A 70,349-nucleotide genomic window follows, 5' to 3' on the forward strand; every position below is an offset into this window, starting at 1 on the left:
ATTAATTACATAAACCCTATGCTTACTAATTTACAGGAGAAAAACGAGTATCCATGATACTTACCTCAATAAGAGAGATTTTGTATTGACGAAATAAGCAAGACAATGGAAGAAGGAAGGGAAGTTTCCATGCTTTTTTGTTGCTGTCATTGGAGAAGAAGAGAATGGGCTGAGGTTTCTTTCCCATCTTCAAAATACCAACAAATGGGCTTTGAGCACATATTTTTACATGTTTTAAGTCCATTTTATGTCAATTTGAAGCTCATTTCCGTTAATGCGAGATTCAAACAATCCAAAATAAATTTTAGATACCAAATATCATATTTAAATATTATTTCCATCATTAAAGTCTCAAGAATTGACCAAATTATCCTTTTTAGAAAAATTATCATTTTACTCCTTTTAGTGATATCTTCTCAAAATTCAATACTTAAATCAATCTAAGTTCATGATTTATTGTAAATCTTTATTATAGCTCCATAAGTAATAAAAATCAAACTTTGGCTCTTTTTCCAATAAAATGTAAAAATTACAATTTAGTCCATGCACTATTCAATTTTCCCAATATAGTTCCAAAAGTGATTTTCATCACACCAAATCACATTGCAATTCATTTCATGTCAAACAATACATAATAATTAATATTTTTCATATTCAGATAATTTTACACATTAGTCCTTATGCTTTTCAAATTTTAGAATTTAGTCCATTTTGACATATTCTCACTTTTATAACTCTTTTCACACATTTCCATTTCGAATATCAAATTCCTCTTATAAAAATTTCTTAACCGAATCGCTCATTGAATTTTTCTCATAATTCCTTAATATTTGAGCCTAAAATTATTAACGTGTCATATTGAAAATTTTGGAGCATTACATGTAATTTTCCTATTAACTTAAGGGTACCAGACTCTTTTGGTAAATAGTGTGATACCAAGCAGGTAGTAAGCATGTTGGCACAAGGGTACCGAACCCCTTCTACTTTTGCACCACACCCAAGCCTCATTTTTGGTGGATCTCAAAACCCAGGTACCAAACCCTTACTCAAGAGGTACCAAACCCTTGACGATGAGGTACAAAACCCTTCCTAATTGTGGTACGATACTTGTGGCTCAATAGTCAAATTTTAAAGAAAAAAACTAGACCCCAAAGGCTAAGGTATCGCTACCTCTAGCTCTGCAAGTGCATTTAATGCCCATATTAATGACTCCAATAGCTCAATTCATTCTCTGTCAACACCAAATGGCTATAAAACCATAAGAGAGTATAAATAGAGCCTAAGAACACTCAGAAACTAGACAAGAAACAAACTTACAAAGATCAAGAGCAAAAATCTAATCATTTCTCTTTGTTATTCTTATTTTCACTTGTACACATTTGTGGGTTCATATGTGATTCATTCATCCAAGTGTTGTCTTGTATTGTGACTTGTGAGAGAGCTTAATTGTTGTATATCTATCTTCTTGAGGTGATTATTCATTCTCAACCTTATTTCTCATTTTTGTGAGGGTTTACATAAGGTTTTGGGTAAAAAAAACCTTAAGGGGAAGTGGTTCTATCTTGCATTCTTAAAAGAAAGTGATTAAAGGTTAAACCTTATCCTTGAAAGGTTCAAATTAGTGAATTTGAGAAATCTTTAGTTATGATAAGCTAAGGTAGTGAACGTAGACAATTGAGGCTGACTCACTCTGAATTTTCGTGTCTTTTTTGAATATGTTATATTGAATCCCAACTAATTTGTCCACTTCATGCATACCATTTACATAATAATTGAAATCCCAATCCAAAATTTCAAATTCAAGTTCCCGAATAGAGGGATTAATGTTATAAAATTGTATTTTCTTTAAATATGTTTTGAAAATGACAAGCATACGTAGTCGTAACATAATTTATCTATATCAGTTATTGGATAGGGTAACGCATATCATATCAGGAGACATACTGTTTTATAGGCTTAAGAAACCTTTAGCCGAAAATGAATCTTGTTAAAATTAAAAAAATTTACTAATAATGTATAAAACTAATTATAAATTTATAAGATTTTTCAAAAGAGTTGTCAAACAATATTTTCTATAAATGATTAAGGACAAGTTTAAAAACCAAAATGAAGAAAAGGAAAGAAACAATTTGGAACAAACTGAAACTCTCAAAACAAAATCAAAATAAATAGAAAAGCAGAAATCATCTCTCCCATTGTCTTTTCCCTTTCATTATCAGTTTACGCTTTTACAACTTCAAGGCCTGAGAAGAAACACTCTCTTTCAATCCTCCACCTCATATCTGCCGCCGTCCATTCCGTTGACTTTTTTCTAACGCCAAAATAGTCAAACATCTTAAACCACCTCAAATCAAAAGTTATAAAAGAAGGAAAAAAAAAAAGTAGTTTACAAAAGATCATTGAAACTGAAAATTTCCTGATCCCACAGCCATTGAAGAACAAAAAAGGAAATAAAGAAAGTTGGGCTTTTTTTTGTGTGTCTTAGGAAATAAGAAATTTTCAATATTGAGAAGATAAAGAAGAAGAAGAAGAAAAAGGTACCCTGGACTGTCATGATCAGGTGTTATCGGGTGTATTATAAGAGGCAAGATGATCAACAAAGCCAACGGTATGATTTCTATACCGTCTTCATCGGCGAACGCTCAATCGCCGGGTTTGAAGACTTATTTAAAAACTCCAGAAGGTCGATATAAGCTTCACTATGAAAAGACTTACCCTTCTGGCCTTCTTCACTATTCTCATGGCAAAACTGTTACTCAGGTAAAAAGACTATTTTCGGATTTTAATCAGGACCCATTTTTTATATCACTTCAAATTGGTCTACTTTTTTCAGTATGGGATTTATTTTTGGTGTTTTTTCTGACTTAAATTTCATAATAAGTGAGCATTTCCAATTTATTAGTAAAAAAAGGGTTTTCAAGAAATACCCATATGTTGGAAGCACTGAATGAACATATTTTATTTAGTTATTTTATATATTGATCATTGTGGTCGAAATATTGAATTTTAAGGACTTTAAGTCAAGACTCATATTTCTAGAGTTAATTTTCAGTTTCAGTATTGGTTTTCTTGGATTGTATTTGATTAAGTTTGATTGGCAGGTTACCTTAGCGCATCTGAAAGAGAAGCCAGCTCCATCAACTCCAACAGCTTCATCGTCTAGTTTCACTGCCAGCAGTGGGGTAAAATCAGCAGCAGCGAGGTGGCTAGGTGCGGGGAATGGGAGCCGTGCACTCAGCTTTGTTGGAGGGAATGGTAGTAGTAAAAGTGCTAGCAGTGCTGGCAGGATTGGATCATTGGGTTCTTCGAGTCCGAGTAATTCAATGACTAATACAAATTTTGATGGGAAAGGAACTTATTTAATCTTCAATGTCAGTGATTCTATTTTTATTAGTGATTTGAATTCGCAGGATAAGGTAATTTAGCATATCTCTGTTAAGGTTTTTGATGAATGGGAAGGATTGGCTATGGTGATATCTTAAGAATCATGGTGTTTAATGTAGGATCCAATAAAATCTATCCATTTCAGTAATTCAAACCCTGTATGCCATGCCTTTGATCAGGATGCCAAGAATGGGCATGATTTGCTTATTGGGTTGAATTCCGGTGATGGTAATGCTCTTTAGCTTGTTATAATTTGCAATTTTACTTTCAATGTTTAAATGCCCAAATTTATGGGTTCTATATTCATTATTGTAGTTTATTCAGTGTCATTGAGACAGCAGTTGCAAGATGTTGGAAAGAAGCTTGTTGGGGCACAGCACTACAATAAAGATGGTTCTGTAAATAACAGGCAAGATTTAGATTACTACATCCTTTCTGCATGTTCTTATTTTCTAGAAGTATGACTTTCTGAACCTTTATTCATCATTGGAGTTTTCTTTCTAAATTTACGTGCAAGCTGTTTTGTTTTAGGTTGTTACATGGGTGACTCTTTTAGATTTATACGTTCTAGTTCTTGGATGCTGTAAAGATAGATTGTAAACCCATTTGCTTGGAGCAGGATAATTTTCTATGACATCTTATGAATATGTAGCTTAATTTTCTTCCAAATAGTGCATGTTCAGCTCAGTCCTTTTAATCATTATGAAAATGTCTTTTTTCTGGATTTTATTTTGTTGTCTTACAGGGCTGTTGCCACATTGAGACCTTGTTGTAGAGTGCTTCTTTTGTTTTCTCTGACCTTTTAATATTTCAACTGTAATTTTAGGCTATCAATACTAGAAATATGCTATCGGCAACTGACTTGGTCTTTCACTAAGTTGATTGTTAACCCTGTTACCAATATTGGACTTGTAATTGGCCTTTCTAGAATTTGCTTCCCTCTTGGGCTTCCCCTGAAGATAATTAAAGGACCAATGACTTTTGTGACTAATAGTGGTTTATTTTGAATCGATATTTTTAACTGTGTCGACTCATGAAAAAATAAATTTTATGTTGGCTCCATCTCCTATCTGATTAAAATTTGTTGTCTTCGGCAGTCACTGTACCAGTATTGCATGGATCCCCGGAGGTGATGGTGCTTTTGTGGTTGCCCATGCTGATGGAAATATGTACATATATGAAAAGGCAAGTTTCTAATAATTAAAGAAGGCTTTTTCTGCTTCAGGGAGTTCAACTTACAAAATTTCATGATGTTCTATGCAGTAAGTTATTTAAGTTATTATTATTTCTTTTCTTTTCTTTTCTTTTCTTTTCATTTCATTTTTTTTCCCTCTAGAACAAGGATTGTGCTGGAGATTCTTCATTCCCTGTTATCAAAGACCAAACTCAATTTTCTGTTGCGCATGCACGACACAGTAAGGTACTGGGCAATGTTTTTTTTTGCATGCCTCCTGAAAATTTGTAGTCTTTACCTTAAAACTATCATCTAAAGCTAGAGGCCATTAATGATCCTATCATTTGTATATTTATAGTAGGTGCTGCATAGCTGATATCTTACTTTTCATATTATGTATTTCTAGGTCTTAGCCAGATAACGTTCTCTTTAAATTATGATGCATTTGTTCCTTCTGGATTATACCTGTCTTTTTATTACATTACAGTAAATGCCATGATAGTCTTGATATCGGGCATGATAGGATCTGCCTTGGCACCATAATTGGTATCAGTCTGACTGTTGTTTAACATCATTGAAGAAGCTGTATAAGTTTTCTTCATATCTTTCCATTTATCGTTTTTGTTTGTTGACTTGCCATTATTTACTTGCAGAGTAACCCAATTGCGAGATGGCATGTATGTCAAGGTTCAATTAATAGCATTGCTTTCTCCTCTGATGGGGCCTGCTTAGCAACCGTTGGAAGAGATGGTATCAAGTCAATTTGACACCATTTGGATTTTATGGCTGTTTCATTTTCTAGGTTGTTTGAACTTCAGTTTTTTTCTCTTTTCACATACTGAGTGCAGGTTATCTGCGAGTTTTTGACTATTCAAAAGAACAGCTAGTTTGTGGTGGCAAAAGCTATTATGGTGCTCTACTATGTTGTGCTTGGAGGTGCTCTATTTTTTCTCTCTTTTTTTTTTTTTTTTCCCAAAGAGAACTCTTTAAACTTGTCCATACTTCATTTTCAAGCTGTCACTTTGTATTCTTTTTTGTATAATATCTAAGCTATCACCTTTGGAGAAAGTAGAATTTGTTATTAACCACATACATTGAACAGTATGGATGGGAAATATATTCTGACTGGAGGTGAAGATGACTTGGTTCAAGTTTGGAGTATGGAAGATCGAAAGGTTGTGGCATGGGGTGAGGGGCACAACTCATGGGTAAGATTCTTATTTTGTAGCAAAGGCTTGTTTATTTGTTGCAGATGACAAATGGCTCTATATTCATTTCTTCTAAAATGGTGCCGGCAGGTTAGTGGAGTGGCATTCGATTCTTATTGGTCATCGCCTAATTCAGATGGCACAGGGGAGACTGTCATGTACCGTTTTGGTTCTGTTGGTCAGGTATGTAAATGTTGTGTGTCTGGTAAAAATAATGGCTGTCCTGAATTCTTGACGCCACGTTTTTCCATGGTTATTTCCTGTCGTGTATTTCTGTGGGTTTGTGGAATCAACTTTAGTTCCAGAAATGTCTAGCTTTAACAAGTTATTAATGCCTGATACTATCTTAATGTGGTTGAAGCAACATTTCTAGAGCTAGCTGTTGCCTCTTTCTCTACTTATGATCTCGATGTCTGTTTTTAGGACGGAATAGTGGTGATCTATAGCACATGGAATGACTATTTAGATTGTAAGAAATGTTTGGAGGATTTTAAACATATGAAACTTAGGTCTGCTTCGGTTACTATACATTGTAATTAGGTTCTTGTTTAAACAGCTCTTGAACTGTTAATCTAATGAACATCATTTCTAGGTTAGGATACAAATGTGAAAAAACAGCCAAGACATATTTCAAAGAATAAGGGAATACATCACTTGTACTCTCTGATGACTGTATTTATTTCATTTTTATCGAAATCCGTATATTCATAGAAAAAAATTGGGGTCAAAATGTGCTGTCAGTCCATGTACTTTCACAAAATTAGAGAATTAGCCCCTATACTTTAAAATTAAAAATAATATCCTTACTGTTTTTATTTAAAAATCTTAATCCAATCCAACTGTTAACACCGTTAGCATTGTACATCAAATTTTGTCTAACTTGGCATGTTTATTTTCTATCAATCATATGCCGCTTCATAAGAGAGCAGCTTAATCAGCATGCCAAATTGACAAATTTTTGTAAAAAATACTGACGATATTAATGATGGTCATTGGATTAGGATTTTTAGAACGATAAAGTAAGAGACTTTTAATTTTTTAAGTATAGGGATTAAATCTCAAAATTTACCCAAGTACAAGAACTGTGTCCACATTTTAACCAACATTTTGTAGTCAAAGAGCACGGCTGGGGAAAGGCAGAAAAAGGAGAAAAGCAAACACACACACCCCACACACAAGTAGGTCTTTCTTTTCCGTTGAGGGGGAAATACTAGATCTATCAATTTCGACCCTAACCCACAAACCAGATATGATTAGCCCAAATCCAAACCTGAGCCAAGTGCCAACCCAGTTTGACCCTAAAAAGTCAACAACTCGAACCCAAATGACATGATCGAGACTATCTGACCCAAAAAGCCTGACCGGCAAACCCGAATGTCTTGAACCCAAAACAACCTAAACTTGAAACTGACCCAAACCTGAAAATTTTAAAACTTGAATTAAGCTGATTCAGATTGACCTGAACCAAAACCAATCCATCCTGCCCAATTGATAGGTCTAGGGAATACTAAGTGCAGGTTTTAAGCATTAATACGTTAGAATTTGGAAATTAGGAGGCTTCTTAATAAACTTGATGAACCTTTTGTATTTTCCTTCCTTAAAATATAAAAAAGGTGTCGTTCATCTGCAGTGTGTGCCCATCACATCTCATTACTGCCTCCATTGTAGGATACACAATTGTTATTGTGGGACCTGGAAATGGATGAAATTGTTGTGCCATTGCGTCGATGCCCTCCTGGTGGATCTCCCACTTACAGCTCTGGATACCCTCCTGGTGGATCTCCCACTTTCAGCACTGGGAGCCAGTCTTCCCACTGGGACAATGTATGCCCTCTGGGTACCCTGCAACCTGCCCCAAGCATTCGAGATGTTCCGAAAATTTCACCACTTGTTGCTCATCGTGTTCATACCGAACCTCTCTCAGGCTTGATTTTTACCCCGGAATCTGTACTTACTGTTTGTCGACAGGGGCACATAAAAGTCTGGATGAGACCCAGTGGTGCAGAAAGCCAATCAAGCAACAGTGAAACTGTATCCAGTTCCAAGGATAAACCTTTAGTTTCCAACACACTTGGCAGTACTAGCCATAAACAATGACCAGCCATCAATAAATGGATGGCAAAGAATAAAGTTCCGCCTTTGTAATGGAATTGCAATGAGGTTAACCAACTGAATTCATCGTATATTGAAGGACAAAAAAGCCATTGACAGAGCCAAAGAGGTATGGAGGAAGGAAGAACTTCCATTGTAAGTAGAAACGGCTACTTCTAGAAACATATTTAGGATACGATAGGAATCACATGAAGTTTGCTCCTTTAAGATTTGTAATATATCTTAGAGGTGCATTTGAGTGATTATTTATGATCGGCGATTCATCATCACCACTACAGTATGATTTTTGTTGGATCATAAGGCCCTCCAGAAATAATAATAATAATACTGATGTTGAACATGCAGATAGCTTCATGAAAATGAAGTGGGTCAAATTTGTCCTGAAATCTTGGCAGATGATTTGGTTGAAACATAAGATTTTACTGTTATCATGAGCTTCAAACGAGTAAAAATCTCTTACCTAAAGCTATATATTTTGTTTCTCCTGATATAACTACAAAATCCAATAGTTTCTTTTATTTGCATGTTTTTGTATTGTCCAAAATAAACAGTGAACTGCTACATAGGCTTCAACAGCAACACAGGACGCTATTTACAGTCTCGGTTTATAAAAATTCCAACATCTATAGTATCATCTCTATTTATATTCTTTCCTATGTCTCTTCTGGACAATCTCTTTAATACTATTTACGATAGAATCTTCACTGGTTTCTTTTATTTGCTTACAACTTCTTTGCTTCTTCACATGAAAACATGGGTCTTATAAATTGGATAATCATTTTGTAATTGATACACTAAATTGGATAAGTCTAGAAGCATGTACTCTGTTTCAACTTTTTTATTCTTTAGACCTTGTTTATATTCTTACATGGCCAAGCTCAGCCGAATGTAGAAGTGTTTATGGGCTAAGTTTGAATTAGGTTTAAGTATAATATTAATATATTTTATATTTGTTTAAGTCTAATTTAACCTGAAATATGAGTTTATATTTGTAAATAGTTAATCGAACTTATTTTAAGCTCACTCATATTATTTTGCAAAAAAATTTAAAATATATATTTATATTATTTTTAATTTAATATTTTTATTTATTAAAATTTTATATAGTGATTTCAACTTTTTTAATGTTTAAATTATAGTATTATAGGTTTAATTTTTATGGTTTATAAATTACATAATATATAAAAATAATATACTATAAAACATTACATCTTATAAAAAAGTTGGATTGGGCTTGATTTGAATGTTTAAGCCCAAGTTTGATTTATATTGTCTAATTTTCTTGTTTGAACCTTTTTTGGGTCTAATATTTTTATTCAAATATTTTAAATTTCAAGCAAACTTTTAGTCTTAGACAAGTAACTTGATTCATGATAGTTTAAAAGTGGGCTTGAATAACCAATCGACCTCTGACTTCGATGATGAATGGAATGGACCTTCGTGGCTTTTGCTTAAGAAAAAATAATCTCACTTACTTCAACAATAAAAACAATTAAAAATGATCATAAAAATAAATGATTCAACCTAAAATGATCTGAAATGAAAATTTCAAAATACTTTAAAACTCGAATTAGTTTGATGAAGGGCTGTCTTGGGACAATAAGACTGAAGGAGGGGGGAAGGAGTTTGTTAGTTTGAAATGCAGTGGTGGGCAGCTACAACAAGAAAGATCAAAGCTTGTTGCTGGGCCAAGCATATAGGAAGATGAAACAGTTTAAGGTAGTCTGAAAATTAGGTTCAATGGACCGACAAAGGTGGATCCTAAATCGTACCATGTCAGTCTCTCACTGCAATAAACAATAGAAAGTGCCGAAAAACATGTGGGCAGGGGTCCCATAGCCCACGCTCTTAGTCAGAAAAAAAAATACAAATCAGTTGTGAATTGTGATACACCTTCATAATTGATTAGTGTGCCCCCTTCCACACAGATTAGAAACTTCCTATACCTGCCACGTAATCCCAACAACACGTCACCGGAGCATCTTCCTCTTGGTCGGTCCCACTCATTATCTTGCTGAGCTGCTAATGGTGAGAGATCCCAGATCTATCACGTTTTTCATTGCTTCAGCTATTAAAGTCTGACCTCTTTGACACTTCACTTCATGAAGTACAAGCTCCTTTCTTTGGAAAAGAAATCCCCACTCAAAGTTTTCTTTCTTTTTTCCTTTGTTTCAAATTTTCAATCAAAGGTTGACAACCCAGATTGAGATTGAAGCTAATTCATCAAAGGATGTAATGTAGCGTAGTTAAAGATTGAGTATTGGAGATGTTTCCAGGGGGGGAATGAGGAAATATTGTTAGAAATGAAGTCAAGAAAAAGGGTTCCAATGAAGGTATGGTTAAGTGCTCAAAGATCAACAGGTCTCCTCGTGGGTGGAAATCACACATCCTCCAGGTTTTGCACTCGCTAAATTTGGTTTCTTGGTATGTGTTGGCTTCAAATTTCTCTTGGTTTCTCATATTTTGATATTGGATCTTCCTTGCTACTACTTGAGTTTCAAAGTGTCAAAAAAAGACAATGGATATTAAGACCTTTAAGTTGATGATATTTCATGGGTCTTTAGGGATGCGTGTGCTTTTACGCGCTTTCATGGTTGCTGCTGCTTTGTCGGTTGTTCCTTTGCTGCAAATCATCTCTGGTGCCGGTCCAGATATATTGTATACCCTTTCTGCTTCGGCAAGCTGTGCCATTGGAACCGGTTCTCCAACCTCAACTATGTTCCCTGGCAAATTTTTGTTCTTCAAAGTTTGGGGTTCATTTGGACCGGTTCAATGCGAGGAAAACAAGAACTTGACAACCAGCGTGGTTAAAGAGCTAATGGAAAAGCAAATTTTGAGTTACAATGCAAAAGCTCTTTGTGTGGGTAAAGGCTCAATGTCAGCTGTTATGGCATTGAAAGACTTGGGATTCAGTGATGTTACTGGGGTTTATAGGCACCCTTGTTTCTCTCTCAAGCATAAGAAATTTGTTTATGAGCTTGATTATGAGGACAATTCTTATGATTTTGTGATATCTAGGGACTTAGATAAGGCTTCAGCCCCTGCTATGCTGGTGCTTGAGGTTGAACGTGTTCTTACTCCTGGTGGGATAGGGTCCATGCTTGTTGGTCGTAGTGGTAGCTTGATCAGGTCTGTAACTCCAATTTCTTCCTTATTGAAAGCTTCCAGTGTTGTTCATGTTGATTACGTGAATGGCTTTGCATTGATTGTATTCAAGAAGAAACTCAAAAACGGCACTTACTTCGAGCAGTATCGGCTACCAGCCGATTGTCGGTCTATGGCAAACACCAAACCTATATTGGATAACATTGAGCCTCTTTTGGAGAAGAGGCCAGTTGGATTTGAGAAAACTATTGCTTATTTGCCTGAATTTGTTAACATTTCTCATAAGCAACGTATGGTGTATATTGATGTTGGGGCAAGTGAGCATTTGAATTCTAACGTTACAGATTGGTTCTTGCCATCTTATCCCGTGGATCGAAAAGCATTCCATGTTTATTTCATCGATCACAATACTTCAGTGATGCTATCTTATGTCAACAAGCCTGGTATCAACTTTGTTTATTATCCTAGCCTTGCTGGAAATAGAGCTACATCCAATTCTGAGGCTTCCATTGATTCTGATGATTCCGATCCGTATGTTGAAGACGAAGGATTCGACTTCCTTCTTTGGATTAAAGAAACAGTGCAAAATGCAGACTTTGTGGTTCTGAAGATGAATGCAGGGGAAGTGGAGTTGAAAATTCTCTCAGATTTGTTTGAAAGTGGAACCATATGCTCCATTGATGAGCTATTCCTGCACTGTTCCAACCAAGCGGTGAACAGAGATTGGATGGATCTCTTCAAGTCCCTTAGAGGAACTGGTGTTTATGTCCATCAATGGTGGGGAGATCAGTGACCACCATTGACATGGTGGGACTCTGTTTCAGATTAACTATCTTGTTTGAGTCATGAGTCAGTCTATGTATCCTTATGGTGGTTGAGCATTATAGCTATAAAATAAGCAGCCACTAGGGTCTCTACTTTCCTTAATAAAAAGTTCGCAAATTATTTGTGTGCTTATTGCTTAATTACCCTCTTCTGTTTTCTTCATGGTAGTTCCTTTCTTTTTTCTTTTTTGTGTTGCATGTGGACTTTTTGCAGTAAAGTGCTAACATAATTGCAGTAAAAAGCCAAAGTGAACAATGATTTAAGAGAGGAGGATGACCTTAGGCAACATTACTAATATCCCATTTACACTTTGAACATAAAAGTTACAAAGCTTTTAAATATATATTTGATTTCCTTCTTTTATGGAAAGAGAATATATATATACAAAATTACCAGAAAAATATTATATACAAAATTTACAATTTACATTGCTGATTCAAGGAATTTTTTTTTTTCTCAACCTCTCATGGATGAAGCAGTTCAATTGAACCACCATAGTTCTAACAAAAGTCAATGAAAGCATTCCTTAGATAGCTATGAAATCTAAAAAGAATTCAAATGGTATATTATGCAAGGTCATCATATTCCTCTGCAACATCTTCAAAAGTGGTTTCCAAACCTGGAGAAGATGAAGACTTTTCTGGGTAAATGATGGGAGCTGGTGCTACTTCCATGCAGGAACTCCTTTGCTTGCTTTCCTTAGCCATTGAAAGTCTTTAATGAAGAAGGATCAATTGATTAAAAGAAGGGTTAAGACAATGAAATACCTCTCTTCCTCCTAATCCAAAGAAGAAGAGAGATGTTAAAAAAATCTGGGGAAGACCTTCAAAAAACAAAAGACCCTTCTGATTTTTAAGGTTCTAAAGAGAGAAACAAGGAATCAATTGAGATTTGTGAAGAATGAAACAGCTTTAAATAGACAGCTTAAACAGAGTAGTTGAGTCATAGATCAAATATAGAAGAGTCCCCGGAAACCAAGGACATGTTGGAGAGCAATGAAATTATTTCACCAAAATTGGTATTCTACCAGATCAACAACAAACGCTGATTCCAAGGTAATTTTTAGCAGTCAAACCCCAAAAATAGAAAAAAAATTGACTTCAAGATGATCAATCTTGCTAGTTGAAATGCATGCTAGATGTCAATCTAAGCAAATACCACATTGAAACCAATGAAATAAACATCATCAATTCCCTTAGATTATCACATTCTAAAAGAATTTATAGGCATTAATATCAACAATCCATCAAAACAGAAGCAAGGTAAGTGCAGTTGAAAAATGCATTCATCAAAATTGAAATTTTCATCCAAGTATAAAGTTCCACAATAAGCAAAATTCAGAACATAAGCTCACCAGCTCGACAATTTTCTTAATCATTAAACCCCCAGGAAACTTAATCATTATCATCTTTTTAACAACTACCTAAAAAACTTATAAAACACAAACTTTTGAAAAGAAAACAATTAAGTAAAGCAAAAGAGAAAAACCCAGTTTCTTTCATTTGGTTTTACTCCAAGGGAACATCAATTTCCCCATCAGAGATCTCCTGCTGCAGATCTTTGGGATCTTTCCCATCAACCGTACACCCAACGGAAACACAAGTTCCCAAAATCTCCTTCACGGTTCCTCTCAGGTCCTTAGCCATGGATCTAGGCTTCATGACTTTCGCGATCTCGATCACATCATCAAGGCTAATATTGCCATTATGCTTAATATTCTTCGTCTTCTTACGATCCCTTTCAGGCTCTTTCAACGCCTTGATGACCAGAGCGGCGGCGGATGGGACTACAGTGACTTTAGCTTGCCGGTTCTGGACAGTAAGCTTGACGGTGACGCGTAAGCCCTTCCATTCCTTGGCGGTTTCCTTAGCGATGTCTTCACCAATTTTCTTGGGGGAGAGACCCAAAGGACCGATTTTGGGTGCGAGTGAACTGGCTGCTCCGACTTCACCGCCGGTGACTCGCACGAATACGTCGACGACTTGGGTTGGGTCGAACTTCGGCGGCATGTTTAGGGTTCGGAATTTGAGAGGAGAGAAACTGGGCTTTTTGGGCGGCGGCGAAGCGGAAATGAGAAGACTGTTGAGGGGTTTAACGGAGTAGAAAATTAGGGCTTTAGGGTGTCAAAAAATGTTAGGCCGTTGAAATATCGAAGAGTCTTTGACGTGTCTATTAGACCCAAAAACAAATAACATTGGTTTGGAGGTAATATTGACCTAATTAATTCGAGTTTTTAAGGATGATTTTGGGTTGAAAATAGAATTTGATCCAAATAGGTGAACACCCAATGTATAAAAGGTACCAAGTAATGGAACTATCAATATTATCAGAGCCTATAAGGCAATAATGCTAGGTTGAGAGAAAAGGGGGAAAACAAGTAATTTATAATTTCATGGTTGCTTTCCCTCAAAGATCCAAATATAGTACTTTAGAAATGGAGAAAAATACATTAGCTTAGGAACCCTAGCAAAACTGATCTATTTACATGCTGGTGCAATTGCCAATACAACAGATAGAAAATGGCTGCACAATGCTATAACAAAGAAGTACAATCAATGGGATGCCAATGACCAGAAATTCATTAGAAACGACGGAGACATGGCGAACCAGCTGATGAAAGCCATTGCTGTGGCGGTCTCAAATCTAGTGCAGTGGTTCAAAGCACATTTATCGAGATCGTTGCCAATCAGAACTGTGATTCCAGCTGATGCACAAGCTGCAGCGAATGTAAGGGTCGATGTGATCTGCATCAAGACATCACCGGTTTTATTCAACTAGCAAGTTAACTAAACATTCCCACCCAGAAAAACCACCAAAGCTAAACCGCTAAAGATTTTAAAATGGCAAACTAGCATGTGCATTGAGAGCCTATAGCTTTGGACATGGATACTTCATGGAAAATGAATAGTAGAGATCGGAGTAACATACGTAGCATGTGCATTGAGAACAATAAATGTGATGAACACTGTCAGATCATCAGTTCTATATAGCTATGTCGTGAATGCAGAGTAGATAATGCTTTTGCCCACAGATGGAAGTTTCATTTGCAAAATCAGAATAACTACTCCTTAGTGAAATATACAGCAACGAGGCTTAATAAATTAATAGTATAAGGCCACTTTCTTTAAAGATTAAAGTTTTTAGATCCTTGTTCTCTATTAAAAGATATCTGTATGAACAGAAAAGGTAAAATGCAGGAGCGACCTTCATGTCGAGCTTCAGTTTTAATAACTTTTACTCTAAAGAACACGAAGAGGTTTTGGGTGTATAAATTTGACCTGCATACTTGATGTAATGAAAGAAGCCCAAAGGAAACATTGGTTAATGAAACCAAATCATAGCTCCCATCAAACTGAAACTCAACTTTAGGTAACAAGTGATGGCCTTATAAATTTATGCAAAGATAAAGAGTTAAACCAGTGAAAAAATGGCAAACAAAAAAAAAAAAAGGAAATAATGTAATGATAAGTTTTGTTGCAGAACCTGTATGCTCGATTAAAAGTCTCTTACCCCATCACCAATGGTGAACAAGCGGATTGCTCTGTAGTTCCTCAGGCTCCGTTTCACCAAAAGGGCATATATATCAACAAATGCAAGAGACAAGCTCCACAAACTTTGCAAGCCAACAGCAAGAACAAGGTAGCTGATGCATTGGAATCATCAAATATTCATGTTACAAATAAGACTAAAAATCATGAAATTATCATCTCAACTAAAAGAGATCAACAGTTTCGTTGAAACTATCTCGTAATCTCAGATTGTAAACCCAAAAAACAGCATAGTTTTGTCACCAACTTAGGCATGGTACTAATCCTCGCATTTTCGCTAACCTAACATACACTTTAAACAAAGCTTAATATACACCCATGAAAGCAAGTAACTAACAGATGGAAACAAAAGTCCAGAATTTATATGGCCAAAGAGAATAAAGCTATCCGTGTTTTATAGGGAAACAAACATATAATCGTTTAACCTGCAAAAAGAAAGAATGCTAAACTATAGCATCTTTTTACTAGTATCAAGCATCAAAGTAAAATCCGAAACTTCTTAGAAGAAAGCCTGTGGAAAATACCTAAATGATATACATTCAGCTCTAAATTGCCAATTTCTACCTCATCATCTTATACAATTATGTGCTCATAACAGTTTGATTTAATCCCAAAAGTAAGGGTATTCTTGATCCACAACCACACTGATCATCAAAGTCTTAACATTAGTTCAAGTGTGTTACAAACATCAGGTCAAAATATGTCATCAGTCCCCATACTTGAATGAAGTTTGAGATTTAGTTCATGTACTTAAAAAGTTCAATGCTCTTAATATTTTTATTTGAAAATCTCAGTCCAACAGCTGACATTATTGGCACTTTTTGTCAAAATTTACCATCAAAGATACAATCATACCAACTTCAAAAGCAAATCATTATGAACTCTATAAGCATACCTTACAGTAAGCAAATTTTGAAGGGCAATACTGCTGGTGTCCACGATTGGACTAGAACTTTTAAATTGGAAAAGTAGGATTTAGTTTTTAACTTTCAATCTCAAACTTCGTCTAGGTACCGAGAACCGGTAGCATATGTTGACCCAAAAATTATTATCAACATAACAATTTTCCCATATATCAGATTGAAAGATTAGAATTTTATAGAAAAACTTAAAACAAAGGAGTTCTAGTCGATTATAAAGCTAAAACTATAATCATAATAGGTTGGTGATGATCAAAGCAAATAAATTGAATGTCACTTTCGTTAGCTCAAGTTTACACTCTATTGGTAGAAACCGGAATTTACAATGTGAAAGATCAGAACACAAAATGAAACTAAAAAAGCCTCACTAATAAATTGAATACAACATAAAATAAAAAACCAAAGAAAGGGAAAAGATCGAAAGATTAGAATCGAAAAAAAAAAGGGGTTAATTACCCAAAACTTAAGCATCAGAGTTCTATAGAAAAATTTAACTTAAAATTAGGAAGTGTTGAGTACAAAGATAAAATGATAATTATAAAACTTTGGTGGTGATCAAGGCACTTTCATTAGCTCAAGTTTTGCACTCTATTGGTAGAAACTGGAATTCACAATGAAAAAGATCAGAACATAAATCAAGCTAAAAAAAAGGCTCACAAATAAATTCCATATAACATAATAGAAAACCCAAGGAAAGAGAAAGATTGGAACATTAGAAACTAAAAGGAAATGGGGTTAATTACCTAAAAGCTGTAGCGGAGCGGAAATCACTGGTGGTGGCCATTACGGAGACGGAAATAATGGCGAAAACGAACTGAGAAAGACGAAGAAAAAGGCCACCTTTAGTCCCGGGCATGCCTTGAACGTCCTTCATCCTCACTCTAGGACCATGCACCGCAGCCTCCGTCAACGGTGGAGCCTCCACCGGGTGCACCGTCGGACGGCTGAGGCTCATTGCTTTTCCCCTTTTTTTAAATAAAGAAAATATAGGATTTTTAATGAAATGGATGGAGCAAAGCTCTAATTTGTCATTGTATCGTGAAAATGGAAGTTTTAGGGGGGGGGGGGGATGTGGGTTGAGCTCCCCGTGTCTTGAACGAACGAACGAATTGTGCTAACTAAGCTCTCACTTTAGCTGACTTTACTCATTAAAGTCAATGGGGGATAGTACGGTGTTGAATCTGAGCCGTTAGTTTGGTGAAGAGTGGGCCTAGTGTTTCGTTTACGGACCTGATCATGAAATCATTAAACCCGCATTCATTCTCTTACTTCAGGCCTGCAACTTGGAAATAGTCACCACTGGTTATCAACTCCCAACTTTACAATCAACCTCCACTGCGAAAATTGTTTTACGGGTAAAATTAAAATTTAATTTTATAATAATAAAAATATAATTTTCACCTTTTAATTTTTAAAAAATAAATTAAATTTTTATAACTTTAGATATTTTTATTATGCTAAGTAATATTATATTTTAATAATGTTATTATTAAAAAATAATATTTGATGATCGATAGTGGAATTTTTAAACTTTACAAGAGATTGATAAATGTTTTAAAGTTACTTATGAAATAAATAAAGTATATTATTAATATACTAAATACTAACTCTGATGTGATTTCCTATGAATTAATTTGAAAAATTATTTATTTTGAAAGATCATCTTGAATAGGTTTAAAGGTTGATGAAAAAAAAAAAAAGTTAATAGAAATCGTAACCCATAGCACTTGAATATTTTACGAAACCGGAAATATAATCAAACTCGACCTGCGTAAATTTGACAAATGCTAAAACCTTGGTATAATAAAGACACCACACTTCGGGGTGGTAAACAAAGTGATAAGTTAAAGGGAAAACGCCACAAGTTCAAAAAGTTTGATAAGTTTGGTGAAGTCACTTAAGAACCTTGGAGAGAAAATTCTCACAATATTGTTTTATATTCAAAAATGGTGCCACCGAAATATCTTACAAAGCTATTTATAGATTCCAAGAATGACTACTCAAATTCGGCATAATGATGTTTATATTAGCACTTAAAACGTTCACACATAAACATAAACTTGTTCACATTTGACATCAAAATGTTCACACACTAGGAATTAAATTCGCTTCATGCTTGATGTTTGGTGCATGTTTTGGCCGAATAAATGTAGTGTCTCTTCACTTGGGCATTCATGCATGCTTAGCTAGGAAGTATTCGTCCAATTCAATGTAGGTGCAGCCCTTTAATTTCCAAAAATCCCCCCTTGGCCGAATGGATTTTGCATGGCTCATGCATCACTTAAATTGAAGCTTTAACGTGCCTTGAATACATGAATGGGCAGCATAAATCTCTTAAATTCTTCCCCTATTTTGGTTAATGTAAGTGCTGGTTGAATGGCCGATTTAATGAGGCACATTTTCCTTGCTTGTTCATGAACTCTTCCTCATTAAGGAATGCAGGAAGGCATGAACTTGGCCCTCTCATACGAACACTCATGTATTTTCATAATGGCTGAATCTTGAACATTCTAGAAGCTCTCCTTGTGCATGTATTTGGAAAATGAATAGTCAATCTTGGGATACCAATCAGACACCTACAACAAATATAAATATCCATCAAACTTTGTAATTCATTCCAAAATTCGGCTAAGACAAAGAACTAAAGAATTAAACACTTGATCCTTGATTCCATACGCATGAAATTCAAGTTATCTATATATGATGGACACAAACACATGCACACAACTAAAACATATCAAATGCCACAAGCTAGACACCATGTGATAATTTACACATGCACACATGCTAAAGATAATTATAAACTTAGGAAACACAAAATCCATATAAAAACATGCATGAATACGTGGAATTAAATTAAAAATACAAGCTTATTAAAATAAATTTAGGTTTAATAGCCTTTAAAATTAGCATGATTAAATCAATTGGGCCCATAAAGAATTCATCCACAACTTGATTGATTTGAATCAGCATGGGAATTGGGCTCGACCCAACTTGCGGATGACTATTTAGACTTGATTCCAACATATTTGCATAAGCCTATCGAAACCTTCCATAAAAGTAAGTCTTTAGATCACATCAAACTCATATTTAAATTAATCTTATTTTGTAAACCAACCACCCAAAATACACAATTACATTACCCTTCACACAAAATGGGTTGAAAATTAAAAGGTTAAAGGGTATTGGAATTTTGTGTGAGAGAGATTAATTTTATTTTGAATGGTTTAATTATTGGGTTAGTATTTAGTGTATTGCTAATGTATTTTTTATTTCACAAAGTCTTAAAATTATTATATATATATTTTAAATATTTTTTATATCCTTATAGGACACTTGTAGGCCTGTTTATGGGTCGGGCCATTCTAAAAGTGAGAAGTTTTGGGTAAAAAATAAAAGCCCAAAAAATGAGTTTGGACAAAAAATAATGTCTGTTTAAAAAACGGGCTAGGTTTCGAGTAAAGCTTTTTGGCCCAAGCCCGACCCATCCCAAATATGCAAAAAAAGAAAAAAACTCCTGGTTTTCTTTACTATTTTCTTGCTGTTTTTTTACTATTTTGTTGCTATTTTCTTGTTCTTTTCTTACTATTTTACTATAATTTCACTATTGTGTTGCTAATGTTTGAATATTATATAACTCTTGTTTTATTATTAATTTTGTTACTATTTTAGAGGCATCCACTTGTTAAGTTACACTTATCTTAGTGTTATTTAAGTATATATATATTTTTAATTTGTTTGGAAAAATTTATTTTAATGTTTTTAGTATTTTTTATGTATTATTTTTTAAAAATTATATAAAAATAATAATATAAAAAATTAATACAGGCAAGTCGAGCTCGGGTTTTAGTATTTTTATCTGGATCGAGTCTGAGCAAAATTTTAGATTCATTTTATTGGGCCGATCTGAGCCTGAGCCTAGCAAATAGGCTTAAAATTTTAATTGGTCCCAACCCGATTCATAGATACTTCTAAACACTTATCAACCTTTTAACTTACCTACGATTCATAGATACTTCTAAACACTTATCAACCTTTTAACTTACCTACGAAGTCTAAATACTATAATGGTACCAAATATTATTCTTTAATCATAAACTCCATTCTTTTATTTTACAAAATACAACAATCTCTACTATTTTGGTTTTACAACAACCACTGCTACTTTAATTTCACAATTTTTTACTTTATAAAAATTAAGAATTTATTCCTATTGATAAGATTGTTAAGCATTATCATTAATTATTTATATACAAATAATTAGCAAAAATTAGTGGTTTAAATGAATTAACTTGTTGAAATATAAGAAAGTGAAAATGGATAGAAATGAATGATTTTAAATAAATGCAAAAGTGTGAGATAAAAAAGGAGATGAAAGTCAAGTGCTAACCCCTAAGGAAGCCATTTGGAACCACTTCCTTATATTTCTTCACGTCCTTGCTTTAGACTCGCCAACTTACTATTTTTCCTTTTTCCTTAATTATTTTCTTTCAAGTTGACAATGGTTCTTTATTCATTCTTGTGTCTTGTTTTTTTCTTCATGGTTTCAAGGTTGTCCATTTTAAGAAACAACAAAACATAATGGCAATTTTGAGGTTGGGTTCTAAGTCTGAAGCATTTCATCGTGAAGGTAATTCTTGGTAAGCATTTTTTTTGCTAAAAAAAAAAAGTGGGTTTTTGCTATTTTATAAGTTTCTGCATTAAACACTGTTGACTTTTGGTGTGCAATTCTTTAAGGTTGTGTACTATGCATGCATTAATCGTATTCTTGATAGCACTGTAAATTTTAACATAATTTGATAAATAATTTGAATTTGACCTAAAATCCTAGACAAATCTCGGTCTGTGTCAGACATGTTATAAGTAGAATGTCTTGTTAATGAGAGCCTTATCTTCAAACACGGTGCGTTGGATTATGAACAATCATTGAACTAAAAGGCACAATGAGACGGTAAGAACGTACGGACTTACCGCAATGTTGGGATTCATGGATCTGGATTATGGTTATTTTCTTTTCAGGATCTGTACATCTGGACTTCCTAGTGATGTTAACATTAACATTGGTGAAATGTCTTTCCAGCTCCATAAGGTGTGTTATTTCATCTATATTTTGTCTTTGAAATGGATGCTGAGTTGATTCGATCTCGACACCAATTTGCAGTTTCCATTGCTTTCGAGAAGTAGATTACTAAGGAAGCTTATTGAAGAGTGTCCTAATGGTGATGGAGCAAGTTTTAGTCTGAGGCTTGATGATTTACCTGGTGGAGCTATAGCTTTTGAGCTTATATCCAAGTTTTGCTATGATGTTAAGATAGAACTCAATGCACAAAACGTAGTTAGTGTTCGTTGTGCTGCAGAGTATCTCCATATGACCGATGAATATGGAAAAGGGAATCTCATCTCGCAAACGGAGTCTTTCCTTAACGAATTGCTCGGCAATTGGGCGGATTCAATACGAGCTCTTGAAGCATGTGAGGAAGTTATGGCACATGCTGAAGACCTTCACATTGTGTCCAGGTGCATTGATTCGTTGGCAACCAAGGCTTGTGCAGATCCATGTTTATTTGGCTGGCCTTTGGCGGGACGCAAGAGCAATCAAAGTCCTGAAACCACCAGCTTATGGAACGGAATATCGACCATGACCAAGACGAAACCTACGAGTGACAACTGGTGGTACGAAGATGTAACGTTCCTTAGTTTACCACTATATAGAAGACTTATTTTAGCCATTGAATCAAGAGGAATGAGGCCTGAGAGCATTGCTGCATCAGTGGTATACTATGCTAGGAGGTATCTGCCCTTGATGAATCGACAATCGAGTTTCGACGATGCAAACCCCGGGCCAAATATTCTGAACCCTTCAGAATCCGGTCAAAGGGCTCTCTTGGAAGAGATTGTGGGGTTAATTCCTAACAAGAAGGGAGTCACATCAACCAAGTTTCTCATTAGACTCCTTCGTACGGCTATGGTACTGCATGCAAGTCCATCGTGCCGGGAAATTTTGGAGAAGAGGGTTGGATCACAGTTGGATCATGCTTCACTTGTTGACTTGCTCATACCAAATATGGGTCATTCTGAGACCCTTTACGATATAGACTGTGTTCAGAGGATACTTGATCATTTCTTCTTAGAAGAGCAGGCTGCGGCTGTAGCAACTCCGGATAACATAGTTGAGGAGGGGCAATTAACGAATGAATCCAATTCAATGGCGCCAATGACAACGGTGGCTAGGCTGATAGACGGATTTTTAGCTGAAGTAGCACCGGATGTTAATTTCAAGCTTCCGAAGTTCGAGGCTCTTGCTTCTAGCATCCCGGATTATGCAAGACAGCTTGATGATGGCCTCTATCATGCCATTGATATGTATTTGAAGGTAGTATTATCTCCCCTGGTTTCTATATTTCAATGTTGTTAATTCTTAAAGGGGTCCAGTCCCTGATTCGTTTTACATATTTCGCATTTGCAGGCACATCCATGGATTACGGATCCCGAGAGAGAGCAACTATGTAGACTGATGAACTGTCAAAAGCTCTCATTGGAAGCGAGTACACATGCAGCCCAGAACGAGAGGCTACCGCTTCGAGTTATTGTCCAAGTACTCTTCTTCGAGCAACTACGACTTCGTAAGTCGATTTCTGGATGGTTTTTCGTCTCTGACAATCTCGAAAACTCAGCAAATCCCAGTGGAAACGTTGGACTCAAGAAAGACGGGTCTCATCATGCAACCGATGGCGAGGATGATGTGACGCATCGAGTTTCCGAGCTCGAAAAGGATTGTTCGGGTATGAAAGAGGAGCTTCGGAAGCTGGTGAAGTATAAGAGAAGTTGGAAGAATTTCACTAGAAGGTTAGGATTTAGTAAGTCACAATCTTGTTGCTCAAAAAGATCGAAGCCTTCGAATCTAAGAGCAATCCCCCCATCAACTGTAAACAGATAACAAAATTGTGAAAATATTGAGGTAGTGGCAACTGAAACTTTGTCAACTAATTGAAAAACTTTGTTTAATTTCTGGCATATAAATGCAACAATATCTTCATTGTTTTTGTAGAACAATATATAAATGCAACAAAATTTCTCTCTATTTTCTCACCATCTTTCGTATTTCAGTGTATTGTTTTCGTCCATTCAAAACGTAGAGCTAAACAGAGTCTTAAAGAAAATGACATGGATCTACACATTAAAATTTTCATTAATTTTTTAGAAGTTTATTTTATCCCACGGACCAACACTTTTTAAGAATTTTAATTAGCTTTGTGGATCACTCAATTCTTTTTTTTTTCTCCCTTCTGTAGTTACTTGATTATTGGACAACCAGAGTAATCTAATGGAGAAAATGAAAGGACTGTTATGGAGCCAGTGTATGAAAGCTTCATTGATGAAACTCGGTATCTCAGAAATGGGGAAAACAATCTCAAATAAGGCATTATGATCATGGGATATTTTGATCCCGAGAGAATAGCCTGGAACTGCACAAGGGGAGCAGTTTAGTTTAGAAGAAAAGAAGAAATAAATACATAAAATGTGTTCATCAAGAAAGAATTAATAATCGTTTTTTGCAATGTTCTAGCAAGGAGGAAGATCCATTGGTGGTGGTATAATAGACTCTTCCGGTGACTTCCCGTTCTCGACCACAAAGGCCATCTTTAGACCCCACATTGTATGCAGCTCCAAGTGACAATGCATAAACCAAACTCCTGCAAATTAGTCCAAAAAGCCTGAGTAAGTTCGATAAGCTCCAAAACTATTTATTGAAAGGGTCATATATGTGAGAAATTACCTGGATTATCAGCTCTGAATCTTATAGCTGTCCATCCTCCGGTTGGCACTCCAACTGTGTTTCTCTCCAGGGGATCGACGAGGTTGAACTTAGCAGGGTCTTTGGAGGGATTGAAGTTCCCAATACCACTTCCGACAACGAAAAAATTGAAACCGTGAAGATGGAATGGGTGTGACTCCACCGTGAGGAGGTTTGTATCCTGTAATACCAGCTCAACGGTGGAATTGAAAGCCACCTTGCTGAGCCTTGTTCCTAATGAAGTGCCAAGGTTTGCTGTAAGTGGAGCACCAGTGTAGTTAAATGGGACCGGAGGTTGGTCGGGGAAGTCAGTTTTAAATACTCCTTTGATGTTGAAATAATGAGCCTGTAGAAGACCAACCTTTGGCATCACAAAGGTAATGTTGTTCAATGAAGCTGTGAGTTGTGTACCATTTTGACAACTTGAACATGGGTTTGCACCTAAACCAATTGTGTAAAATAGATGGCGGTCGACTTTTAGTGGGACTTTTGCCGGGAATTGTGGGGTATTTAGGCTTTTAAGTCTTTTGTTATAGCTCAGGGCCACATTGGTGTTGTTTGGTGCAGGCAATTTGGGCATGGATGGAATAACCGTCTTCGGGATGTCTTTGTAATGTAGAATTGCTGTAACAGTTTTGTTATCCACGGGAACTGGTGCATCCATGAAAGGCCTGGCTGCCATGAAATATCGACTTGGAGGTTGATCTGCTTTGATTAGAACATTGGTAGTTTGACCTGGCGCGATTAGGATGACCCTGGTTGTGAAGGGCTTGGTGTAGACAGCATCAATCTCTACCACAGTCATGTTATGACCCGCGATCGTGAAAAACAGTTCATCATTGAGTGCAGCGTTGATAATCCGTAACAAGTAAGTTTTGCCTGCCTCAACCTCCATCGAGAAGGTATCTAAAATTGAAACAAGTCACATTGCATAACATTAGCATAATTCTTGAAGATGATCATTTCTTAAAAATTGTTCTTTTTGGTCTAAACCACGAAGCTAAAACTTACGTTTCAACGAACACGGAAAGAGTGACCCTGGTTTCCCATTAATCGTATGAGCATCAGACGTTGGTGGTGGCAACCCCATTTTATTGGCTCCGTTTACAAGTGTTTCAACGTCTGAATTCCACCACTCCCCTGCATATAAAAATTAGGCTGTTAGATACTCCATTTCTCTATATCAAAGAACTTTGAAATATTAGTGACTTTAACCCCATTACAAACCTAGGATTATCTCAGTTTCTCTATGAGGTTTAGGGAATGGAAACATTGTTCCTTCTTTCGGCATAATGACAATGGCACCATAGACCGTAGCTCGTAGCCACAAAATATGTGCATGCCACCATAATGTTCCTCGTTGTCCTGTGACATTAAAGTCGTAGGTGTAACTATGTCCGGTCTTGATAGGGCATTGTGTTATGTATGCAGGTCCATCAGCCCAACCATTACGAAATTGCTTTAACCCATGCCTGGATATAAACATAAACAATAAGTTGATTCAACCATTTCCATATGTTGTGCATAACGATAGGTTAGAGATGGATGTAAAAGACATACCAATGAATGGAAATGTTATATTTTGCATAGTTGGTAAGCTTGACGAGAACTCGATCGCCTTCTCGAGCATAAATGGTTGGTCCTGGAAATCTTCCATTCACTGTGACAATTGGTTTTGCATGGCAAAGCCTGCTTACATTCTTGACTCTTATCTGAACCCAGAAGTACAAACAAAGAGTTAGATAAAGCCCTTAACCCTTCTGAAAATTATAATAAAAAAAAATAGAAAACCCACATCAAATTGATACTTCCTCACTGCAGCTTCAGCTGGAAAAGTCAGAAACCAAGCAAAGCAGAAAATGCAGAGAAAAAATGACCCAAAGCAACTATCAAGCTGCATTGCCATTTTTTTGTAAATGCTTATGATTTTTTTTTTTTTGTGTCTGTGTATGTGTGTGCTGGAACTGAAAGAATCACATTGATACTTATAGTGTTAGAAACATAAGGTTGGTTAATATAAAGTGTTGGTAGTTCAGTGTTTACATATACCTTGGAAGCAACCATTTTAAGAAGTTGAGATATCCATGTATTGTTCGTTAACTATATGCATAAAAGGATAAATAATAAAAATATGGTAATCTCCAAGAAGCTAACATGATTTTAATAATCTATTATTATAAGAATTATGCTTAACAGCAAGGCCTAGCAGTCACCAAAAACTATTGCTTTGCCTTGCAATCTTGATTGCTTGGCTGCTGGTTTTGCCTACTGGAGGTTAAGGATGGTAGAGATGGATTGGTGGGTGATAGATAGCGACCAGCCGTTGTATGATGAAGTTATTATGATTTTGTAACATAGCCGTTAAGCTGGTTCCTCCTCAAGGATTAAACTGCATATTTAATATGATGCCAGGGGTTTGAATCCCAATTTTGGGTACAAAAATGTAATTTTCCTTTCAATATACTCTTAACTAGAATCTATGAAACGAGTAAGGGGAAGTTCAGTTCGATTACGCTCGTTTCTTTTGTAAAATTTTTTGAACTATTCGTGATAATTTTCTTTGGTTTGAATAATCATTGATTTTTTTTATTTATATTACATAAACTGTTCAAATACTTCAATTTGGTATAAATTAATTTTAATTTCTCGATTTTTTTTGCTAACCCTAAAAAAGAGGATTAAATTGTGAGAAGTAGATAATTACTTAAATATCTCATTTGTATTTATGTAATTGCGTTATTGCAACATTTCCTTACTTAACTAAATTGGTGTATTTTAACATTTGTTTAAAATTAATTTGTAATATTACCTTCATCAATAGTTTTATTATTTGATACATTATTAATGTTTTAGACTTTACAAGTAGAGTGAAGGATTTTAATTTAAACAAAATAAATTATAACCATTGGATTAAATTTTCCATGTTAAATCCCAACCACTGAAATTCATTGATGGATAAAGAGGAAATTGGAGTTTTTGTGTGTGTGTAGGAAACAATATGGACCATTGGATTTAAAATCCAAATTTAAACCTATCCATTGATTAATATTAAAGAGAAGATTAGTCTAGAATAATTAGCAAGGAAGAAAAAAAAGTAAGCTAAGAATCAAGATCTAATTATCCAATGGTGACTTTTTTTCCTTTATTTTAATGTGCAAAAATTTGTCAATGCCAAAAGTATATATTATATTATCAAATGTTTAAAAATTAAGATATATTGAAATAAAAATAAAAAAGAATAGGTTAGGATTCAAAATGCACATTTTAAAAAGTAAAAAAATGGAGGAGACTAAATAGAGTTTAATTATTTATTTATTAATATTAGTATACAAAATTAGCAAGAAGCAAAACTTTATTCGATTCGGAAAATTTAAAAAAAATTTGAATTTCAAATTAATCGAATCGAGTTATTTAAATCAACTCAAATAAGTAGTTCGAGTTACGAGTTTGAGTCAAGTTAAATTTTACAATTCAAATAACTTGAATAATTTAAATAGTTTAAAAAACAAATTGATGTAAATATTGTTTAGCCTTTGTCAATTTTGAAAATGAGCAAATTGGTATGTGCCAAACCTTCACGTCAATGTGAGCTCTTGGGGAAGATCAGCCTGTTATCCCTAGAGTAACTTTTATCCGTTGAGCGACGGCCCTTCCACTCTAAGCACCGTCGGATCATTAAGGCCAACTTTCGTCCCCTCGCCGACGGGTGGGTCTTGCGTCAAGCTCCTTCGCCTTTGCACTCAAGGCCAATCTCCGTCCGCCTGAGGAAACCTTTGCACGCCCGTTACCTTTTGGGAGGCCTACGCCCCATAGAAACTGTCTACACTGAGACTGTCTCTCAACCAAAATTAAAAAAAATCAAAATAATTTATAAAAATTTTAAAGAATAATAAAAGTTAAAAATTTTCTAAATCATACTAAAATATATTTTTTTATTATTTTCTTTGAAAAATGTTTAAATATATATAGTTTCAAATTTATCTCGCTATAATATGGAATTAATTATTTTAATTTAACATATTTAATTTTTAAATTTAATTCAAATAATTTTACTTTATTCGACTCAACTTGAATTTCATTCCACTTAAATCAAATTGAGAAAAATTTTAAACTAAATTAAGATAAATCGTCAATTCTATTAACTCAAAATATTTTTCGCCTCAATTCCAAAAAAAACAAAATCAATTTTCTGAAAATGCAAAATTTGGTGGATAATGGGCTAAGGCCCAAGAAACAAGATCGTGATATTAAAAAAGAACACGAATTGGATTTTTTTAATTGATTAATCTTGTTGTTTTAATCTCCAAATTCCAAATCTAATAATTTTCAAATGTTTTTCCGATTTCAACCAAGCAAAAGTGAGGAAGGAAGAAGGGACACGACCTCTCTCGAGTTGAGTAAAATATTAGAAATGAACTGATAAGAATACCGCACAACAATAAGTAATTCACCGAAAAAAACAAAAGCTCGAAGAACATGGCTGAGTCGGCTGAGTCCAGCAAGGTTTCTTCTATTTTTCTTTTTCTTTTCCTTTTATTTTCTTCTGTTTCCTCTTCCTTTCATCGTAGTTCTGAGATCTTTTTTCCTCTTTTTGTTTCATATCGTTTTTTTGTTAAATTTATACTTTTCTATTTCTTGTGTTCTGTTTTACCTTTTGAAAAATTAGCCTGCTCTACTTATAACGCCATTTTTGTTATTATTTATTAGTCTTGTGTTTATGTAATTAAGTTGGATGATAAATAGGATTTTTTTTTTTTTTGGTTGTTGATGTGATGAAGGAATTTTAGTTTTGCTTGAATGTTTATCAGTTTATTCATCAGTAGTAGGCTTTTGATTTTATTTCATAGTAATTTGCACACAAATTTTGCTTGAAAACTAATTGAATTATGAGTTAGTCGAATTAATTTTGTTAAAGTAAAAAACTTAGTTGTTAAAATTAAGTTTGAATTGTTCAATGCAAATTGCGTGTGTTTCTGCAGTCTGGAAAGGGAAAAATTAGCTTGCTCAATTTATAATGTTACTTTTGTTATTATTTATTATTATTAGTTTTGTGTAGATATAATTAAGCTATATAAATAGGATGTTTTATTTGTTTACTTTTTATTTATTTTTGGTGATGAAGTTATGGTTAAATGTTAAACAGAATATTTAATTTGGAGTTGTATGTTGCTTTATTTCATAGTAATTCCACATAAAAAAATTAGTTATTAAAATCAAGTTTGAATTGCACAATGCAAATTGTGTGTTTCCTGTAATCTAGGAAGGAAAAACAATCAAAACTCAAACCCTAAAAAAAAAGGAAAAAAACTTGAAAAAGAAAAGTAGATATTATTCCTCCTAGAAATTCAGTGGTCATGGTGTAACTGTACAACATAGCAGAATACCTTAGTAAAATAAACATAAACTACCACTAAATTTCTACCTAGTATAGCTAAGAACCATAATCTAAGAATCCTTGATGAATCCATTTAAAATAAAGGAAAATGAAACTATCACCAGCATATTGCCCTTCTAGATGGTATAGCATTTCATGCTCTATTTCCTGTTCTGACAATTGAAATTTATCTGCATTCTAAGTGCTTTCTAGGACTTTTTCCGGCATTCCCAAAATGAAGGGGTTGGTAGGATTTGGTTTGTTTTACCTTTTTTTCTACAAAAACATGTAGAGAACTTCAGTCTTGCTCTTGCTGATACTTTTTACATTTATTTGCGGAAAATCAAACAAGTCCTATCTGCTGAGCTGTTTTATCAGATAATTTATTAAATTTAAACTAAAATTAATGATAGAAGTAAAATGTTTGAAGTTTTTCCCTGTCATTTCTTTGATATGCTATTTTCCTGTAAAAGATTGAAGGTAATAAAGAAAAGATTTAAAGATATAAAAAGTCAGATTTTATTTAGGAAAAGAAAGTGCAAAGTGAATGATTAAAAAATGCAACATGAAATGTAAAAACCACTTCGAATATGTAACTGTGTGATCTTGTTTTCTATGGCGATTGAGCAGTTGTGGATTTGATTGATAACATTTATGAAAAACCATTTGATGGAATCCTAAAGGGAAAAAAAAGTGAGGAAGAAAATAAATTATGTTATTATACTGAAAGTGGAGCATAAGTGAGTGGTTGCGTGTCATTTCCAATCTCCAAATATAGAGGTTCAGAGAGGTTGAGACAGGTATAAAAACTGTATCTGTTGAAATTTGTATTTTAATGGGCAAGTACAATGAAAAAGTGGATTTCCTTAATCGGGTGACTGAAGAATACTAAACAGTTTTCGACTTTTGTAGGATTATTTTGTAACAACAGTCAATGAGGATCATGCAACTATATGCTGGGGTTGTGGATTGCGTCTCCTCCTTCCAACTCATGCACCTGTTTTCAAGTGTGGTTGGTGTGGAGCCATTACAAGTCAAAATGTAAATAAAACCGAAACCAAGTGTCTTTGGGGGAGGCGCTTGCAAGACCGTTGCTTTGTTACGATTCTCTCCATATTTATGCTCTTTTTGATATGTATGCTCTTTCCCTCTCTCCCATTGTGGTTTATATAATAGTTGAAACTCTCCACTTAAAGGCACATCTTCAGTGTGACTTGAGGTTTAAGTAGTATTAGGAAATTACAATTGATACCCTGAATCTCGGCATTTAGTTTTCAAATCATCCCTTGTATTTGTTTTTGCTTAATCTCAACCTCAGAATTTCTGGACTTGACTATTTTAACTTTCCAAATTCACCGTTCAATTTGCAAAAATAGTTATCCCAAAATGGAGCTGTCAATATTAACATTGGAAAATCATCTGCTTATAAGTTTTCATGGGTGACTTTGAAGTGAAAAATATATGTTTAAGAATTTTGACAATAGTATTATAATGGATTAGTTGTTTACGAAAAAGATTGTGGAAACTTTTGTGTAGTTAGATTCATAGTTAGATCTCAGATGTTTAAGAAATCTTTTATTATGTATATCCACGTAGTTGATTCTTTTGCTGCTGCTGAATTTAATTGTATCCTCCTTTTGATACGACGACATCCAGCTTGTTACTAACTGCACTAATAATGTTTCATGAATTTTTATATTTCTGATCATAATATGTTGGCATGAAATTGCAGGTGGGGGAGTATGGGCGGTGCATTGGTTTGTTTTCTCTGTCAGCTATACCTTTGGGATATTTCATTACATCTTAACAGCTATTTTGGCTGCAACTACTGTTTCAACCTTCAGCTTATCTGCATTCCGATGTGCCGGCACACCTCCAACCTTGTTGTGGGGTAGCTATCCAGTTGTAGGGAAAGGTGACCTCGAAAATTATACCTTCTGCCACTATTGTGTGAAACCGAAATCACCAAGAGCGCATCACTGCCGTTCGTGTGGTACATGTGTTCTAGACATGGATCATCACTGTCCTTTTGTAAGTATTAAGCATATTCTGAAAGTGTAGATGCAAAATGTACGGTAAACAAGAAGGTTTCTCAGAGTATTCAATATTAATTTTTGAAGTCGGGATTGGTTTTTGTTGCATACAGATAGGGAACTGCGTTGGCGCAGCAAATCATCGGCATTTCATCGCCTTCCTTTTTTCAGCTGTTTTCAGTACAATCTACATTTCATTCATATCCGCGTATGCCGGGTTACATATCTGGCCACCAGTAAAGTACAGATCCCTCGGGCACTTGAATGGTTCCGGCAGAGATTTGGCAATTCGAGCATTCAAGGAAGTTATGCTTGCTTTGGTGAGCTCAGCAGTCCAACTTTCAGCCAGGGGTCTTATTCTTGTTTATCTATTTGTTTCGAGTGTTTCGTTGCAGATCGGTTTAAGTGTTCTGCTGTGGCAGCAGCTATGTTATATATATGAAGGCAAAACTTACCTCAGCCATTTAAGCTCACAGGGTAGTGGAGGTGATCACATTGAAGAAAAAGGTTGCCAAAATATTTTCAGGTTTTTTGGCTGTCCATATTCTATTTTCAGATATTTGCCTACCCTACGAAATTCACCTAAAAGACACACCAAGTGATATATATATATATATACACACACACACTCACACGAAAGAGATTGAAAGCGTCTGACTTTTTAGATATACTGCATTAATGATGATGATGATGATGATATTATGATGATGATGATGTGATGGCTTCAGTGATTGATGAATTTCATTGTAGTTTTTTGTATTGGCAGATAATAACAGTCTGTTAAAAAGTATAAACCGTCTAAGAGCGCCATTTCTTCTTTTACATCTTTTTGTGCGTTGCAGAGGATCCGATTATCGCTCGCTCTGCCCATCTCACTTCTGCAAAAAAGATTCCAAATAATTCATTTAATGCAGGGTTAGATTTATTAGACATGATTTAATCTTTAAATTTATTTCTAAATTTTAAATGAATATTAAAATATTAATATTTTAACAATTAAATTTTAAATTAATTTAGATATAATTTGGTGATTAAATTTTAAACAATCACATTAGTCTTATTTTAAACATGTGTATCAAATATTGAATGAACAATTAGGATATATCTAAACTAACAACAATTTAATTGATATAAATATTAATATTTCACTCAAATTTTAAAATTTTAAGACTAACTTAAAATTTAAACCGAAAAACAAAAGAAATGTTTCCTTTAATTTATCTTCAAAAAGATAGAATTTAAGTTATTAATTTTATTAGAAATTTTATCACATGTATATGGGGAACATGATATGTTTAAAATAACATATAATAAATAATGAACTGCGGTTTGGAACTAATTAAATAATAACATATGAAATATATATAATATTAAAATGAAAATAATAGATTAAATTGTGAGTAAAATGAAATTTAAATATAAAAATAATCAAATTAAAAATACAGTTTATTTATCATTGTGTTGTCATCAATACTATGTTAATATTGAGTTAATTTATGACACTAACTCAATCAATCATATTATTAATATATATATAAATTTTATAATAAATATATTTATTAAGTTTTATATAAAATTTAAAAAATTGAGCTCAAATAGTAAAAGCATAATATTTTTTGTTTAAATCTCATTATGGATAAATTTTTATTTTTATTAAAGTATAGAAAGTTAAAAAATTCGTGTAGTTTTATAATTTACTTTACAAATAAAATGAATTTTAATAATTCCCTAATTGAATTGGAATCAGATTTATAGGTAAGAGTGAAAGCATGTTGGTATGCAAGAACCAACAAACCAGCAATAGCAACTTTTGGTTGAAAGGTAATGTTGGAGTGATTGAAGCAGGCGCAGCCAAATATGAGAGCTAAAAACAAAAGCCTCTCATTATCATAAGTCTATCCATAATAGCTAAACTATAGCCATAAATCATCCCACAACATTCACTGCTTAAACCTATCCCATAACATCAGTTCCGACCCCGCATAATACAATCGCTGAAAGCAAATACTAAATTAAAGAGACAACAAAGACAATGCAAAGATTCCTCTCACATAAAATCTACCAAACTCCCCCATGCTCACTAATCAGCCTCTGCATACGCAGTTTCAAGGTGGGCTTGTTCCGCTTCTTGGACCTCTTTTTCGGTCTTCCTTCCTTTCTTGGATTTGTAGTACACACTCATGAATGTTCCCACAGCTCCGTACTTCCTACGCACATGCTCATACAGGTCAGCATCGAACATCCTCCAGAAATCCTTCTCGTTCAGCTCCGACACTGCATACTGTGGCTGGAAACTATGGTTTTTGATCAGCCATTGCTCCATTTTACGAACTGCCTCAGCACCATCAAATACTTCACCCCTCAATACAGGGCCTGGAGCATAATACACCCCAACATCGGTGAACATCTGAGCATATGGTGTGTCGCCTTGTCTGTGATGCTGCTCAAAGCCTGGTTCAGGATACACCATTGTCTTGACAGGAAGCTTGAACAGTCGGTGCGGGCAGAGCCAAATGGGATAGATCTGGAGAATCCACATTTTATACAAGCATCATTAAGATCTTAAGTTACAAATTTAAAAGAGTTCAATCAGGAAATTATCCATGATGACATTCCAATCTTTCTTGTGTTTTCACAATCAAGGTAACCCACAAAATAGTCATTTCATCATAAGAAAAACATTAAGAGTGAGAGATGGATTAATTGTAACATAAAATAATAATGAGGTAATGAAAGGAAAAACAAGGCAATAACATAAAATTTACCTCCATCTCATGGTGGACCCACTCAAGGGCATCCCCAACCTTGTAAAGAGGAACAAGCATGTCTTGAATGACATGCATCTCATGGTAATAGTTTCTTATAGATTCACCTTGAGTAGCCTTGAGCAAGGAAACCTTGGGTGGCATCAACCAGCCCAAAAGAAACCTAAACCACCATTGATCTCCGAATGGAAGTATAAGCTTCCCCTCCCAATACAAACATCTTGTGTGCCTGTGGTAATATTCTCTTGTAGGAATGTACTCTACAAACTCTCCCTTCTTTAAGGCCGTTTGCGCATGTTGGTAGAACCAGGGTTTAAACCACCAACCTACATTGTTAATTTTATTCCCCTTCTTCTTGGCCTCTTCTTTAGAGGCATATCTCCCAATCATGAACACACCTTCAGTGGGTGAGTAGACCATGCCTTCTACAAAATCGGGAACTTTCTCTGGATTATCCTGATCACCATCTCTGGGTGCAAAAGAGTCCATATAACCTTGAGCAAGGTCCTGCAAATTCCCCACTACAGGCGTGTATGTCAGTCTCATGTATTCTTTAACAGGTATAAGCTTGATTTCTGCAGCAACAAGAAACCCAAGAGTTCCTTGAGACCATGGGATAGCATAGAAAAGATCAGAATATTCATTGTCCTTTGTAGCTCTAACAACACGGCCATCAGCCAAAACTATCTCATAAGCTACAACAGTATCAGAAAACAGGCCATAGATGTGTGAGCTTCCTTCAATCCCGTAGCCATTGATGAGACCACCTACTGTAAGATCGTCAAGCTCTGCAACCACAGCAAGGGAAAGATTCATTGGAACTGTGACACGTGTAATCTGCCCCATGTTTACAAGTGGCTCAACCCTTGCAATCATTCTCTCTTTATCAATTTCAAGAATGTTACGGAAAGCAGACAAATCAACTTCATAATGGCGAGCTCTCTTATAGTCTACATTCCGCATCCCCACAGCAATCCATGGTTTGCGGGCTGTGCATACAAGACCATCCTTTTTTGGATTCCTCTGTTTGAGACGCTTCACTACTTTCTTAACATTTTCATCATGTTCCTTCTGACGCTGCTTGTAGGACTTCATCTCGGATCTGACATCTCCAAGATATATGAGAAAGTAATACAGAGCCGAAAAAGGAAGGACAAAAAATATAACAAAAACCCAACGAAACTGGACCAAAAAGTCCACCAAGCCCTTCTTCCTCTTTGGGCGAAGGGGTGCTTGAAGATCTGACATTTTGGGAGTGAAAGAATGCCTCTTCCTCTGCAACAACAATGACAGTAGTTTTAAGTAAATATAAACACTCCATACAGCATTTACATTTCAGGGTTTTCAGACTTCTAAAAGTAACAGATTAGCTTCTCATGATAAAATGAGATAAACTACTAAACTAGACACTTTACTTGCTGATTTAGAAAGTGAAACCTTCACAGGAACCCAAGAAAATTATCATTTAAGGATTAAGAATGCCAAAAACTCATTCATTGTCAACCTAGGAGATTAAAGTTTACATGCACCAATAAGTAAGAGTATAGTCATAAGGCACATTGCACTCCAAAGGAAAGAACTCAAGTTCAAACCTTACAGACAACATTGTTGGAAGACAGGAAGAGGCAACAACAAAACCCAAAAGGTTTAATTTTCATGGACCCGTAATTCTACCAAACTATACATATATCCAAAAATATGGACAAGACAAACATTTAGCACAAAAAGATCAGATGGACGTTCACAAACTAAGTAGCAAAACTAAAATACCTAGAGATGCATGTCAAGGGTTCGATCTTTTACACATAGGAAGCAAAGCAAAAATCAAATCCTCTGAAGAAAATAGCTCCGTAAATCACATACTGATCAGTATATTATTCAAGCAGGAGAAAATAGCAAATTGCAAAGGCATTTTCAATAGCATCAAAGATGCATCAGTTACATGAGAATTCTAAAATTGACTTGTTTCAAGCTGACAAGCAATCAGTATCAAATTGCACATCAACCCATTATATTTTTATCCTTTTACTATTCACGAAAACAGAAAGTTAAGCTTCAAACAACAAATGCAAACCTCCTAAAGCAGGTTTCTGCTTCTTCTTTTTGGATTAATAAACATTTTACTTACAAAAAAAAAATCCTAAAACAAGTCTAGTATGGCTAACTTGTTATGTTTCATTCACTCAAAATCCACATCAGAAACATTCGGCAAGACACAGTCTTGCCAGCATCATAAAAACCACGCATGAAAATATTATATTTAGAGTATTAGATTAATCCAGTTAGCTCAGGACATCAGATCTTTCCATGGCTTCACTTTTTGTCTTCCAAAATAACCCAAAAGCCAAATCGGCTCAACCATCTCTATGACGAAAACAGAACCATCAGCACAATAATCTAATAAACACATAAACAAAAATTCCTTCTCTATGTACAGTCAACAGTTAACCAAGACATGCTTGGCTAGCAACTTGCACTTAGAGGAGGAGAAAAATAAAAGACAACAAATAGACCATCAATCACTGTTAAAGCTGCAGATCTACTTTAAAATATATATATATATATTAGGTGATACTTTTGTTTCCAAGAAAATAGTAAGAGTTACGAAAGAAATCAAAAGTATTCTCAAAATTTAAGAACATAAAACAAAGCATTATTAGGTAGCAATAACAATATTTACTTCATTTTCCCTCATTTTCCACAGGAACTGAGCAGAGATCTAACACAAGTAACAACGACAGCAAAATAAAGGCTAAAGCGAGAAGAGAAAATCCGAAACAAAGAAAGACTAAAAGGAAAAACACCATCCAAATGTTGAAATTGAAAGGTAGATATATAAAGGGAAAAAAAATAACAGTTTCCTCCATTTTTCTTGGTAACCAAAAAGATAAAAGAAAAATTCAAGCCGAAAGACAAGCGAAGAGAGAAATGATGAGACCTTAAGCTCCAAAGAACCGCCGACAAGGTGGAAATTATGAAGAGCTAAGGGAAGTTAAGTATAAATATAGTGAGCTCAGCTTCACTGTACTGTGAGAGTATCGCTAATGGTTGCGGATATATTAGTATCTAATTTTATTTTTATTTTATTTACATTAGACATAATTAAAATAAGGGGAATATTTATAAATTAATTAAAATAATTAATTTTTTGAAAAAATCGAAGACAGATCATATAAATTGAAAAAGGGGATGGGCCAATAGATTCGCTGGCGTTGACAGTTTCACAAGGCCGAAATCATGTGACAACCTGACGTATCAAAATGTGATTTCCTTTGTTAATAAAGTATTAGTGATTAATTTTAAAACAAAAAAATTTATTAGTGAGCAATTAGTGGGAAAATTATATTTTTTTTTTATGTATTTAATTATTTATGCGTAACGTGCCTTGGTTAATAACGACAAAATTTTGACGGAGTTTCTTATGTTACTGAATTTTTTTCAAAAAATCCACACGAATCTCGCATGAAGCTTGTTAAACTTATGTATTATGTATGATTTATTTTTATTAAAATATAAATTATTAAAATTATCATTGCCTTAAATTATATTTTAATCATTTATATTTAAAATTTTACATTTTAATCATTTATATTATTATTTTTACGAAGTGGTCCCTCTACTAATAAAATTTATTATCAACCTAACGACAGTCCAAATAGGTTTTAAATGCCAACTTGGATGTAACAGAGTTTAGCGGTAGAGTGATCACTTCGTAACAAAACTATAACGTGAGTAACTAAAATGTAACATTTTAAACATAAGTAATTAAAATGTAAATTTAAGTAAACAAAAGTACTATTTTTATAATTTACCTTTTTTTATATTATAGAAAAAGAGTTATCTACTTTTTAAAAATAAAAATAATATCACAAATATTGCAGACCCGATTTACGTTCATTACACTTATCTATTATTAAAATGTAATATTACAAATATCGCAAACTCCGATTTACATTCATTCCACGTGTCTATTTATGTTTCTATTTTGTAATCATATTTTAAAAAAAAGGAAAATTTCTTATTAAACTAGAATTATTTTCCACATTAGTTGGATTTAAAATAATTATTTTTTATTATTTAAATTTTAAAATTATAATAACCAGAATATGCTTGTTCGTTAGGTCCGGTAAAATAAATTTTCTTTTATTCTTAACATACGAAATAGTACTTAAATTGTACTGTTTTTCCATCTTGATATTTAATTTATTTTCGGCTTCATGGTTGAAAAGGTCTTCGCATTTAAAAAAAATTAACCTTTTTTTACAGTTAATTGAGTACTTAAACTGTTAAAATATATCAAAAATAATTTTTGACTGTTAAAGTTCGTTACCCTAATTTTTACAATTAAAGTCACCACGTGTCATAATCATTGAGTGACACGTGGCAAAAATTAATAAAAATAAAAATCAATAAAAATTATTAAATTTTAATAAAAGAATATAAAAATATTTAATTTTATTAAAAATTAGGAAACAAATTATAAAAATCATTGAGAAATATAAAATATATAGAAATATAAAAAAACTATAAACTTTTATAATGTCGTAAGAAAATTATAAAAAATGTAAAAATATAAAATTGATTAAAATTTATAAAATTATCGTACCAAAAGAAGTATTTTATAATTTTATATAATTTTATTAATTTTTATTTTTATCATTTTATCACATTTCACGTTGTGTTGCGATACATGATACCTTAATTGGAAAAAACTGGAGTCATTAACTTTAATTGAAATTTTTTGAAGGTTTTTTTTATGTATTGGCAATTCAAGTACCCAATTGAGTGTAAAAAAATAGGGGCTTAATTACAATTTTTTTTTTTAAATTGAGGGTTTTTTACACCTTTTAAGTCTTACTTTTTTCCAAGTTGATATCTTGTTAGTCAAATCACTAAATCTTTTTTTTATTTTAACTTAACCCACAAATTGATACCTAAGTTATGCCTTCTTATTTTGATACTTAAATATTTTTTTGGACACAAGTTTTCCAAGTTAATACATCTATTAGTTTAATCCTTAAATCTATTTTTTTAAAATAACCAATTAAAATTTACACATGATAAAAAACTATTTTCTTTAATATTTTTCTTTTTCTTTTTTTTTCTTTCTTTAGGACCAAATTGACGGTTGAATTGATTAGGCCTTAGTTTCCAGTTTGATCAATTTGTTCCGTTCAATCAAGTAAATTATTTAAAAAATTCATAAAAATAAAAAAAAATAAAAAATGAGTTCAATCGATTTATATCGATCTATAAGTCAATCGGTTCGATCCCTATCTCCAGACTAGTACCCCAACTAATTTTCGATCGTTCAGACCGACTAGTCTGGTCTAATTCTAAAAACACTAGTTTTAATCAACGAAATAACTTTTTTATCCCATCAAGTTGAGCAAGCATGTGGTGAATTTCAAAAACAAAATTAATCGTTAGTGTCTCGACTTAGAGAGGACAAATTTTGAGCATTATTAATATTGTTAGACATTATAAAGGAAGAAAGAAAAGAGAGGAGGAAAATAGAAAATATAAAGAGAGAAATAAAAAATTAAAAATATATTTTTATGTGTATATGACGTGGCTGTTTATTATTTGATTAGATTTTTTAATGGATATAACATTTAGTGTAAAATGAGTAAGCAGAATAATTTAGGTATCAACTTTGAAAAAAAAAGTATAGTTTAAGTATTAATTTATGGGTTAAGCTTTTCTAAAATAAATTTAATGATTCGACTAATAAAGGTATCAACTTCAAAAAAAATATAGTTTAGGCACCTTTATAGAAAAAAAAAAGAAAAATGGTATAATTAAAGTACGGATTAAGTTTTTTATTATAAAAAGAGGACTTCATTACTATTACACTACATAGTTGATATCAGATTAAATTTTTAATTAATATAATATTTATATTAATTTATAATTATTTGATAATTTTATTCTTAAATAAATTAATTTACAGGCGATTTGAATTATGAGAAAATTATACAAATTATGAGGTATTTGTTTGAAGCAATTGAAACATAATAGAATGAATATTGAAAATACTAAAATATGTCATATCACAAAAATAAATTTTTTTGATTAATATCACAAAAATAATTGAACAAAAACATGTGGGTTAATATTAATAGGCTTAATATCATTTTTAGCCCAAGACTATAGGAAAATTCTCACTTAAACCCTTTTACTATTTTTTTCGATCATTTTACCCCATACTTTCAGTTCCTCACTCAAGTTAGCCCCTTAACTATTTTCTGTTAAAAAAAAATCTAATGTGGTTGTTTGAGCAAATCAAAAGCTAACATGTGGACACTTAATCCACGTCATTTTAATGACTGAAATGCCAACATGTATTTTTTATTTTTTCCTTAATAATAAATTATTTCCCTTTTTTTTCATTTTCTCTTTTTCTGCTCTAAAAAATTCATTTATTATTCAACATGAAATGTTTTGAATCAGGAAATGTATTGTAGATACCACAATTTTGAGAAAGATGGAAGCTCATAAGACCCAAAAATGGCTGCTCCAACTTCACCGTCGACCAACATCCGAGATTGGTCCAAGGTTCTAATAGCGGAGTACAGGGAACGTGGTGGTGATGAAGATGTTGACGAACGGTGGCCATGGTGGCCAGAGCAGGGCACTAACAGTGTCAGATTGACGAACAATGGTGGATTGAAAGCTTGAGTTTCATACCTTTAATGAACCTTCAACGTGTTCCTTGGGTTTTCTAGAAAAACTAAGTCGACTAGTTGAAGGAAGGGGAAAAGGGGAGCCCAAGGGTGGCTTTCAATCGGAGCTCCGATGCCGGAATAAGGTAGCGGGAGTAAGAACAAAATAAGGTGGCTAGCTTTTTACTTGGGGTTTGAGTTAAGCGAGAAAGAAAGAAGAAAAGGGCGAAAGATGACACTGTGAGCTTGATTGGAGGAAAGGCGATGGTGATGAGCAATGATGACGGTGGCGGCATTCATGCAATGCCTAAGGTTTCACTCTGGTGGAAAAGTTTGATTTTTTTTTTAAATACAACAATAGTCACTCAATTCTAATTTTAATAACAGCAGTCACTTAATTATTTTTCGTTACAGACATAATAAAAAAGTGACATGACATTCAACTGGCTAGGCTAGAGTGCTTACTGTCATTTAAACAACTCAAATTTAAGAACCATAACTGGGTAAAAGAAGAACAAGAAGAAAAAAAAAGTAGAAGAAAATAAATTGATATGTTGTACTTTTTCTTTCACGCCACTCCATTCCATTTTAAGGTTCTTCAAAAACCCATTCATGTAAATCAAGCAGTCTCTCTTATCCTTTTTCACAGCCCTAATCTTTTGACCATTTGCTTAAACTTTTGATTTGAACAAAAACCTATTCAACCAGCCATAGAGATTTAGGGTTTCTAAAGGACAATTTTGAAAGCATTTTTAAGAGAGCTAATCAAATAAGAAACAATTGTTGATTGATGTTGGAGAAATTGGAAACTAGGGTTTGAAATTTGAGACTTTTGAAAGTAAAGGCACTTTTTAACCTCAAAATTTTGAAGACGAGGATTTTTTTTTTTTTTTGGTAGAAGATGAGGATCCTTTTTTGAAACCTCAACTAATTGTTATGGCAGATACACTTCTTGTTCCTATAGCTCTGCCTTGCAGACTTTATTCTTCTTTTAACTAAATATCCATAATTTTATGGGTTCTTCTTTCTATACATGAAAATAGTGGTAAGTGTTGTAACTTCACTTTTTAACCATCAAAGATTTCAGAGAGTGACGGTAGCAATTAATCCTCTTCCCCTCCGTAACACAGGTTTTTATAACACAGGTTTTTAATATGTCAAAGTTACGTACACATAGCTAATTACTTATTTAAGATTAAGATAAATTACATCATGAAAGTCACAAATGAATAAATTTATAAATAAATTCAGGATAAATTCAATTTAGGCAATATCCAATGTATTATTAGTTTAGAAAACCACACATATGTTTCTATCTTTTTGGAATTCATCTATGAACCATTACCATTTGCTCAGTTTTATTCTTTAAACTACGAACTATTTAGATTACTTACTAATATAAGTTGTTTTCTCCATTCTGATCTAACACATTATACAACTTAATATTATTTAAATATTAAGTAATCAATAAATTAATATATATTTATACATTTTTCTATTTTATACAAAAATTATTGAAGAAAAATACATAAAAGATAATTTTTAACAATAAAATTTATTAACAAAATTTTTGAAAAACTTACAACCATGAGTGACATAACAACCACGCTAAAAGCATTTGACTCTACAATAACTTTTTCCTCAATTACAATTATAAAAAATAAAAAATATTACGTGCTGATGGGCGGGTTAGGTCTAACTCAAATTTTAGACTTATTTATTAAGGTCAATTCAAAAATAAATCTAAAATTTATTTATATTCGACTCAAATAAAAATACTAAAAACTCAATATCGTTAATACATTTTCTCTAATCATGTTTTGCTGAGAACAATTTATAAAAATCTAAAATGTATAAATGGTCTAAATATTTAAGTGCACGAATTTATTTATTTTTATATATTTTAAAAAGATTATATATAATTTTCAATTGCATGAATTGGAAAATAAAGTGCAGTTTGATGTTTATTTTCTTTATTTATTTAATTGTTTATCATTTGTTTAATAGAAATTGAGAAAATGAAATGCACGTGTGGGAAGCAGGGCGTCCATCACAATATCTTTATGGGCGATTTCTTGCAGAAAATGTGGGCGACGCGTAATTGTCGCCTTGGATTGCCCCCACATCCCGCTGTCGTTATCCGCCTATTTCTTTCCCTATTCAAAAGCCGTCTATACTTCTAATTTTGTCCACCCAAATACTTCAGTAGTCCATTTTTTGTTGCATTTTTGAGATTATTTTTACTTGTAAGGAGTGTTTGTTGCTTTCCTGAGAGTTTTAATTTTGGAATGATAATTATAAAATCAGTATAATAATAAATTTAATACTTAATATTTATATATTGTATCAATTTAGTCATAATTTTAAAAATTAATTTTCAAAATTTATAAATAATCTCAATTAAATCCTAATTTTAAAAAATTAAAGAAATATATAAAATTACATAAATATTTCAAAAATATAATATTAAATTAAAATATAAAAATAAAGAATATTGTTGACAAAAATAATAAAATATAAATTTAAAATAAGTAATTATTTTAAAATATATAATAATTAATTTAAATTTTATATTATTATTTATATAATATTAAATAAAAGAAAAATCTCCCCAACAACATCGTTTAAGCAAATGCTGCTCACATATCTAGATATGCAAGACGAAGACCCTTCCTTTTACTAATACACAATAAAAAAGAGAAATTTGAAAAACCCCAAACTGTTGTAGAATCAAAATTGCTTTCTTTCCCTAAACAACCAAAGGGGCACAATTCCCTTTATATATTTGCTCACCTTTCTTTGCAAATCAGCAGAGAAGTAAACATAGATAAATAAATAAATAAATAAAAACGAAAGGAAGGAAGATAAGGATGATATTGAAATTTTTTGTAATTTTTGAGGGTTAATTTTTTAAAATTATGACTAAATTGATATAATATTTTAAAATTAAAGGCTAAATTTGTTATTATTGATTTTTTTAACTGTCATGTCAATTTGCCGTTTATAATTTTAACGAAAGTGGTCAAAATGATCGAACTACATAATATGATAATTTACCTTATTTATTTGTATTTCATATATACGAAAAATAAAATATCTATGAATACCATGTGATGGTCTTATGATCAAGAGTGTTCACCGGCCCAAGCATGGCCTAAGTTCGAGTCATGTTAGTCGTATTGATTGTTTGGGCTTTACACTGTTATTGTAATTCACCAAAATATAACATCTATAAGTTTGAATTTATTGTTCTTTAACATTTAAAACAAAATTATTTTGTTTTTACATTTTATAATTAAATGTAAAAAAATTATTTTTTAATAGTAATTTGAATCTAATCAAGAATTAAAAACAAAAGTATGAAAGATGAGTCTCCAACAAAATGATCAGTGGATTTGAAAAAAGGAATCACATTACCAAATATAAAGCTTGTACATTTAAAATAATTTATTTTGAGTACGGAAAAGAAGTTCACTGGCATTAATGAGTGCGGCCAAGTTGTAAACCAAGATGGGTTAGTGTAATATAGGCATAATGATCAAATTGAAAGCATTCCTTTATTTTTTCCCCCTTTTATACTCATACTGTTTATATTTTCTTTTTAAAATTATAAAATAAGGATAAAGCTTTAACAGCAAAGCGATTAGCACGACTCGAATTTAGGTTATATTTGAGGCAGTTAACTCTCTAACCATCAAACTAACACACGAAGTTCACTGTTTGTACTTTTTTAATCCAACAAATATCATAATTTATATGTCAACAGAGGTGAATCTAGGGGGGACTGGCAAGGGCTCGACGCCTCTAAAATGAAAATTTATTGTAATGACCCAAATTTTACAGGCATCAGAAAAATATATTATCGGGCCTTCATCTTAGTAAATCGAGTCCATAAATAATTATTAGGAGTAATTATGAGTCTAGTAATGTGTCTAATTAAGTTTTAACTAGATGAATTTAGTTTAATTAAAAGAAATTAGGAAAAAGACTAAATAGAATAAGGTGTAAAATTTAAATTATAAATTAAAAGAAAGTATAAAGGGTCAAAGTGGAAATTAAGCGAATTCATAAATATGAGGCGGCATAAGTTGATTGAATTGAAGATATTACATGATATTTAATTAAAAATTATTAAGGTTTAATATTAAATTATAAATTATAATAATTATTATTATATTATGAAATAAGTTAAATAAAGACAAATGTATGATAATAATTTAATATAAGTGTATTAATTAAAATACATACAATTGTAATACATGTATTATTCAAGTATAAGATATTTATTATTTATTTTTAAATAAAAGATAATTATTAGATAATTAATTGAATTATACAAGTGTATGGTATAGATAATATTGTACATTTATGAATAAAATATATATGTACATTTGTAATATTATTATTTGTTGTTAAATAGATTTTTATTAAATAAATAAGATAATTGACAAATATATGGTACAAAATTTATACAAGTGTAATAATATAAATATGTACAAATGTATTTAAATAATTGATTTACTTAAAATTTAAGCATAAGATATTTTATTAATTATTAAGTAATTAAAACAATAAAGTAAATAAAATAAAGTAAAATAAAAGAAACTAAAGAAATAAAAGAAAAAAAAAAGAAGTAAAAGAAAAAAAAAAGAACAGCGGAAGCCATTCGAACAGGAAAAGGAAGAATAGGAAAGAAAAATAAAAGGGACAATTTGGTATGTGAAGCTTGAAGTTTAATTGGTATGTTAAATTAAGTCCTTTTTACTTAAATTTGATATTTTAGAAGCTTTAGAATAAATTTTTGTTGAAATTAAGTTGAGGTTTTGGAAGCTTTTAGCTTTTTGAACATAGTTCATGTTGAACAAAATAATTAATTAGGGGTTTAATTGAATGAATTTTAAGTTAGAATTGATTAAAGGATTAAATTGTAAACTAGGCTATAAGTTATGTGTTGTAGGGATTAAATTGAAAGAAGTTTTAAATTAGGGTTTTATTATGAACATTAGATAGTTAAGTAGAATATGGAAGGAATTTGAATAAGAATGAAGTATAAATTAAGTTAGTAAAATGAATGAGTTAGTAAAGACCTAGTTGAAAGTAAGGTAGAAATTCAATAAAATTCAATTTTTCAATATAAATTAGTGTTGTATTAATAGCATAAATTATTTTTATTTTTATTTTCGTAGTTAACAAAGAACCCGAGACATCGACAAAGAAAGGAAAAGAGAAGGTTGACGAAGAGTAATCGGAGAATTACGGTTTGTATTTCTATAGACCGAACTTAACATTTAAATTGTTGTTTTTATTATTTGATGTGTATGGAAAGATATTAAGGTAAGTATTAATGTTTTGATATTGAATTGAATGTATGTGAATTTGTGATTATTATAAAATGGATATTGAAATAATTAATTACTGTGAATTGAGAAATGAATTGAATACCCTATTAACTGTATCGGGCTGAGTCGAATATAGTTGGCATGCCATAGAACTAGAAGTGCTCAGGGATACTTCGACCTTGAGTTGATAAGGCACTATAAGTGTCGTACTGTTACTTCGACTTCGAGTCGATGAGGCACCTTGTGTGTCGTACTGTTACTATTATTTCGGTTTAATCCGATGAGGTACTAAGTACTGTACTACTACTGTTTACTTCGGCAAAGCCGATGAGGCACTGAGTGCGGTACTAGTGTGTTGGTTGGATCCGTGTATCTGTCTAAGTCCGAGTTATGTTAATAAGGGTAAACTATTGCACTGAATAATTGAATGACTGTATTACCGGACTGAATAACTGATTGTTATTGAATAACTGATTGTTATTGAATAACAATAATCAAATAATTGTTATTGAAAAATAATGATTGATACTGAGTTCGAATTAAAATAGAGCACTGGATTGAAAGTTGAATATTTAAATAGTTATTGAATTTGAGTAGTGTTATATATGTATTTTATAATTAATTAAGTGTTGGTTTATAGAAATACCACTGAGTGCATACTCAGCGTACGATTTGTTTCTGTGCGTAGGTTAGATACTAAAGTGATTAATGACTCAGCATCCAAGCTAATCCCGAACTCAAATGCATAGTGATGTACTTTTCTCTGTTGAAAATGGCATGTACCTAGGTTGTAATTTGTTTTTATTTTGATACATAAATATTAATGATAAATGATGGTAATGGTTGTTCCATACAATTACACATGTCTTAAACATAGTCTATATCATAATTTTGGACAATTTTGTTAAATGATAATCTAAATGAATCAAGTAGACATTTTATGTTAGATTGTTATAAACATAAAAATGTTAGAACTTGATATTATTATTAGTTTGTTATAACTAGAGATGTATAAATTCATGAATTGATTTGTTTGGATTGGTCTTGATTTGAATTTGCAGGGAATGTTAGATATTTATAAAGTAGTTATATTGAGTTCGCACAAAAAAAATCGAAGTTCCCGAATAAGTCCCGATTCGATTCTAACGTGTGAATTGGACCTCGAGGGTCTATTATAGGGACTTTATAATTAAATCAAGTTATGTATGTCATTCTTTTTGAATTAATTGTAAATTGTCTGATAGGTCCGGTAATGCTCCGTAACCCTGTTTCGACGACGGTTTGGGGTTAGAGGGTGTTACAATTATTTAGGTAATTTAATTTTTTTTTCAAATTAGTAAAGCTAAAATTGCACTTTGCCCCCTAAAATTATAAAAAATTAATTTAATCTTTTAAAATTTAAAAAGATATAGACTATAAAAAATTAAAATTTCATTCAGCCCCTAAAAAATTATTCTAACTTCGCCCTTGTATGTCAACTTTTTATTCAAGCCATTAGATAAAAGTATTATATATAAGAAATTAAGGGTTATAATTTTCATATATGAGTAGTAGTCTAGATTATAGCATTTGGTTAATTGCTTTCCTTTAAATGTGAATTTTCTTTTTATTGTTTAGGGATGCAGGTAGTACAGGTAGCATTCGCAAGCTATGTTAGGGCTAGTTTGGTAATACTTTTGAAAATTGCTGTGAAAAAGTACTTTTAAGAAGTATTTTTGAAAAGTTTGGTTTAAAATTTGAGCGTTTAATATTGCTGTAAAAAATGCTTTTGAGAAATAAAATGTCTATTTTAAACATGTTATTATCAAGTAACAAATATACATTTAAATAATATTTAAATTAGTTAATATTATTATATTTTAGTAAAAATATAAAAAATTATAACTTGTTGTTAATATTTTAATATATGAAATATAAATTTTAGATATTTTAAGCAATAAATATTAATTATTTATAAAATTTAATTAGAATATATAAACTATATTTTAAATATTTAAATATAACCATTAAATATTTGTAATTAGTATTTTAAAAATATTTTTTATTTTTAGTTAATAATTTTAACACATTTGTAATTAAGCACTAAAAGTGCTTTTGGGAAAGAAAAAGCTAAAATTTTAGCTTCTCCTTTTAGAAAAGCACTTTTGAAAAGCTAAAATTTCACCAAAAACAACTTGTTTAACACAGTTTTTCTTCCAAAAGTACTTTTGAGTCGAACTACTTTTTTAAGCACTGCAGAATAGACCCTTAGTCCATTTCCATATAAGTTTGGTACACTATGAGGGGTCATCTACCTAAACTAACAAGCATGGTTCGATTGGTAGGGTTGGTTGTCTCACCCTGCATTTTAATTTCAATAAATTATATTAATTCTATTAAACAATAAATAATATTTTTAAAATAATATATATTAATTTTATTCTTTTTGATTTTATTTAATTTTATTTAATAGCAAAGAGATTAAATTGACTTATTTAATAGTACAAGAAATAATTTGATACGTATAATAAAGAGACCTCTTACGTATTGATACAAGTATGAGAAGCCTAAATTCTAGGCCAAGAAGATGTTGGGCTTACATGGGCTTAACCTTTTACTAACTCATTTGACAAGCTCAAAATATCATAAAAATTGAAGCCCTACTTTGGATGTGATACATATATGGATGGGGTAAATTTTATTAACTTAAATTAGTTGAAGTTGTTTTTCAAGCTAAAGAAATCAACCGATTTGTGACGAATTTTTGGATGGGATCTAAACATTTCTAGGTTGAGATGTCTCATATCTATCAAGGAGTTATCTCTTAGTCTCAAAATGCACTTTGAATTACTTGGTTTTGAGTTCGGGAACTCAAGTTATAACCGCTTTAGTGAAAACTATATAAGCAAAATTTCTAGACATGTTTATTATGAGATATTAGAAATTTGGATCTTTAATTCGAGTTTAAATCATATTAAATTTGATTTGAAGGCTTAATTTTGATTATATCTGAGTCCAATATTATATTTATTAGGTTTTATATTTTTATTATTTATTTATTCAAAATTTAGGATATTTTTAAATATTTTAAGTTGTTTAAGAGTTTTATATTTTTAGTCAACAAGAAAGTTTAGCTCCACTTAATCTATTTCTTATTTAGATGTAATTAGAGTTTTTAATTTTGATGTAATTAGCTAGCAGTCTAACCTATATAAATATCTCTTCATTATTCATTAAACACAGCTAAATAAAATTTCAACTTTTTGAGTTTTTCTCTCTGTAAGATTCTTTTCGTGTTTATTTTAGAAGTTGTTTCTTTTTTGTTTTTCTTCTTGAAGTCGTGGGAAGCACTCTTCACCTTCCAATTTACTAGAGTTCAGCTTTAGGGAGTTGGTTAGTGTTGGAAAAATTGGGTTTAGAAAACGGGTTTCTGTCGCTATGGAAAATTAAAATTTTGAAAACTAAGTTGATTTGTGATATTTAGAGTAACAAACTTTTTTTCTTGAAAAATATCTATGCTTTGTGTGAGATAGATCTTAAATGTTCCCGACTTTTAACCAAAAAACCTTCTTTGTTATTCTCGTACCACGAATTGCTTCAAGTGTGAGCTCGAACAATCACGAACTAAATACAGAATCAGAAGCGATTTATTACTTTCAGTAGAAAAATAAAAATTTATTCTAAGAAAATAAATTCTCACTACTTTTTGGCATAATAACAATATTCAAAATTTGTGTGTAAAAACTTATGTTAATAGGTTGTCGCCTCTCACATGTTTATGTGAAGCACATTAGACCTCTCATGTATTGGGTCCAATTATATGTGCATCGTAGACTTTTGACTCAGCACTTTATAATTTAATCCAACCCTTTATTTTTTATTCCCAAAATAAATATTATTATTTTTAATTAATTTAATTAGATAAATTAATTTTCTAATTAAATAATTTTCTTAACTCAATTCTAATTTCGTTATAATCATGTCAACATTATTGTAAAAGAATCTAGAAGGAAATATATTTAATTCCCATATTCAATATATTCATAATGACTAATTAATTTAATTATATTTTTGAACTTTAATTGTTTAATTAATTAAATAATAGTTCAAAACTTTAAATTAATTTTCAAATCATTTCTCCACTCAGTGAGAAAAAAAAACATTCATTTGTAAATATGACTCATTTCTCTGACTCCATTATTTTCATCCATTTGGTTCCGCATACAATTCATTTCTGATTTCAATGAGTTAGGGGAGAGACTGACTAGACATATGTAATTAGGGCTCAAATAATTTATAATTAAGTTTTAAATTTTCACATATCAATTATAAACTTATTCAGTCACGAAGCCATTCCACTATAGTATCGTGATTGAGTTTTTGCAAGATACATATCATTACGAAAGCTACTCAATCAGTGCTCGTCTAATGACCTTATCATAAGTGTGTTACCCTCTTAGATATCTTTAATCTCTATGGGAAAAATCTATTCTTCCAATATGATCTTTTTTATCTTACAGTAACCATTACATATTCTTTCTTGAAAAATTAATTTCTATCAAATAGCAATAAAATTGTTTATAACAAAGACAAACGACTCGTGGTCATATTTTCTTTTCATCTATCATGTAATGTTGACGAGAGGATATCATTTACCTATTAGTTGTGTAACGGCCTAATTTTCAGTGGTGTCGGAAATGGTGATTTGAGATCACTAAATTCGACAAATAAGATTGAACAAGATAGTAATTTAATATTTATGAGTCAAGTAAGAATTTAGAAGAATTTGTGAAATGGTGAAATTAGTGAATTAAAAGAATTTATTAGGTCAAACGGGTCAAAAATGAGGTATCGAGACCTCAAAGTTGAAAATCGAGCTATAAATATTTTTATAAATATTTATGGAGTGTCATTGAGTTAGTATTAAAGTTTCAGTTAGAAAATTTTAACGTTTGGATGGCTAATTAATTAAAAAGGACTAAATTGAAAATAGCGCAAAATTTGTTAAATTGTGAGTAAATAGCTTAAGTATTTAAAAGATGGATTTAAAGAGCAATTAGACCCAAAGGTTAATGGCTGGACGGTTTGGGTATGAAATAAGCAAGAAAACAATGTGAACAAGGGCAAAATTGGAAATAGCATAAAAGTTAATAGTTAAATAATGATGTAATTGAAAAATCTAGACATTTCTTCATATTTTCTCAGCTAAAACGCCATAGAAGGTCTGGAGAAAGCTGGTTTTCATATTTTACATCATGTGAGTTTAATTCTTACTTTTCTTGATAATTTTATGTTTTTATGACTTTTACAATTAGGTCCACTTGTAGAATTCATTAGTTTTGATTTTATGGGTGAAATTGGAAGTTACCCTGGATGGATAAGGAATTTTATGATGAATTATTATGAAATTTAAGTTCTAATTTTATATTAAGGTGGTTTTATTAAGTGATTTTGATAGGAAATGATATTTAGGACCTAATTGTGAAAAAGTTGTGAATTGAAGGTTTCTGTTGAAATTAAGAATATAAAAGGTTTTGAAATAGTTTATAATGATAAAATAAAGTGTTAATTGAGAAAAATTAGTTCAATTGATGGGTGAATTGAGAAGGACTAAATTGTGAAAATTGTAAATTTTGGGGTAAAAGTGCAATTTCGAAATTTGAACAGCATAAATTGTGAAGTGAAATAGAATTGAAATGGATGCTAATGAAGGAATGATTTTATAATTATAGATCAAGAAAACGAACCTGAATCGTGGAAAGGAGAAAATTCAAGAATAGTCCTTGAATTTCTCGACTTTTACAAATTAGTCCAGGTAAGTTCATATGGCAAAGTTCAATGTTTTGATATGAAAATATTATGATTGTTAAAGTATTTTATTGTTAATGAATACTATCAATTTGCATTAACTAATGAATAATGTGTAACTAAAAGTACAAATTAGTAGGAACAATGGATTTGAGTGCTTCTATTCTGTGACCCTGATGAGTTGACGAAACATATGTGACAAGTGTGCCCGTTTAAGACCATAGCTGGGCTATGGCATCGGTGCAATGTGATAATGTGACTCCGTATAAGACCATAGCTGGGCTATGGCATCGGTATAATGTGATAATGTGATTCCGTATAAGACCATGTCTAGGATATGGCTTCGGTATGATATGTGAACCGTGTAAGACCATGGCAAGGCTATGGCTTCGGTGTGTGATGCGTATCAATGTGAAAGTCCATGGTTTACTATGGCAATGTGATAATGAAGCACTCAATTCCCTTATTGTTCCCTTATTTGACAATGAAGTAAATGAGAAATGGGCCTAAGGGAGTTAAATTGTGAGTTGCCATATGGAAATTATTCCAATGAGTTATTAATGAAATTGTGATTTGGAGGATGAAATAGTTAAACTAATAGATATATGATTGTGTACGATATTTGATATGATTTGTGTTTATATGCCTATGAGCTTACTAAGCTTCAATAAGCTTACTTGTGTGTGTTTAATATTTTTATGTAGATTGACTTGAAGTGAAGTGGGTAGATCGGATCAACACAACAGGGCACACTATTCAGATCAATTCGGTAGTTTTTGTTTTATGTTTAAAGATTTATATGGCATGTATAGAGTTTGAATGAATTGAAGTAAAGATGTTATAAACTAGTTAACAATATTTGTACTAAAACAGTTTTCGTAAGTAGCAGTAGTTTGACTTTGAAAATCACTAAAAATAGTAGAAATGGAATTAAATAATGAATAAATTATGGAATCAAATCTTGATGAGTCTATTTTCATATGGAAGAAGCAAAACAGGTATATGAGCTATATTTTATGAGATGTTTAAATTTTTGTGAAACAGGGCCAGAGCGATTTCTGGATCCCCTGTTCTGACTTTGGAAATTCACCATAAATTTTACAAAGATAATTAGAAGTCATACTTTATATGTACAGATTCTTTATTGAGTCTAGTTTTATTAGAGACAAATAGCATAGTCATTGAAGCTCTGTACAGAGAGATATCTGATTCGTAATACACAAAGGTCAGAGTAGTCAAACCCTGAAACAGGGGAGATTTTAAATAATAAACTGTACTAATTGGCTTGACCAAAAATTCTAGAAAATAATTGGTAAGTAGATATATGAGTATAAATTCAGAGAAAATTTACGGATTTGGATTTCGAGTTTTATAACTCGAGATATGAATTATTTAGCAACTATGACACAGTTGGACAGCTTGTCTGAAAAGTATTATATAAATTATCTAAATTTGGTTAAGTGCTCAAATAAGTTTAGTAGTGCCTTGTGCTCGACTCCGGCAACGGTCTCGGGTAAGGGGCGTTACAAGTTGAGCTATAAATTCCACGATTGTGAATGAAGCTACATGCTGTAGAAGTCGTATACTCAATGCACTAGCTTTCGGTTCCTTATTTATTTGAATTCAAATTTTCACTTATATCAAAGTATGCGAATCATACATACATAGTCCATTATCCTCTCAGGATTAATGTATGCCATACTATGAATGTCACAAGTGAATAAATCCATAAACAAATTAAGGATCTATTCTACTTGAGTCATGTTTGATGTACTGTCAATCCAGTTAGCCACATGTATGTCTTTATATTTTAGGAGTCTTCCGCTTCGATGATCAAGACAAAACATTTCTCCAATAGGACTTGATAAACGACATATTAGTCTTTCAATCGATTTGATAATTTTTTATTAGACTAAGGACATATTTAGGTTTATCTATTAATACAAATTATATTTCTATATTACAATCCGACCACATAATACTACTTAGTATTGATTAAATATTAGATAATTAGTAAGCTAATATTTTTTCTATTTTATTTTGCATACAAAAACTTTAACCACATATACAAATAATATTAATGTAATTAATAAAATTATTATTAAATTAATTTACTCGAAAAATATAAATATACAAAAATGAATATACTAAATACCTAATCCAACAGTTAGAGCCATGAAACTTGTTGAAATTTAGAAGGGTCTGATAGGACATCACCATTTTATTTTCGATTCTTTTATTCTTGAATTTTTCATGTTTTAATTGCTGTCGAATTACCCTATTTCCCAATTGGCTTGTTTTCATGTTTCAAGTTACCCAAATAGTAGGGTTTTTTCTATTCGATTCGACTTGCCCTCATCCCAACTGTCCTGTATCACATTCACTGACCTCTCTATGATGAGCTTAACTTTTACGTCTCTGTCTCACACATCATGATGTTTTCAAGTTTCACTTTTCAAATTAAATATTAATTTGGAGCAGATTGATTCATAATATATTATATATACAATATAATGATTAAAAAGGAATTATATTATTGATTAGTCTAAATATTTAACTATTAGTTGTTTTAATATTATTACTATTAAAATTAATAAATTTTAACTAATGTTAATATAAGAATTTTAACTAGGAAAACCAATACCGCATAGTGTCCTTAAATTTATGTGGATAATAACGCATAAATTTTAAGTGGATAATAATATTTTAAATTTTAAAATTTGTTAATAATATAATTTAATAGAATTTTTGTTTAATAGGATTAAGAATAAATAATTAATCATATCCACTGAAATTTAATAAAAGAATTTTAATATTTAATACATAACTCATATATATTATAAATAAATAAATAATGATAACACTAGTAGCGGATTGCATTTTGTCACTTCTACTCAAAAAATAGGCTAATTAGTACCTGTAAATTAAATTAAAGAGCAAACTGATCATTTTGTTAAAAATTCTCTCTATTTCTACTATTAAAAACTGGTCACTGTACGTCAGAATGAAGTACACGTGATTATTTGGCTATTTCGTTAATCATGCTAGTTTTTAACAGTAGAAATAGATAATTTTTTTAATAAAAATAACCAATATGCTATTTGATCTAACTTATAAGATCTAGTTTACACTTTTTAAGTAAATGACAAAATATAATCTAATTTGTAGTCAAGAAGCTTCCATAATACTTTTATCTTAAAAGATTAATTTATTGGATCGAAATTGCTTATTCGCTTAAATATATTTCATTTATTAAACTTGATTTTTCTTCAATTGATTCTAATCATATTTATTATGTTTTTAAAATTTTATTTTAGTTTATTATGTCTTGATTTCATAATATTATTATTAGTAAAATCTTAAAAGAATTAATAGATTCTTACAAATTCTCTATCTCATTTATCTATTAAAATTTTAGATGTTATGAAGAGATAATTGTTATATACTTATATTTACATTTATGACACTTATAACAGCATTTAAATTTTATATTATATTTAAATTTAAAAACTATAATATATTAATAATATTAATCAACATTTTTAATTTCCAAATATAAAACATGATTAATATATTTTATATAAAATTTAAATATTTTATTGAAATAATATTTTAATTAAAATTATTGTTTTATTTTGCTTGTAAATAAAATTAATTTTACTAAAATTTTAAATAAAATACTATTTAAGAAAAATAAAAATGGACTGATAATGAAATGCCGCCATGAACAATGAAGAGATATAAAAGGTAAAATGACATTTATTTTGGATTGAATAACAATAGAAGCCAAAAATTTTCGTGCCGCCATGGAACACTCTTCTGCTAACAATCATGAATGTACATAATGGTATTTTTAGTACGGGAATCAAAACTCTGCATCCCTTCAGAACCCAATGTTAGGTTCGTAAAACGATGGCCTAATACCTGCCCCTGGAAAACATAACATAACCACTTAGAAAATGGTGAAATCCTATAGAGCATCCAATCAGTTTTTTTTTTTTTTTCATTTAATTGAAAGAACATACACTTATCAATGGTAAAAAGAAAACAACCAGATCGATCAAACTGAGAACTAGCGATAAAAATTGATTGAACTGGCAATAAACGAGTAAAAAACCGAGTAAAAGAAACCATAATAACCAGTTTTAAACTTAATATAACAAACTAATTGTTTTGGCTTAAATGGAATAGTAGTTAAAATTCTTATCAGACACTTGTTTGGTATGAATTCGAACTATGTTAGGCCATCCCCTACCCTACCCCTATTATTGTATAAAAACACCAACCGATTGGACTGATTGAACCAATAACTAGAGGTAACTCACTGGTTTTATCTTTGGGTTTTTTATACATTGTCTCGTTCCCATGTTTGAATATGTGTTAGACTTACGACATGAGTATTTTAAGAAAAGTAAAGAATCTGAGTAACATAAGTGAAAAGACAACATGCAGACAACTATAATCATATTCAAGAGAAAGTTGAGAAGAAAAGAGGCTTTAGAGAATTACCTGATCAAGCGTAAGCAACGACACTTCAGCTAAGCGCATCATTTGACATCAAGGATTGAAGAAACTTGAGCCACCCATATTCAGTGCAATTAGCACTAATGTATTTGTGATCACCGCAAACCATAATAAGGTTGAGCCTGCAGAAGGCAAGATATTGAACGTCTAATCAATTAACAAAAACACATAATTGAAATGAAATCTCAGATACAAGACTCAAATGTCATACCTCCAGGCGGTTCAGATCCTTTATCGGAATCAGACGGTGCAGCTTCCGTGTTAACACCGTTTAATCTTGTTTTTGAAGGTCCTGTTCTTGATATGTCATCCAAGTTTTTGCTCCATGGTTCAGATGACACTATACCTTGAAATTCTTCACTCACAATCAAAGCCGCTAGAACATCCATAAATGATTCTTTGTTGGTTTCATCTGTATTTAGCCTTATACCCTGCTCGTATGTCCCATTTGATTCATCAATATCAGACAATTCGTCATCCGAAAAATCAGCACTGACGGATTCTGTTGCAGTTGTGTCATCTTCTTCATCCTCGACATAAGCTTTATATGTCAATCTAAGTAATATTTCTCCACGAGATCTCTTTCTGAACACTCCCCAACCTCCTCGCAAGACCACAATCTTATCTGTTGGAACAGTGTCCTGAAGACTCCCAAGATCAACCTGAAAGTTTCCATGCATCAGATAAACAAATTCATAGAAAAGGGAAGAAAAATATAACTGTGAAAATCTTGCAATATATATTATCATCAATAGGCCTTTGAATACATTGAAACTTTACCACCAATCCAACTTCAGCTGTTAACTATTTTCCATCTCAATCAAACAAACAGCAACAGCATTACATTACTGACATCTAATCCATTGACTACCTTAGGAGGGACCAAGTATTCATCAACATATTCATAAAATCTAAAGCTCTATCTAGAATAGTCCATGCACTATGCAACATTGCCGCCTCAAAATAGAAACCCTTGCTTCCTCATCACAAGAAATAGATATCAACTGCTATGTCAAAGATGGATCATCATGCCTATCGGTTAATAAGTTCCTTGAACAACCTGCTAGCCCTGCCTTACCACATGTACTTGCTTTATTCCCTCTCCAATTCTTAACAGTTTCAAAATGTATGTGTGTGTACATGTGTCTGTAATTTCTAATCCTTAAAAGATAGAATGGCAACTATTGTAAACATTAAATCACGAAGTTAAATAAGTATGGCCGTACCGGAAGATGATCTAAGCACATAAAAGTGATATTCCACAATAATATACATTGTTTTCACAAAAAAAGAAAAGTTTACCTCTCCTGTACCAATTGTGAAATCAGTGAACCCAAGGGAGTCCTTCACTTGGATGCGAAGTTTTTCTTTTCCAGGGTTTGCCACAAGTAAATAAAAATCCTGGAAAAATGACAACAACTTGTGATTAAAGAAATTTTGCGGCTTCAAATATAAAAGTTCCATCCAGTTCGCAAAAGCTCCATTAGAGATTGATAGACTCCCATATGGGGCAAAACAATGTTAAGAAGCTGCACCTGATTCCAAATTGGCTCACCAGGAGGCCCAATCACAGTAGTTTGACTGTTCTTTTTACTGCGTATAACTTGGTCCCCCAGGCTTAGTACGACATATGGATCTGTTTTGCCTGACAAAAGATGAGCACTATTGAATATGGTAAATGGAAGTGAAGCTACGCATGCATACAAAAGATTATGCTAAAAATATAACTATTGGAAGACTAATATATTTCATCCTCATTGCTTATCTCCCATCCAAATTCCACACATATAAACATTAGGCAACATTGATAAGTAATTTATATATCTGCTGCTCCAAGTCATCTCTTCGCTCTCCCATACTCATGTTGATAAAGTACTGACACTAGTAAAGGTGAGTTATTTATTGGACCTTGGGTGAAAGCTTTGGACATTGCTTTTGTTGAAAGCACTCTTACCATAAAATACATAAGAAAGTTTCCTGGCGTCTACAAGAGTCACAGATAGTTCTCCAACAAAATCCTTGTTTTTCTCTTCTTGAATTTCCTCACGTTTCGAATCATTTGGAACAGGGCCAACTGCTTTCCCTTTTTGGAAATCCAACACAATCTTCTTTGGGCGTACAAAGAGTCGAGGCAAATCCACCGTGAGAAGCTTTGTCAAAAACCTGAAAATAAATGTAGGGAGACATAATATGAGTAAAGTAGAAAAAGGAGATACAGAGAAGCGGTCAAACCCAGAAGATACAAAATAACACTTAAAATAAAATGAAAATATTAATAAGAAAAGAGCCAAAGAGAATTCCTCTGCTCCATCACCGGGTAAAACATTTACATAAGCAGAATGATGCATAAAAAAAGTATATTAATAGCAGCAGCAGCTACAATAATTAGAAGTACTAGTTAATGAATGCCAAATTCAGTACCCATTTTCATACGCAGGAAGGGAAGATTATTATAAATTTATAACAGAGAGGTTCTTATAATATCAAGAACGTTGAGGTACAACTACACCAAGCTTACGTAAAATTTTAACTTAAAACTACAAGTAGACTAGTAGGCTAAAATGCAAAACAAATGTCTGCCATTTGCCTCTACTCTGACAAGTTCTAAAAACCTACATCAAGAAATCTGTAATTTAATGACTCCAATGCTGTGAAAGGGAAAGCAAGATTATATTAAATTGATAACAGAAAGGTTCTCATAGTATTTGTTTCAGGCAACCATTTCATGTAAATGACTCCTGTACTTAGAAAGTCTTAACCCACATACCAGTACGAAAAAATAAAAATAAAAAATGTTTACAAACCAAATCAGTAAGCTTGAATAAATTACAACAACTGTGAAACAGATTGCACTTACATTGAAAGAACTGGAATTGCTGGTATTGGCCGTGCATGCACAAAAGAAGAGAAAAAAGGAATACGTATCAGCATCTTCAATGGAAGTCAGCCCATAAATAGTCAACTCCAAATAATTTTTTATTTAAAACTTACACAAAGGAATTGAAGGCAATCTCCAAAGAAAAAAAGACTATAATGAACAAAATCACAATGTTTCTTTTGACTACATAGTTATATAACCAAAATCGAAAAACCATATACTCTCTAGCATGAACTGTTTTCTTCTGTTGCCATCTAATTCTTTGCAATCCAGTAATTGTTTCTACTAACATTTTGAGCTAACAATGAAATGAACACAATAGTAATGAGCAAACATGAGTCATTGAAGAACACTAAGTAAATTAAGCAATGCTAAAATTTTCAAATTTGTCCTAGTTTCCCTTGACAGTAGACATACCAACATCTTAACAAATAACTTTATTTATTTATTAATCTGTAGCTTAAAGACAGAAATGTGTTTAAGAAGGGAGTCATCACAATTACATACCCATCAAGTTAAACAAGCGAAATGGTGACAACTCAAACTTGATCTTCGGAAGAGAGACAAAAGCCCATGAAACAGCTCCAACGAAAGGTTCCGTTGGTATCAATCGCAGTTTAACCCAGAGTTCTCCATCAATATCAAAATCTCGAACACCGACAGGCACGACAATTGGGATAATACCAAATTTTAACGACAACATTAACAACATGCGAGCACCACCAGTATAACGAAGTCCTATTTGGTACCTGTATCAAAGTAAATGGAAGTTAGTCAAAATGCACTTTCAAATTTGCAAAATGGAACCTCCATAAATAATCCCCAAATCATAGCAAATTAAGCATCAAACTTGACATCATACTTATATAGGAAGAAACTATTTATTCTCAATAACACCTTAAACTTGACAACTAGAATTTTTATGTGTAGTTAAACACATGAATCAACAATCATAAACAGTTCAATTGTGATTAAAAAAAGGCAGAGTAAGTACAGTTTTAAGTGGCAAAAAACTCACTGCAAATCGTTGGCTCGCCGGGAAGTCCTGCGCTCAACATTCCTAACAGACAAAGGCTCATCCCCTAAAGAAAACTGCTTAATTTCCACTCTCTGGACATAATCAGGCTTCTTGAGATTGTCAATAACAGGTTGTAATAACCCAATGATCCAATTCTCAATCCCACCTCTATAAACTTTCCACAACTTCCCCAACACCATATTAACCCACTCAACTGACTCTTTCCTTTGCAAATCCTTTTCCAAGAAGGATGAAAAGCTTGTTGGAACTTGTGGCCATACTCCACTTCCCACTCTAACAGCCTCCCCATCAAGACTCCCCGATTTGCTTCTCTTTTTCCTTGAAGTCCAGATTTTATCAAAAGCAACCCCAACAAAAAAGAAAAACACAAACAACCCAACAATGTTTCGGTTAATTGGTGGGGAAGGGATTGGATGGATAACACCTAGCTGAGTCCTTAACTTGTCAACAATGGGGTCTTGTTGGAAATTAGTGAAATTCGAGCCCATTGGGATAGAAGATTCTTGACTCTCCCCATCCACAAAGTCCTTTGAAAACCCTTTGGCTACAAGGTTTCTAGCCACTTTTACATTAAGCTTGTTTGAATCTGGAGTGGGAATTGCACAAGCAAGAAGCCATAATTTCCTGCGAGGGATGAAAAGAGTGATGAGTCGAGCTTTCCTGTTCCTGGGTGGGAAAGAGATGTTGGTTTTACAACAGCAGAGTGGAGGAAGAAGAGGGTAGCTAAAACTGGAAGTAGAAGATTGTAAAATGATCATTTAGTATGGGTAATGAGAGGAAGATCTTTAGTGCCCCAATTGAAAAGTGGGGATAACAGAAACCATAGTTGTTGGTGATGATAATAAACATGAATAAACTGGAGAATTATGTGAAGGAATTAAGCAAAAGAATCAAGATGAGAGCTTGGGTTTCTTCTCTTTGGAGCTTCCAAGGTTTAAGAGAAAATGGGGGAAAAATGGAATAGGAAGTCGAAATGGAAGAAAGGGAGGGAACCAGTGGGAATTGTTAGATTGCAAAGATGTGATGGACAGCAAGACAAGCCAAACAAATGGGGGAATTGTGTGTGGCACTCAATGGTATGCTGTGGTCACGTATCTTTTTATCTTTTCTTATTATTCTTTATTTATTTTAAGTGTGTATTTGACTGAAAATTTATAATTCAACTAATTTAAAATTCATGTTTGATAATATATTTTAATTAAATAAAATATTTTCTTAATTTTAAAATATATTTCAAGTTAATCAAATTCAAGTCAATTAAATAGAATTTATATATAATATTATTATATTTTATATTTATTCAAGTACAATTCAATTTAGGAGCAAATAAGTTAGAGATTCAATTTAAAAATTGAAAATTAATTTTATATTTTTCTAAAATTGAAATTGAACCAGTTTTAGTAGACCAATTACACTAAATTAATTCTTTTCAATTTGCTTAATCAAAATGGACTTATCTGAAGATTTCATTTATTTTTTTAAAACGCATAATAATTATTTCGATCCTCTAATTTTGTGAAAAAAATAATTTTATCCTTTCATTTAATTTTTCACTTCTTTTAGCCTTTGAACTCGTTTTGTTTATGAAATTACCTCAAAATAAATTAAAAATAATATTTGTTAATACATATGGATTGTCACGTTAACAATTAATTAATTTTTAAAATTTTAAAATTAATTAATTAATTATTAATGTGGCATCCACATGTATGCCACATCAGTAAAGTTAAAAAATGTTAATTTTATTTTTATCTATTTTGAGGTGTTTTGACTCTCCCATCTATCTATCTATTTTTTCTTTAGTTATTCACTAGAGCAATTATGGAAGTCGATTAGGGGCAAGTGTTCGGATCTATTATGACATATTCATAAGGTGCTCAACAGACCTTTTTAATCTTATAAAACCTTTTTCGGACTTTACTTACATTGGTGCAAAACCCATTTTTTTGTGTAACCGGTGTAGTGTATTCATATCTCAATTAGAAGTTCTGAGGTGGAGTTTTTTTTTTTGTTTTACATAAATAGAACAAACAATATTACTCTATCCCAAATCACGTGCGCATTCATTACTACGAGATACTCCAGTATCGATAGTTAGTCATTTGAGAGGTTTTTATTAGTTTTAGTTTTAATAGAAATAGAAGCAGAAAATATATATATTACATATTTTATTTTGCTATATCCGTGTATTACTTATCCTTACAAAATATCAAACGAAATAGAACAATTTGAGAAAGGATATAATGAAATTCTTTAATTGGTTTTTCCCAAAGAGAGAAATGCTCCGTTTTATTTGACCCATGGAAACATCATAAATTTAAAAGCTAAGAAAGATATAAAAATTAAATAAAAAGCTAAAATAATTTTTTAAAAGTTGGATGATTAAATAAATCATTATACCTTATATATATATATATATATATACACAAAATTAAACCAACTTAAAATATTAATTTATTAAACTCTAAATTAGCTTATTAAAAAATTAGACAGTAGGTATATAAAATTACAACTTAGCGATTTAGCAATGAGACAATGTCATATTTGATACTTAAATTCTATCAAATCTTTTAATGTGGTATTTTATTTTGAAAAAGTCCATTTTGATACATGTATTTTTACATTATTTGTCATTGTGGTATCTCTTGCTAATGACATAATTTATGATTTGTCAGGACACGTGGCTCAATTATAAGGTGCCATGTGTCACTTTTGTTTCTTTTTTATATTTCAAAATTATCCAAGGGATTCCAAATTAAATAAACCAAAATTAAAAAAATTAAAAAATGATGAATTAATATTAGTTGAGATGATTTGATGAAGATTGAAGTTGGATTTGTTATTCACTAGCAACTCAGTCATGCTTTTCTTCTTACTCAACCAAAAATAAAATTCATCAATCGAAAAGAAGCAAACTAATATGGACTTTTGGAGAACCACACCCCAAAAGCTAGCTATTGAGGCTTGAGAGCTTAGGTCCATATAAACCTCACTAGGAAATCCCTTACTTTTCTATGTAGAATCCAAATCTCAAATCTTGCAATTGGCACATAACAATCCACCACGCTTTGCAGCCCCGATGCTCACGCAGGCTAGCTTTGCACTATCTGTAATAGCTCGATTTTGGGCTTAGTCGGAACGGTGATTTCGAGTCCACCAATCCGAAGTTGAAGAAATTAATTTATTACTATTTTAGAGTTATAGCATGTTTATATTAGTGCATGCAAAATTTGGTGAAGTAATTTTAGCGATTTCATGCTTAATTACGAAAATCGCATATAGTGCAAAAGTCTTGATTTGATAGCTAAGGGTGTTAAATTGCCATGAAACTTAAATTGGGGGTCTTTAAAAGGCAATTAGACCCTTTAGAGAGGCTTGGCTGGCCATAAGACAAAGAAAATAAAATAGTCAAAGTATTAGGTATTTGATGACCTAATGTGTGATAAAATAATACCCTAAAGCCTAGCCTTCATCTTTTTCATTCATCCTTTCTTCTTGACTGAAAATATCAGCCATAGGAGGGTTTTGGAAGCTTGAAATTTTTCAGCCACTTAATATCCCTACAAGTAAGTGGTTTTGATGACTTTTCTTGATAATTTTTGTATTTTTGGAACCCTTGTAGCATGAGCTTTCAAATGAGGAGACTATTTTGCAAAATGGTTGAAAGTCTAGGGTTTTACCATAAGTGTGTTCATGTTGTTTTCTAAAATTTTATGGAAGAAAATGAATCATGGTTGTGAAATAAACAACTTTTGTGAAGGGACTTCTCATGAAAGCCTTAATAGGACCATTTTGTAAAGTTTGTAAAATAGATAATAATGTTGTGAAATATTGAAAATTTGGGGTTGTTATAAGAGTAATAAATGGTCAGTTAGGCTTGGTTAAAGAGAAAATGTGATAAAAATTGAGTTCCGGGTCTGAGGGTAAAATGGTCATTTTGTAATAGTTTAGGGGCAAAATGGTCATTTTGCCTCATTATACATTGTTGAGTACCTAGATTGATAAAATGATTAAATTTGTGAATTTTTATCATTATAGATCAAGAACTATAAAATTCGAACCTAGACCGGGGGAATGCCAAGCAAGTAAACTAAAACCAACTAGTCGCTTACATTTTGTAATCCGAGGTAAGTTGTGTGTAAATAATGCAACTATATTGTTATCATGTATGAATGAATCAATTTTTATAGCATAAATTATTTGATTGCGGAAATGACTAAGCATGATGAGAATTGAAGTAGTAGAACTCTCGGTTGAGCCTTAAGAATCTTCGAATATTCGTGCCATGACACTTGGGTCATTTGTGTGCTAATGTAAGACATGTCTGGGACATGTATCAGCCACAATATGAAAGATAGTGTAAGACATGTCTAGGACATGCATCGGCCTCGAGATATTTAAGCTAGTGTAAGACATGTCTAGGACATGCATCGGCATTGAGGTGAGAGCTAGTGTAAGACATGTCTCGGACATGCATCGGCCTCGCGAGATACAGCTAGTGTAAACCTGTCTGGGACATGGCGTCAACTTGTTGTGTGTCAGTGTAAGACCTGTCTAGGACATGGCATCGACACCGATAGATGAGAACCAGTGTAAGACCATGTCTGGGACATGGCGTCTGCATCTTAACCCATGTTAGGGTTATTGAGTATCCGGTAGTATTTCAAATGGTTCAACAAAAGGTTTATGATTTATATCGAAATGAGAAAAGTTATGATCATGTGATGAGTGGTACAAGTACCTAATTGAAATGTATGAGATATGGGCTCAATGTATACAATATGAGTTGTATTGGATGGTGATGAGTATGTTGTATTTACGTCTATTTATGGTATTCATGAATAAGCTATGAAAGGTTATAAGCATATTGCTTTATGATAAGTAGTTGTTGTTTATTTTCATGCAACTTACTAAGCTTTATGCTTACTCCCTCTCCTTTCCATTTTCTTATAGTGCCGCCTAATTAGCTCGAGGATCATCGGACGTTGGAGCCATCGATCACACTACCATTCGAAGCACTTGGTATAGTTAGATCTTTTATTTTGATTATGGCATGTATAAGACCTTGAATTTTGAGTTTTGTGTCATTGTTAATTGGCCAAATGTATTGGCTTAATCTAATATTAGTTCCATTTTGTATAAGGCCATGGAAAATGGTTAATATTGAAAGTTATTATGTGAATGTAAGCTAGTCTTTCATGAATGTGAAATTGTTGGCATGATTGAATATATGTAACGTATAAAGGTCTTAACTATGGTCGTTGGTTGAGAAATCATATTAAGTTAACCTTTAATATGTTAGTTGATGTTAGGATATGTTTCAGGATGGTAAAGGCTTGGTAGATAGCCTTATATTATCCATACGGGTAGACATATGGCGTGTGTCTAGGTTGTGTGTGACACACGATCAGTCCCATGGTCGTGTTATCCAGCTGTGTGTCCCCTGCACGTAAAACTTACAAGTTAGTATGCATGGTAGTAAACACAAGGGCAGAGACATGGCCGTGTGGAGGACACGGCCTCTAGCCATGGGCGTGTACCTTGACCGTGTGCCCTAAATTGGATGCTGATGTCAGAAACAGAATGTCAAGGTTTTTAGACACGGGCTAAGACACGGGCGTATCATAGCCGTGTGAGGGACACGGGCTATAGACACGGGCGTGTGCCAGGCCATGTGAAAACCCCTGTAGGTTTGAATTTGAGCATGAGACACGGGCGTGTCCCTCGATGCTTAGGCTGTGCGTGTCACACGGGCCATCAGCATGGCCATGTTATAATGACCACACGGGCGTATTGCCCTTCCACACAGGCGTGTGCTCTGTTTCAAGGGTCATTTTTGTTAAGTCAGTTTAAGGACCCGAGTTGGTTCCGAATGGCTTCTAATGAATGTTTGAGGCATCGTAGGCCTATATTAAGAAAATTTAACAAAGTTCGAAAAAGTTTTAAATTTGATCAAGTCTTGGTGACTCGGTAACGTTTAAATACATGTGTTTAAGTTCAGTAACACCTCGTATTTCGTCCTGGCATAGGGTACGACTGTGGGGTGTTACATTTAGTGGTATTAGAGCTATATGGTTTAGTCGATCCTAGGACTAACCTATCGTAAGTACGAGTTTAGCTATACATGCCATAACTGTATATTGATAGTGTGACGACTCCTGACGAGATAAATTATGTTTTTATTTATATAGTAAATGGATCCTGATGTAGTTACGGCGGATGATATGAAGAGTAACGCGCCGGCTCCCGCTGAAGGGACCGCGCCAGTAGATAGTTGACCCGTGACAATGAGTCAGGGTAGAGGAGCTAGAAAAGCTTACCTCCATATAATGGACACGTGGTATTCGGAGTTTATTCATGCGAATTCGAATACTCCACCTCCCTCACCTCCTCCGATTCCTCAGTATGCCTTTGTAGCTCCACAAGGAGTGGATATGGTTAGGAGGGAGAAACCCCCAATAGATAAAATAAGAAAGTAAAGGGCCGAGAAATTTTGAGCTGATATTGACGATGACCCATAAAGAGCAGAGTTCTGGTTGGAAAAGACCATCAGGGTATTTGATTAGCAATCATGCACAACTAAGGAGTATGTGAAGTGCGCAGTGTCACTTCTACGAGACTCGACCTACCAATAGTGGAATACTTTCGTGTCCGTTGCACCGAGAGAGAGGATAACTTGGGAATTCTTCCTAGAAGAGTTCTGAAAGAAGTATATTAGCCAGAGGTTTATAGACCAGAAAAGAAAAGAATTTTTAGAGCTGAAGTAAGGCTGTAGGACGCTGACAGAGTATGAGAGTAAGTTTGTGAGACTCAGCAAATATGCACGTGAGTGCGTATCTACAGAAACCATCATGTGCAAGAGGTTTGAAGATGGTCTGAACGAAGATATCCATCTATTAGTTGGCATCTTAGAATTGAGAGAGCATGTAAGTCTGAGGAATTGGCTAAAGAGAAGAGAAAAGCTGACATCGAGTCCCAAGACTCAAGGAAAAGACAGATGGAGAAATCACAGTAGACTTCATCTAAGAGATCTAGAGAGTTTCCTACCTGATCAAACGCGTTAGTGGGGTTCTTGAGCAAGAGCAAGAACAAACATCACACGACGTCTAAAGCTCAAACCACTTCTATCACTATTGTTGGTAGTGCTCGGCCATATAGGCCAGAGTGTTCACAATGTGGTAGGCGCCATTTCGGCGAGTGCCGAGGGAATGGGAAGGGTTGCTTCAAATATAGATCACTAGACCACATTATTCGAAAATGTTCGAAATTAGATGACAAAGAGAAAAAGCAAGATATGAGGGTAAATAGTGCTCCTTCGAGGGGTAGACCACAGAAGAACCCGGGTAGTGGGGCTAGCCGTAAAGGTGTTCCTAGAGATTCAGCTGTGAGGTCCAAGGGCCGAGCGCATGCAAAAACTTATGCCATTCGCTCTCGCGAAGAGGCATCTTCACCAAATGTGATTACAGGTACTTTTTCTCATCACGATATTTCTGTTGTTGGTTTAATTGATCCAGGGTCTACCCATTCTTATGTTTGCATGAAATTACTACCCAGCATGAATATGCCAATTGAGTCTACAGAATTTGTAGAAAGGTGTCAAACCCATTAGGCAAGCATGGGTTAGTTGACAAAATATGTAAAAACTGTCTTTTGATGGTTAGAGGTATTGTTTTCTGGCTAACCTCATGCTACGACCGGTTGATGAATTTGACTTAATCCTTGGTATGGATTGGTTTACTTCTCATGGTGTCGTAGTAGATTGTGGAAAAAAGTTATCGAGTTGAAATGTGAAGACTAGAATGTTCTTCGGGTTGAACTATATGAATCGGATAACTCACCTGTAGTGATATCGTCTATGACTGCGGAAAGATATTTGAGAAAAAGGTGTGAAGCTTATCTCGCTTTTGTATTGAACATTCAAGTGTCTGAATTGAAGATCGAATCAGTGCCAGTGGTATGTAAGTTTACAGTTGTGTTTCCAAAGGAATTACCCGAACTGCCTCCAGTGAAGGAAGTTGAATTTGGAATTGAGTTAGTCCCTAGTACGGCACCCATCTCGATTGCTCCGTATAGGATAGCTCTTACGGAGTTAAAGAAGTTGAAGGTTCAACTATAAGAGTTTACTGACAAGGGATTTGCGAGACTAAGTTTTTCTCCGTGGGGTACCCCAGTGCTATTTGTGAATAAAAAGGATTGATTGATAAGATTGTGCATAGACTATCGACAGCTCAACAAAGTGACTGTGAAGAACAAGTATCCCAAGAACAACTAATCTCACCGCCACCACTATTTTTAACCTCATCGAAAGTAAGTCGTCCGTCCAAGCTAAGCCTTACTTTCTTATGTGAAATCGAAGTCCCATATCTTGCAATTGACACATAACACAAACTTGCCAATTTTTGCTTAACCCATAAGGTCATCAAGCTTTATTTTTACTCAATTCATAAAATATCTTTGAAAAGAATCGAACTCATCATTTCATCGAACTCCTTTCTATTGGGTTATTTATCCATTGTATCATTTTAGAAAGCAAAAACAAGGTGACAACAAAAGTATTATTAATTTTGGTTTTTTTTATGTGTAAGAAAGAAATCAAAATACATCACAGATAATCTGGGCAAAGCCAAATTCATCCCATCATCGTGTAGGACATGCAGAACTTCATTCGACGGCTTGGTTTCTTTTAATTTTTGGGTTTAAGGAGAGATGAAAGGTGTGTTTGGGTGAGTAATTTGTAAGAGGAGTTTTATTTATATTAAGGTTTTTAAAATTTTGAATTTACTTATTTAGGTAAATATATAGGAGAATTTTAGAATTTATGGGTAATTTCAAAAGGGCATAGCTCAATTTCCTTTTTCAAATTCCACTTAAATAAATGATTTTTCAAAATTCTTCGTAATTTTATTTAATTTAATACACATAGTTTCATCATAAGATAAAAGCTTAAACTTTAAAAATAATTTTAATTTAATTATAATATATATTTAAATTTAATTTTATTAAAATTATTTATAAATTGTACAAATATAATAATATTCATATTGAATATTTTTATATTATTTATTTTAATACAATTATTCTTATTTTTAATTTGTAAAATTCTAATAAACTAATTTTCCTAAATCAATTATTTATCAAAACAAAACAATTACAAATCCTAACATTATGAATTGTAAAATGCTAACATTCTTAAATTCTAAAAAGTTTAAAATTTTTCATCAAACATAATCTAAAGGAAAAGTAAAATTATTTTAAAACCTATTTTTGTATTTTTAGTGACTAAGCATTAAAACAATTCAAAAATAAGTAATTACAAGTTTATTAAAACTCCACAAAAGAAAAAAAAAAGAAGAAAAGAAAAGGAGATAGTAACCTGGTAAAGCAATTAAAAAATTTGAATTTTTTTTTGCAACATACAATGCTCATTAAAATGATGCATATGTCTTACATTAAACCTTGACAAACATGTATAAACTGTTGCAATGATAATTCTTACACCTATTGAATTAACTCACATTAGGGAAATATTAATCAACTAGTAAGAACATAGATTTCCATCCAATTAAGATGTGAACCTAATTCATTAAGTATTCACATATACTAATAATCATTTCATGTTTTACCATCATTCTAACTTAAGTAGAGCTTCATGGGAAGTTACTTAACGAAAATGATCTTGAGTGTATAACCATCAACTCAACTTCTACCATAGCGTGTACTACGAATGAGTCGTCATAGGACAATCTCATCGAGCAACATGTATGACTAGTTGTCCTTTTTTAAAAGAAAAACTTCTTCAGTGGTAATCCACATAATAATACCTACCTCAGGGCCAACAAATTATCATATGTCATCACAAGGTGGTTATCTCTTT

At 32.6% G+C, this 70,349-nt stretch overlaps 9 protein-coding genes across 11 annotated transcripts; 4 read left to right on the plus strand and 5 right to left on the minus strand.

Moving 5' to 3' along the window:
- The first annotated feature begins 2,054 nt into the window (after window positions 1-2,054).
- Window positions 2,055-8,343, plus strand: LOC108464060 (probable catabolite repression protein creC). The gene is made up of 11 exons (XM_017764141.2): window positions 2,055-2,760; window positions 3,102-3,416; window positions 3,504-3,612; window positions 3,700-3,793; window positions 4,482-4,569; window positions 4,721-4,804; window positions 5,212-5,308; window positions 5,407-5,494; window positions 5,661-5,766; window positions 5,857-5,949; window positions 7,435-8,343. Exons 1-11 carry the CDS (start codon window positions 2,590-2,592, stop codon window positions 7,861-7,863), a joined length of 1,674 nt encoding a protein of 557 aa, XP_017619630.1. The 5' UTR covers window positions 2,055-2,589; the 3' UTR covers window positions 7,864-8,343.
- A 1,448-nt stretch (window positions 8,344-9,791) lies between these two features.
- LOC108464061 (uncharacterized) lies at window positions 9,792-11,948 on the plus strand. Of its 2 annotated transcripts, XM_017764145.2 has the most exons (2): window positions 10,201-10,302; window positions 10,443-11,948. In XM_017764145.2, exon 2 carries the CDS (start codon window positions 10,445-10,447, stop codon window positions 11,774-11,776), a length of 1,332 nt encoding a protein of 443 aa, XP_017619634.1. In that variant the 5' UTR covers window positions 10,201-10,302; window positions 10,443-10,444; the 3' UTR covers window positions 11,777-11,948. The 2 variants fall into 2 exon arrangements, with proteins under 2 accessions (XP_017619632.1, XP_017619634.1); XM_017764143.2 differs by having other exon boundaries at window positions 9,792-11,948.
- Window positions 11,949-13,080: 1,132 nt separating this feature from the next.
- Window positions 13,081-14,148, minus strand: LOC108464480 (60S ribosomal protein L12-3-like). The gene has a single exon (XM_017764798.2). The coding sequence runs from the start codon at window positions 13,815-13,817 to the stop codon at window positions 13,317-13,319; it is 501 nt and encodes a 166-aa protein (XP_017620287.1). The 5' UTR covers window positions 13,818-14,148; the 3' UTR covers window positions 13,081-13,316.
- On the minus strand, window positions 13,081-17,405 carry LOC108464478 (CASP-like protein 5A1). Its single transcript, XM_017764797.2, has 3 exons — window positions 17,020-17,405; window positions 15,319-15,451; window positions 13,081-14,552 (listed from the first exon to the last, which is right to left on the minus strand). Exons 1-3 carry the CDS (start codon window positions 17,229-17,231, stop codon window positions 14,361-14,363), a joined length of 537 nt encoding a protein of 178 aa, XP_017620286.1. The 5' UTR covers window positions 17,232-17,405; the 3' UTR covers window positions 13,081-14,360.
- A 3,327-nt stretch (window positions 17,406-20,732) lies between these two features.
- LOC108463423 (BTB/POZ domain-containing protein At5g03250-like) lies at window positions 20,733-23,337 on the plus strand. Its single transcript, XM_017763365.2, has 4 exons — window positions 20,733-20,916; window positions 21,296-21,365; window positions 21,438-22,649; window positions 22,743-23,337. The coding sequence occupies exons 1-4, from the start codon at window positions 20,858-20,860 to the stop codon at window positions 23,211-23,213; spliced, it is 1,812 nt and encodes a 603-aa protein (XP_017618854.2). The 5' UTR covers window positions 20,733-20,857; the 3' UTR covers window positions 23,214-23,337.
- A 284-nt stretch (window positions 23,338-23,621) lies between these two features.
- Window positions 23,622-26,064, minus strand: LOC108463086 (laccase-11-like). Its single transcript, XM_017763025.2, has 6 exons — window positions 25,867-26,064; window positions 25,632-25,783; window positions 25,299-25,543; window positions 25,083-25,211; window positions 24,054-24,977; window positions 23,622-23,970 (listed from the first exon to the last, which is right to left on the minus strand). The coding sequence occupies exons 1-6, from the start codon at window positions 25,975-25,977 to the stop codon at window positions 23,840-23,842; spliced, it is 1,692 nt and encodes a 563-aa protein (XP_017618514.1). The 5' UTR covers window positions 25,978-26,064; the 3' UTR covers window positions 23,622-23,839.
- A 2,289-nt stretch (window positions 26,065-28,353) lies between these two features.
- Window positions 28,354-32,272, plus strand: LOC108461511 (protein S-acyltransferase 11). Its single transcript, XM_017761372.2, has 4 exons — window positions 28,354-28,574; window positions 30,358-30,580; window positions 31,178-31,476; window positions 31,592-32,272. Exons 1-4 carry the CDS (start codon window positions 28,548-28,550, stop codon window positions 32,078-32,080), a joined length of 1,038 nt encoding a protein of 345 aa, XP_017616861.1. The 5' UTR covers window positions 28,354-28,547; the 3' UTR covers window positions 32,081-32,272.
- A 1,014-nt stretch (window positions 32,273-33,286) lies between these two features.
- On the minus strand, window positions 33,287-37,209 carry LOC108463919 (delta(24)-sterol reductase). Of its 2 annotated transcripts, none has more exons than XM_017763923.2 (3): window positions 37,182-37,209; window positions 34,244-35,518; window positions 33,287-34,002 (listed from the first exon to the last, which is right to left on the minus strand). In XM_017763923.2, the coding sequence occupies exons 2-3, from the start codon at window positions 35,489-35,491 to the stop codon at window positions 33,559-33,561; spliced, it is 1,692 nt and encodes a 563-aa protein (XP_017619412.1). In that variant the 5' UTR covers window positions 35,492-35,518; window positions 37,182-37,209; the 3' UTR covers window positions 33,287-33,558. The 2 variants fall into 2 exon arrangements, with proteins under 2 accessions (XP_017619412.1, XP_052880739.1); XM_053024779.1 differs by lacking the exon at window positions 37,182-37,209 and adding an exon at window positions 36,924-37,093.
- An 18,508-nt stretch (window positions 37,210-55,717) lies between these two features.
- Window positions 55,718-61,544, minus strand: LOC108461361 (synaptotagmin-2-like). The gene is made up of 9 exons (XM_017761192.2): window positions 60,455-61,544; window positions 59,944-60,185; window positions 59,416-59,434; window positions 58,513-58,721; window positions 58,094-58,203; window positions 57,861-57,959; window positions 56,770-57,220; window positions 56,544-56,680; window positions 55,718-55,964 (listed from the first exon to the last, which is right to left on the minus strand). The coding sequence occupies exons 1-8, from the start codon at window positions 61,231-61,233 to the stop codon at window positions 56,592-56,594; spliced, it is 1,998 nt and encodes a 665-aa protein (XP_017616681.1). The 5' UTR covers window positions 61,234-61,544; the 3' UTR covers window positions 55,718-55,964; window positions 56,544-56,591.
- Between the last annotated feature and the right edge of the window lie 8,805 nt (window positions 61,545-70,349).

This window comes from Gossypium arboreum, chromosome 13, assembly GCF_025698485.1.
Source record: "Gossypium arboreum isolate Shixiya-1 chromosome 13, ASM2569848v2, whole genome shotgun sequence".
Lineage (NCBI taxonomy): Eukaryota > Viridiplantae > Streptophyta > Magnoliopsida > Malvales > Malvaceae > Gossypium > Gossypium arboreum.

Excerpts from the sequence above, each read along its gene's own strand:
- LOC108461361 (XM_017761192.2), bottom strand. The coding sequence starts at position 61,233 with ATGATCATTTTACAATCTTCTACTTCCAGTTTTAGCTACCCTCTTCTT. Across the intron at positions 60,186-60,454 it reads CGGCGAGCCAACGATTTGCA|GTACCAAATAGGACTTCGTT; the intron begins GTGAGTTTTTTG and ends ACTTTGATACAG. Across the intron at positions 58,204-58,512 it reads ACTTTCTTATGTATTTTATG|GCAAAACAGATCCATATGTC; the intron begins GTAAGAGTGCTT and ends ATCTTTTGTCAG.
- LOC108461511 (XM_017761372.2), top strand. The coding sequence starts at position 28,548 with ATGGCTGAGTCGGCTGAGTCCAGCAAG. Across the intron at positions 28,575-30,357 it reads AGTCGGCTGAGTCCAGCAAG|GATTATTTTGTAACAACAGT; the intron begins GTTTCTTCTATT and ends CGACTTTTGTAG. Across the intron at positions 31,477-31,591 it reads TGGATCATCACTGTCCTTTT|ATAGGGAACTGCGTTGGCGC; the intron begins GTAAGTATTAAG and ends TGTTGCATACAG.
- LOC108464478 (XM_017764797.2), bottom strand. The coding sequence starts at position 17,231 with ATGAGCCTCAGCCGTCCGACGGTGCACCCGGTGGAGGCTCCACCGTTG. Across the intron at positions 15,452-17,019 it reads CGCTCCGCTACAGCTTTTAG|CTACCTTGTTCTTGCTGTTG; the intron begins GTAATTAACCCC and ends CCAATGCATCAG. Across the intron at positions 14,553-15,318 it reads TGTTCACCATTGGTGATGGG|ATCACATCGACCCTTACATT; the intron begins GTAAGAGACTTT and ends GTCTTGATGCAG.
- LOC108464060 (XM_017764141.2), top strand. The coding sequence starts at position 2,590 with ATGATCAACAAAGCCAACGGTATGATTTCTATACCGTCTTCATCGGCG. Across the intron at positions 2,761-3,101 it reads ATGGCAAAACTGTTACTCAG|GTTACCTTAGCGCATCTGAA; the intron begins GTAAAAAGACTA and ends TTTGATTGGCAG. Across the intron at positions 4,570-4,720 it reads ATATGTACATATATGAAAAG|AACAAGGATTGTGCTGGAGA; the intron begins GCAAGTTTCTAA and ends TTTTCCCTCTAG.
- LOC108464061 (XM_017764143.2), top strand. The coding sequence starts at position 10,397 with ATGGATATTAAGACCTTTAAGTTGATGATATTTCATGGGTCTTTAGGG.
- LOC108463086 (XM_017763025.2), bottom strand. The coding sequence starts at position 25,977 with ATGGCAATGCAGCTTGATAGTTGCTTTGGGTCATTTTTTCTCTGCATT. Across the intron at positions 25,784-25,866 it reads TGAGGAAGTATCAATTTGAT|ATAAGAGTCAAGAATGTAAG; the intron begins GTGGGTTTTCTA and ends TTCTGGGTTCAG. Across the intron at positions 25,544-25,631 it reads TATAACATTTCCATTCATTG|GCATGGGTTAAAGCAATTTC; the intron begins GTATGTCTTTTA and ends GTTTATATCCAG.
- LOC108463919 (XM_053024779.1), bottom strand. Across the intron at positions 34,003-34,243 it reads GGGTCCACCATGAGATGGAG|ATCTATCCCATTTGGCTCTG; the intron begins GTAAATTTTATG and ends TGGATTCTCCAG.
- LOC108463423 (XM_017763365.2), top strand. The coding sequence starts at position 20,858 with ATGGCAATTTTGAGGTTGGGTTCTAAGTCTGAAGCATTTCATCGTGAA. Across the intron at positions 21,366-21,437 it reads TGTCTTTCCAGCTCCATAAG|TTTCCATTGCTTTCGAGAAG; the intron begins GTGTGTTATTTC and ends ACCAATTTGCAG. Across the intron at positions 22,650-22,742 it reads CCATTGATATGTATTTGAAG|GCACATCCATGGATTACGGA; the intron begins GTAGTATTATCT and ends TCGCATTTGCAG.
- LOC108464480 (XM_017764798.2), bottom strand. The coding sequence starts at position 13,817 with ATGCCGCCGAAGTTCGACCCAACCCAAGTCGTCGACGTATTCGTGCGA.